Source organism: Pecten maximus, chromosome 8, assembly GCF_902652985.1.
Source record: "Pecten maximus chromosome 8, xPecMax1.1, whole genome shotgun sequence".
Classification (NCBI taxonomy): domain Eukaryota; kingdom Metazoa; phylum Mollusca; class Bivalvia; order Pectinida; family Pectinidae; genus Pecten; species Pecten maximus.
The window spans coordinates 26,180,478-26,246,670 of NC_047022.1; the positions used below are offsets into that span (position 1 = coordinate 26,180,478).

General features: G+C 36.1%; 3 protein-coding genes across 5 annotated transcripts; 1 reads left to right on the forward strand and 2 right to left on the reverse strand.

Annotated features, from left to right (window-relative positions):
- Positions 1-7,307: 7,307 nt before the first annotated feature.
- On the reverse strand, positions 7,308-32,973 carry LOC117332999 (protein rogdi-like). Of its 3 annotated transcripts, none has more exons than XM_033892107.1 (12): positions 32,873-32,973; positions 30,858-30,929; positions 29,990-30,026; positions 29,585-29,635; positions 23,427-23,475; positions 19,185-19,245; positions 18,361-18,447; positions 17,764-17,859; positions 16,839-16,937; positions 15,834-15,965; positions 12,683-12,766; positions 7,308-12,495 (listed from the first exon to the last, which is right to left on the reverse strand). In XM_033892107.1, exons 1-12 carry the CDS (start codon positions 32,903-32,905, stop codon positions 12,460-12,462), a joined length of 837 nt encoding a protein of 278 aa, XP_033747998.1. In that variant the 5' UTR covers positions 32,906-32,973; the 3' UTR covers positions 7,308-12,459. The 3 variants fall into 3 exon arrangements, with proteins under 3 accessions (XP_033747998.1, XP_033747997.1, XP_033747996.1); XM_033892106.1 differs by having other exon boundaries at positions 17,668-17,859; XM_033892105.1 differs by having other exon boundaries at positions 17,428-17,859.
- A 2-nt stretch (positions 32,974-32,975) lies between these two features.
- LOC117332998 (2-(3-amino-3-carboxypropyl)histidine synthase subunit 1-like) lies at positions 32,976-45,289 on the forward strand. Its single transcript, XM_033892104.1, has 12 exons — positions 32,976-33,059; positions 35,047-35,126; positions 35,546-35,615; positions 37,739-37,802; positions 38,463-38,584; positions 39,052-39,206; positions 39,910-40,031; positions 40,930-40,998; positions 41,874-42,030; positions 43,499-43,599; positions 43,974-44,052; positions 44,857-45,289. Exons 1-12 carry the CDS (start codon positions 32,993-32,995, stop codon positions 45,229-45,231), a joined length of 1,461 nt encoding a protein of 486 aa, XP_033747995.1. The 5' UTR covers positions 32,976-32,992; the 3' UTR covers positions 45,232-45,289.
- Positions 45,290-46,460: 1,171 nt separating this feature from the next.
- On the reverse strand, positions 46,461-57,718 carry LOC117333000 (acidic mammalian chitinase-like). The gene is made up of 6 exons (XM_033892108.1): positions 57,582-57,718; positions 52,125-52,249; positions 51,661-51,784; positions 51,108-51,296; positions 50,777-50,899; positions 46,461-48,303 (listed from the first exon to the last, which is right to left on the reverse strand). Exons 2-6 carry the CDS (start codon positions 52,244-52,246, stop codon positions 47,977-47,979), a joined length of 885 nt encoding a protein of 294 aa, XP_033747999.1. The 5' UTR covers positions 52,247-52,249; positions 57,582-57,718; the 3' UTR covers positions 46,461-47,976.
- Between the last annotated feature and the right edge of the window lie 8,475 nt (positions 57,719-66,193).

The window sequence follows — 66,193 nt, forward strand, 5'->3', positions numbered from 1 at the left end:
ACAGACTGGTCGATATCCTTGGTGCTCCGGAGGTCGAAGGCGTAGTGATGGCGAGGCTGGTGAGTAACGAAACATTACCTTTACATCAAAACAGAGTAAATGTATCTCAAATTTATATACTTTATCCTCATGTTAAAGTGTACCCGGAACGAAACCGATATTCTAATATGTTATCCTATGTCACCACCAAAGAAGAATGTCGCAAACCGCATCAAAATCGGTTGGCCGAGTGCCGAGATATCGCACATCGAAGTACGCGATTTGCACCTGTCTCAAGTTTGAGTGGGCTAGTATATGACCGCTAAACAATTACCAGGAGTGAATTACGGTCCACAAGCTCGTCACACCTGTCACTGCACCACAGGTGTCTGTGATTTCTGGCGTTCTTCTATTCGGCACATGCCGATAATTGCTTGTGAGTTGACGCGTTTGGTTTGCATGCACTTCAAAAAAGTTCCGAAAATTGAGCTTGAATTTCATTAAGAATTGCGTTTATACTATAGGGAATACATTTTCAAGTTGTTGAAATCATATACATTATTTTTGGAATCCAGTGAGTTTCGTTTTCCCTACAAGCAAAACAAATTCGTATCTCAAAGGTTTGCCTATAGAATAATTAACCCAAGTTGGTTCATTCATATACCCAGAGGTCTCTGATACACCCAAGATGTTGAAAATTTACTCTTTAAATCTTGTCTGGGAGTTACCAATCTTTCATGGACAAGTTTTATCAAGTTCGGACAAATGATCCGAAAATCACAAATAGCGGTATCTTCGGAAGTGGATTTGCAACGTATCCATTGCTGTTTTGGTTAGTAAAAATTCAAAATTTTCAGCATTTATTTCACATCATGTATGGATTGCATTTTAAACTTCTATTACAAGAAGCAGAGAAGTATTATAACCGAAATCAATATTGATATGCAATAAAACATGCCCTCATAATAATAAAGGCTAAATCAGTAATAAACGGCCCATTATTCAAATGTTATACATGTTACAACGACCCGTTAAAATAGAAAATTATTCAAATTTTACATGTTTTATACGACCCGTTATAATAGAAAATTAGTAAGATGATACACGTTGTATACGGCTCTTTATAATAGAAAATTAGTAAGAAGTTACATGTTATATTTGGCCCGTTATAATAGAACATATTATATGTCCCTGGTTTCGGTAGCACTTGTTATTAACTAATTCACAAATATAACTCAAAAAGTTTATTCAGCACTTACATAATTATTGTCTAATTCGCATTAATTGCCGGCACGTGTTCACGTTTGTTTCTACATATTTCCTATATCGGCGGCTCTGATCCCGTTAAACCGGTGAACGTCACAGGTCAGAGGTCAACGAAACGAGGTAAACGGCTTTGGGCTTCAGGTGTGTTTTCGAGAAAAATCGCATTTACTCTAAAACTAAAGTCGGACTTTCAGCATTTTTAGTTTCATCCTAAATCACATTTTTTAAAGCAAATCGTTCCAGGTACACTTTAAAAAGGTATCGTTTGGTAATTTGAGTTGTTATCTTACAGTTCCTTAATTAATATTTAAATTATATTTATTTATGAGTCTGATTTGTTTTTTCAGTCTGCTGGAATGTTGTGAAGGAGCTAGATCTTCCCTGGTGTGGACTTACGTAAGTTACGAGGATGCCTGAAGGACGTCGGTGCAATCGGCCTGAAGACCACTTGCATGCGTCGATAAGGTTAGTAAACTTAGGGTATAGATGGCATCGTTATGACGAAAAATTATATGTGCATATATAAACTATTCCGTTAGAATATAATATGTATAGCGTTATTAGAATGCCAAAAATAACAATAACAATATCATTGCAAATAATTGGTAAATTTTCAAACATAACTTCATGTTTTCCAGGTGTCCACAGCTACATTCTTAAGCTGTTAGCCCTCCCGTTCCCGCCAGCCAACCAGATAGAGCCAGCCTTCGAACGGATGTCTGCCCAGCTGGCATCAACGTTAACCACTGAGCTGCGCCATTTGGTGGAATACCTGGACCAGACTTGGTTTCGTTGAACGGTTTTGACTCCGGCCAACTAATACGACCAACAACGATGTTGAAGGTATGCATATAAACAAAAATCAATAACAACGGATCTACTCTTCTTTTTGATGATAAAATTTCAATGAACACGAAACAAATTTATATCAAATGTAATAATGATAAACAACATATATTAGTCAAGACAAATCACAAGTACAGAACATCTGCAATTATAAAGATCCTTGAATATTACCATCATATAGCCGTAATACAAATTCACCATTTTCTTGACTTGTTCATGCTGGCATCTACGCATGAACGGGAAGGCCGGGAGAGCCAACTTGCCATTTTACATGATGGTACCACTGCTGAGGAAGTAGGGCGAGTTGGTGGATCTGCAGCTGGTCAATGAGTCCATCCTCGCTCGGCACCAGACCACGACCTACCGCAGGATCCAGGGAGCCATTGTCGACCTGTGGAATCGTCTGGATGGTGAGGACAGGCTGTCAACTTCAGAGTTCCTCAGGAAGGTCGGAAGTAAATACAAGATTCTTCAGCATAGGGACATTATTCCGACAACCTGTGTGAAATTTGGGACATTTATTCGGACATCTGGTCTGAAATTTTGTGATTACATAGTCGTAATAGGGAATAATTTTGTGGAGTTATATGACATTTTGTGATCAGTCATCTTCATTGTAGGACTATTTATTTTTGGTCTACAGAGGAGGCTTTGGTTTGGTTTGGTTTGGTTTGGTTTATTTTGTTTAATGTCCTTTTAACAGCTATGGTCATTTAAGGACGGCCTCCCGTGCGTGCGACATGCATGCGTGTGGCGAGTGCGTATGTGTGTTTTGGGAGGCTGCGGTATGTTCGTGTTAAGTCTCCTTGTGATAGGCCGGAACTTTTGCCGATTTATAGTGCTACATCACTGAAGCATACTGCCGAAGACACCAAGCATCACAATCCACCCGGTCACATTATACTGACAACGGGCGAACCAGTCATCCCGCTCCTAATATGCTTAGCGCTAAGCAGGAGCAGCAACTACCATTTTTAAAGGGAACAGAACCCAAAGCCTTCATCACAGCGGCGAACGCTCAACTAAAGGCCAAAAGTGAGGCGTTGTCAAAAGAGACATTAGGAAGAAGAAAGTTGTTCAGAAAGAAGAGAAAAGATAAGATCCCAAATTTAGTCGCCTCTTACGATATCATGCAATGGGGGCAGCAGGTACAATTCTTACACCCTAGTTGGATTTTTTTTGGGGGGTGCCAGGTCTTTCCAGAACTGATAAATGGAGCTGATGCAACGTCTTCTGGCAGAGTTCTGTGGTTGAATGACACGATTACTGAAAAAAATGCCTGTTTGTGTTTCTGAAAATGGTGTTTGAACAATTTTATAGAGTGCCCTCTGGTTGATCTATATTCACTTGCATCAAAGAATTTGTTTTTTTGTCCAGGTTATCAGCCCTTTCTCTGCGGTATTCCAAGGTGGGCAAGCCAAGGATTTTTAGCCTTTCTGAATATGCCTTGTCCAATAATGTAGGATCACACTTTGTAGCTCTTCATTGTACCCTTTCAATAATAATTTTGTCCTCGACATATAATGGAGGCCATATGACAGATGTATATTCCAAGTGTGGTCGTATTAGAGCCTTATATAGAGTGAAGGAGATTGGTGGGCTCATGTAGGTGAAGGTACGAAATATAAGTGATCTGAGTGGCCTTATTTGCTACTTCCTGAACATGTGTTGAAAATTTTAGACCATCATGGATGTTTAAACTCCAAAATCTTTTTCTTCCTCGTTTTGGTTATTGATGATATTTGACTTTTATAATGGATGAAGTAACAATTCTAAAATACTGGCAGACTGTTGTTGGTGTCCTTTATGACCATATGTCGATACATGTATCCTCTCAAGTTCTTCCTTATAAGAGAGCCCTAAAGGAGGACGAACCACCTGTATGATGCGATGACCAGTTAGCAGGTAGCTGAATCGGTTAGAGCGCGCTTCAAGAGTTCCGCGGTTCTCGTCCTGTGTTGCATGGTATTTTGAAGCATGGTGAAGTGAACGGGTCAAAATCCTATATAGGTGAAGAGAACAGCTGTTCATTTTTCATTTCACCATGAATGTGATGCTCCATCCCCCATGTTAAAGTGATTATTCCTCTAAACTCTTAGTAAAAGGACCCACCTCTTTATTACTCTATATTCAAAATGTAGGCATGACCACGTTTTTTGTAACTTTTCATCGTTCAATTAAAAAACTACTCCCTGAGCTAAGCACAAAGACACACGAGTCCTTACACGTATATATAACACACACAACCAACTAGTCGACATTTTTATTCCAATACAAAACCATCACTATCAGCACAATAGATAATCTATTCCATTGAACCATTTTCTTTTTCCTTTAACAAACAATATCTTGACATAAATTAAAACCTAAATATTCTGTTCTATTGTACAATATATACCATGTACAATCATAATTGTCAAGTAGTAATAACGACAGTACAGACAAAGTAAATTGTCGAATTTTCGAGGCAGTCTGCCCCTTTACCATGTACAATCATATATATATGTACATTATAATTAGGCATTATTCATCCATTTTGTCATTCATACATACGATGATACAGAAACGTGTATTTTATACTCCCAAATCTGAAATAGTTAACATTTAATCATATACCAATATTCATCCCTACCATAGGCTTCTATGTTCAGTTTGATACTGTTTGATACTGTTTCATACTGTTTTTAAGTTCTTTTAGCATAACGAAGTCATTAAACTGCGGCATAGGCATGGCTACTGCCAATGTCCATGCCTGTAAATCTTTAACGCTTTAAGCCTTAGGAAGAGTCAAGGCCATTAAAACTAGGGCAGATAATACAGAAAGTATAGGTAAGACCCCTCCAGAACGACCATCAGTAGTCTAAGGTAAAACCTCTCCAGAACGACCATCAGTAGTCTAAGGTAAAACGCCTCTAGAACGACCATCAGTAGTTAACTTCTAATGAACTTCCTACCTACATAAATCTTACATCTTACATGGTTTGGGTTAATATCACAAAACGTTATCTGAGGACTTTGACCTAAAATGCATGAATGGTGCTTGTGTTGTTCTGTTTCAAAGAAGAAAGTCTACCGTTTATAAATGAACCCAAATGTTTACATATTTCGTCACTGAAACCCCCAACAAATATTAGTTTTGGTGTGATTTTTAACAGGAACAGAAGTCTGACGGAAAGGATCTTCTTATCTGAAACCCAGAACTACTGCTTGTAATTTAAAGACCAAGTCCGAGTGTACTTTTCTGCCCAGTACCACCCTTTTGAAAAGGGGAAACTTTTTGTCACTGAAATCAAATAACAGATTTTTTTTTCTATTTTACTTACCGAAACGAAATTCCTTTTTGTACCCTATTTTAAAAGGACGGGATTTTCCCACTTGAATTAACATAAATATTATTAAATATTATCATACATCTCTAAATGTGTAATTCATCGAACATCATATCACACATTTTAATCATCATTCTGTAAGACTTGATATTTACTTTAAAGTAAGTATCCGCTTAGTTCCAACTAAAATCGTTGTAATTTCCAGGATTACAAACTCGAGCATGGGTCAGTCGAGACTAGCTCACATTTTGTTATAGATGTGACGGAATACCATGAGGTGAAGGAATACCATGAGGTGAAATGATGACATACTCTACATCCACCAATACAGTAAGTAGTTTTCGTCACCTATATGTATATATGGATTACATATATATATATGGATTCATATAAAATACGAAACCTTAAATTCTATCATAATTTGTATCCATTTTACCTCAATATGTAAAAAAATTATTTAATCAATACCATAATCTAATTTCAGTTAATAGATAATAATTTGTATACATTTCAATAGAAATACAATGAAATTTAACATTCTGCATTGTGATAATATTCTGCAATTTCTGAAAATAACTATTACGCTTTGCCCGAAGGATTTCATTAAACTGGAAAATGTCTTTTTCTTGATGTTCGTTTTCAAGAATGCAAACCATGACCTGGCTTACAAAGCGTTTTATCTGTAAATGTTTGTCCATCGGCTTAGGAAAGGTTATATAAAAATTTTAACCATCAAAAAGTTTTTTAAAAGATTCATCAACTTGATAATCAGCAGCATATATCAATGTATCTATGGAAATTGAATGCAGATTATATCAAAATAAATTAATGTTAGTAAATAAAAAAATCTTTAATGGATATAACTTCAAAATGACGGAATATTTTACAATGGCTAACATACACTGCCCCTGAATGAGTATGTGTGGCTGTACACCATATTATAACAAAATACAAACAATGTAGTATACAAGTCTATTACCATGACTTTGGAATACTGAAATTGAAGAATGTACTTACATTGTACTAGATTTCAGCCAGTGCTTATTCTATAAAGCATTTCTTTTCGGCAGACATTATAAAGCTCATACTGTTGGATTTTGGTGTTTATAACTACATAAACACCATGTATACTGATAAATAGTTTAAATAAAGTTATAAGATGAGATAGTCTGATCTGTATACATGAATGAAAATTACACTTGTATGAGTTATAGGATGACACTGCACCTGTACTTCTGTTAATGCTTAGTTTAAAGAACAATTATCAAGCATGTGCAACAAATATTTTACATTTTTATTACAATGTTTGCCTATGTCCATGTTCAAACCAGGAACTATATGCTGTCCTGCTGGGTCTAAATTGGTTCTACTCAAATCAATATAATTAATTTTCCATTGTTTGTACGCAGAATGCGGCTTTCTGATTGGTTGAGATTTTTTTTTCATACTACTATAATTATTTTTTCTTTGTTTTCATGGTAAATACTCAAATGTGATTGGTCGAAAAATTCTTTTCATTCTTCTATGAAAGAAATTCCGAGAATGGCGCGAAAAATGTGACGTAACAATACGATCATTGACGTTGCGTATTGATTTTAGAAAAAGGATCCCATTTAAAACCAGTAAAATTGTACATAAAACATGTTTTAAATTAAAAAATCATTTTCAAAAATTAATTATAAGCGTTGATGTCAATTATTTTTTAGTTTCATAGGGGTATGAAAAAAAGTTTGATTGCAAACTTCTGCAAGAATCATACCCCGATGAAACTAAAAACAATTGACATCAATGCTTAAATGTTGTGCAGTATAAATCTCTGCAAATATTTTATATGCGTGCAAAAAATGGAAAATTGTATGTTAGTACATATGTAACATAATGGAAACATAAAACACTTACAATTTATTCAATGATGACATGATTTTACAATTAAAGCACTTCTTCTTAAATGTAAGTCAATTAGCACCTCATGCAGTCCAGCTGGGATATACAGAGGCCTTCTCCATAAATGTTCAGTACGTGCCTATAGCGGAGCCCCTTATGTTTAATTTATCTCTAGATATATTAGTGACAAGTCTCTATAGTAGAGTCACTTATGTTCGAATTATCTCTAGATATATTAGTGTCAATTCTATAGTAGAGCTACTTATGTTCGAATTATCTCTAGATATATTAGTGTCAATTCTATAGTAGAGCAACTTATGTTTGAATTATCTCTAGATATATCAGTGTCAAGTCTCTATAGTAGAGCCACTTATGTTCGAATTATCTCTAGAGATATTAGTGACAAGTCTATAGCGGAGCCCCTTATGTTTAATTTATCTCTAGATATATTAGTGTCAAGTCTCTATAGTAGAGCCACTTATGTTTGAATTATCTCTAGATATATTAGTGTCAAGTCTCTATAGTAGAGCCACTTATGTTTAAATTATCTCTACAGATATTAGTGTCAAGTCTCTATGTTTGAATTATCTCAGTCTAGAGATATTAGTGTCAAGTCTATAGTAGAGCCACTTATGTTTGAATTATCTCTAGATATATTAGTGACAAGTCTCTATAGTAGAGCTACTTATGTTTGAGTTATCTCTAGAGATATTAGTGTCAAGTCTCTATAGTAGAGCTACTTATGTTTGAATTATCTCTAGAGATATTAGTGTCAAGTCTCTATAGTAGAGCTACTTATGTTTGAATTATCTCTAGAGATATTAGTGTCAAGTCTATAGTAGAGCCACTTATGTTTGAATTATCTCTAGATATATTAGTGTCAAGTCTCTATAGTAGAGTCACTTATGTTTGAATTATCTCTAGAGATATTAGTGTCAAGTCTATAGTAGAGCCACTTATGTTTGAATTATCTCTAGAGATATTAGTGTCAAGTCTCTATAGTAGAGCTACTTATGTTTGAATTATCTCTAGTAAAGTCTCTATAGCCAAGCCACTTATGTTCGAATTATCTCTAGATATATTAGTGTCAAGTCTATAGTAGAGCCACTTATGTTCGAATTATCACTTTTTTGCCCTTTTCACGTGAAATTCACGTCAAAAATTTCACGTGAAGGAATATTGCCTGTGTACAATACTTACAATGTACAACAATCATTACCCCCACTGTGAATGACAAACACGTACAGTAATATCATTCTCCGCCCCATCGGCTGTCAAGCTATCGCTCTTCCATCTGACAGAGTGAAATGAAGGGAAGTAATTATGATAGATCAGAATGAGTAATATCAGCTCTAGGTGTAATATCCTGGAGTTATAGAGCTTCTATTGGTATATATTCAGCTCTTAATGTGAACATTCAGTATTAAGAATAATAATTTGGATTTAGAACATTATGGCCGATATTAGATTATCCATAAATCAAAATAGAAACATATCTGTTAGCAATAAAGCAAATATTGAATTTGGTATCTTGAAAACAGGTATTAAACAGTAATAATTCTATGGATTACATGATTCTGTAAAATATAAATAGAAAAATATTTAGCCACTGAATCAAATACCACTGTAACATCAATCTTACACTAAAGCATTACCTGGGTACTTATCATAAAATTTTGTCCTAAATGAAGATTTTAATAACTTAATGCCATGGACACTTAGCATTTAATATTACCTTATTTGAAAGATCATGATTTTTATGATAGATGTTGCCAGCTGTGGGAAAACTATATATCACTTCATTGCAAAATTCTCGTTTTGTCTTAGTTTTCATTATTATTTTTGTTCATGTTTGCCCCAGTTTCTCTGTTTTTTTTATTTAGAATTACTTTCTTATATTAATCATACATGTGTGACACAGTATCTGTGTTAGAGACATTTAACTATTAAGCATTTTAACAGCCACTTCTCTGTGATTAAAACATTCAACTGCTTTTCATGACCTCCCACAAAATAAAATACATAATGAACAGAAAACATTCATAGAAATAAATCAATAATCCCTCTTACACCAAGTTTCCATTCATAGAAATAAATCAATAATCCTACTTACACCAAGTTTCCATTCATAGATATAAATCAATAATCCTACTTACACCAAGTTTCCATTCATAGAAATAAATCAATAATCCTACTTACACCAAGTTTCCATTCATAGAAATAAATCAATAATCCTACTTACACCAAGTTTCCATTCATAGAAATAAATCAATAATCCTACTTACACCAAGTTTCCATTCATAGAAATAAATCAATAATCCCCTCTTACATCAAGTTTCCATCATACCACATTTAAAGCTTTATCACTCTACTTCTGGCTCCTTTTTGTCCAAATAATGATTTTTTTTCTGAGTCATAAATTGAAAAATTCAAAATGTATTTTTAAGAAACATCTTAAACTTCATTAATATTATACTTTGTTTTTCTTAACCTTTTTTAAATGCTCAATGTAAATCTGTAAACGTGTTCATGTTAATCTAATGCTTTTGAACTTAATATAATCCTACTTTGAACAAAGGAACCCAGTTGGCATTCATATTAATTATACATCAAAGTGAACTAAAAGAAGTTTGATGTTTATATTTATCACATTTGGTACATGTATCAAAACATGGGTACTGATTACCCAGGTCAGTGATATCCAATATTACCACGGCGACCATTTGTCGCTGATATGTAGGTATCTAAAACTTAATTAATTTACTGTCACTGCCTTACAAGCTAACATGAGTACCAGTATCTACTCAGTTCAAGTTTCATTACTTGTCTGTTAAGAGTATAATTTCAGGATCACTAGATAGATGGGGTCTACTAAAATGACATGTGTCACACAGTGTGGTGGGTTGAATATGTACAATGGTATCTCTAACAGTTAGCACACTGGACATTTTTCAGGAAACTTGTATCCTCTATAATGACATACAAAAAGTACCAACATATCCGACAAAATTTGATGACTTTTCAAAAGCAAAAGTTCACCAAGACAGATTCACAGCTTAAATACAGTCAAACCTCGTTAACTCGTCATCGGGATCGTAAAAAAACTTCCAGAGTTATCCGAGTCTTTGAGTTAACCGAGTTTCAAGGTAGACGTGTTGGTATATATATCTTTAAAAAAATCCTTAACAGAATCACGCCTATTTGATTTCAAATAATAATTATAACAAAATTGTATTTATTATTTATACTAAAAATGATATTTCTAATAAATAGATTATATTTCATGCAATACTATCATATCGTTTTGAAATCAAGTGAGCGTGTATACCTGTGATTGGGAGTCGTATCCGACATGTCATTTCTAAGTGAGTGAAAGACGAGAAGATTACCACACAATTTTAGCAATCTAATATCTATTTAAATAATTTCTATCATGGTACATAAATGATATTATTGCTAAACATCATAAAAAACCAATATATGAAGTCTGCGGCAAATAATACATACACAAATGTATCGGCACAGCCACATGATGACAAGTGGACTAGCAGCCGGAAATACACGTGCAAGTACACGTCGATCAACAATCGATACAACACGTCGATACACAGGCGTTTGAAGTTCCGACTGTAAACCGAGATATAATACCACATAAAAAATAAAGGGTATTTACTATAAAAAAGTAAATATAGTAAATACCCTTATTTTTTATATGGTATTATATCTCGGTTTACAGTCAGAACTTCAAACGCCTGTGGTCGATACAACAATCACAAACCACAAACTTAAATCACTTATCATAGTTCGATCAGAAACAAAGTCCTGGAAATAATTCACGCATTACCCAGCCATGATTGTAATTTCAGGTGTCGAATATGTTCCGCCTGATCGCGCATGGTGACCCAGACAATTTGACAGTGTAGCGAGCTTGAGTATAATTATCACACTACTTTAATCATCAAAGAGCTTATGTAAGTGCTGTTTGTCAACATCCATACTGTCGGATCTTAATAAAGACGGGTTTTACATCAACAATAGTCAGGTATGTTTAATGTAATTTAATAACAAACCGAAATAAAAATGGGATATTTCCCGTACCCGAAACTGTGAAAAATTTACCGAGACGTACGATGAGTATTTTGTCAACACATTTTCTTTGAAAATGAAAATAATGTTTTCAACGTCGGGATAACCGGTACATTTTACATAGATTTTGTAATATCGGGACCAACATTTTACTTCGGGATAACCCGAGTTTTTTCGAATTATCCGAGTTTTTATTACTAAGAAAAAGAAGGATTTTGGCCGGGACCGGAGTAATACTTCGAGTTAAACGGGGTCTTCGAGTTATCCGAGTTCGAGTTAACGAAGTTTGACTGTATGTGACTGATAACATGCCATTGTTCCTATAGTAATTGTTGATGGACCCTCCAGCAGTATTAAATGGCCCCAGTACACTTCTGATCCCAATCAACTGAACTGTCCGTTAATTATTTACTCGTTTACCGCCTACATGACTCCACGTATCGCTAGGTTTCGTCACGCCAACTGTATATAGTGTTCTATTGGCCTGATCTGTACCCCACACAAATGATGTGCATATAGGTATCTGAAGGAAACTATAAACCCCAGTTAAACCAGAGAAACCTATATATATATATGTACTACATACATTAATGTATAATGTATTAAAGTCCTTGATATCATTTGTTTAAACAATGAATTTTTAAAATGTGATATCTGAAAAATATATTTTGGATATGGAATCAGTAACTGTTTTCCCCCTTACATTTCATTTTGATGATTTTATTGAGACTTCACCCATAATGTTACCTAGCATATCTTAATTAGATCTCACCAGCATTGTTATCAGCAAATCTTGTTTGACAAGATCTCAGCCTCAATTTAACACGTCATCCTATCGAATGAGATCTCTCCTGTAACTCTCTCACCGAGATATCACTATTTATAAGTATGAAACAATAACAGGAATGTTTGTATAGACTTCCCTGTACACAAATATTCCAATTACAAATATATTTTTGATTCTGATTAAACTTGTTACTCTAGACCAGTCATAGAAGTTGGTCATCAAACTGTCCATAAACTTGTTTGAGTGGCGTGGTATAGTAGATAGCTTCCTCTATCACCGTTGTCATAACACTTTTTCATACTGTTGGAGTACCACAATCTGTAATTAGAAAAAATTCTACTAGAAAAATGTGTTACATAGCAACATTAACTGTAAATTGATTCCATTTAATATATGTTGAGGCTAAGCATGAAGTCTTAAGTTGTAATTTAAGGCCACATTAACCAGCATAGAATTGAACAACTATCATACATCAGACAGGATTTACTGTACATATTGTACCTACCTTATCTTTGAGCTGCTGGCACTGTTGGAGGGCAAGAGTAAACAACATCACAGCTTCGTTTAACCACTGTATCGTACACTCGACCTGAAACATTACATATAACAACTGAACAAAACTGTAATTAAAGAGTATTACATCTAACCAGAGACATATATATATGTCTCTGATCTAACAAGAGGTGAAAACTGGATTTTATCAGTTCAGAAAGCTTTCAAACTGGAAATTTGGGGTTATGTTACTTAACATTCAATCATACTATTACTAAAACTCATTAACATTAATCATACTATTACTAAAACTCATCAAGTAGGAAAAAAATCATCGACTTCTTTTTAAGCAAGAGATCCCAGATCACCATATATGTATAACATATCACCAAACTTACAATTGATGTAACTGTACTTTAATTTGTTCCTTAATCTCCATATGGAATGTACAACTATACAGTGACAAAGGAACAAACTACAAATGACATACTAGATACAGTTGTTGATAATTATATCAGATAGGTTGTTTAAAAATATTCAATGGTTAAATTTAACAAGGGCCCAATGGGCCCAAATCGCTCACCTGCAATGCAGTGATCTTTTCATATATGGATCCTGCAGTTATTTGAAAGCATGCTTCAAGATTTTAGCCTTTTTGACTCCTGTGACCTTGAATGAAGGTCAAGGTCATTCATTTCAACAAACTTGGTAGCCCTTTACCCCAGCATGCTACAGACTTAATATCAACTCCCTGGGACTCTTGGTTATTGAGAAGAAGTCGTTTAAAGATTTTAGCCTTTTTGACTCCTGTGACCTTGAATGAAGATCAAGGTCATTCATTTGAACAAACTTGGTAGCCCTTTACCCCAGCATGCTACAGGCCAAATATTAGGTCTCTGGGACTGTTGGTTATTGAGAAGAAGTCGTTTAAAGATTTTAGCCTTTTTGACTCCTGTGACCTTGAATGAAGGTCAAGGTCATTCATTTGAACAAATTTGGTAGCCCTTTACCGCAGCATGCTACAAACCCAATATCAACTCCCTGGGACTCTTGGTTATTGAGAAGAAGTCGTTTAAAGATTTTAGCCTGTTTGGTCCCTGTGACATTGAATGAAGGTCAAAGTCATTCATTTGAACAAACTAGGTAGCCCTTCACCCCAGCATGCTATAGACCCAATATCAACTCCCTGGGACTGTTGGTTATTGAGAAGAAGTCGTTTAAAGATTTTAGCCTTTTTGACTCCTGTGACCTTGAATAAAGATCAAGGTCATTCATTTGAACAAACTTGGTAGCCCTTTACCCCAGCATGCTACAGACCCAATATCAACTCCCTGGGACTGTTGGTTATTGAGAAGAAGTCGTTTAAAGATTTCAGCCTTTTTGACTCCTGTGACCTTGAATGAAGATCAAGGTCATTCATTTGAACAAACTTGGGAGCCCTTCACCCCAGCATGCTACAGGCCAAATATTAGGTCTCTGGGACTCTTGTTATTGAGAAGAAGTTGTTTAAAGATTTTAGCCTTTTTGACTCCTGTGACCTTGAATGAAGGTCAAGGTCATTCATTTCAACAAACTTGGTAGCCCTTTACCCCAGCATGCTACAGACCCAATATCAACTCCCTGGGCCTCTTGGTTATTGAGAAGAAGTCGTTTAATTTTTTTTTAGCATATTTGACCCCTGTGACCTTGAATGAAAGTTAAGGTCATTCATTTGAACAAACTTGGGAGCCCTTGACCCTAGCATGCTGCAGGCCAAATATTAGTTCTCTGGATCTGTTGGTTATTGAGAAGAAGTTGTTTAAAGATTTTAGCCTTTTTGACTCCTGTGACCTTGAATGAAGGTCAAGGTCATTCATTTGAACAAACTTGGTAGCCCTTCACCCCAGCATGCTACAGGCCAAATATCAACTCCCTGGGCCTCTTGGTTATTGAGAAGAAGTCGTTCAAAGATTTTAGCCTTTTTGACTCCTGTGACCTTGAATGAAGGTCAAGGTCATTCATTTGAACAAACTTGGGAGCCCTTCACCCTAGCATGCTGCAGGCCAAATATTAGGTCTCTGGATCTGTTGGTTATTGAGAAGAAGTCGTTTAAAGATTTTAGCCTTTTTGACTCCTGTGACCTTGAATGAAGGTCAAGGTCATTCATTTGAACAAACTTGGTAGCCCTTCACCCCAGCATGCTACAGACCCAATATCAAGTCCCTGGGTCTTTTGGCTATTTAGAAGAAGTCGTTTAATTTTTTTTTAGCATATTTGACCCCTGTGACCTTGAATGAAAGTTAAGGTCATTCATTTGAACAAACTTGGTAGCCCTTCACCCCAGCATGCTACAGACCTAATATCAACTCCCTGGGACTCTTGGTTATTGAGAAGAAGTTGTTTAAAGATTTTAGCCTTTTTGACCCCTGTGACCTTGAATGAAGGTCAACGTTATTCATTTGAACAAACTTGGTAGCCCTTCACCCCAGCATGCTACAGGCCCAATATTAGGTCTCTGGGACTTTTGGTTATTGAGAAGAAGTTGCTTGAATGGAAAAGTTGACGCCGGACGGACGGCCGGACGGCCAGACGGACGACGGACGCCGCGCCACGGCATAAGCTCACTTGCCCTTCGGGCAGGTGAGCTAAAAATGGCTGCCTCTCAAAATCTAACATGCAAAACAAGGGACCAAGGGGAAGCCAGGGAAACCTACATGTGAAATTTGAGAAAGATCTAAGAACTTTCTGTGAAATAGCAGTAAAAATTTTTTTAAGTCAATACTCAAAATGGCCGCCAGTCGGGTGTTTTCCAATCAGTCTCAAAATTGAACATGCACAACTAGGGACCAAGGGGATTATACATGCGACATGTTAGAAAGTTCTATTGAATACTTTCTAAGAAATAGTGCTAAGATGAATCATTTGGGGTGATTTGAACAACCCACAATCTGATGATGTAGGGCTAAAAATCTGGCCGATCATTTGCAATGGCGATTCCCAAAATTCACACAAGAAATAGAGGCTGCAGTACAACCCCAACATATAATCAATTTATGTTATTGAGTATTTAACTGATGATCATTTGGAATGTTGTACAAGATTATCAATATAATTGGACAAGATTCTCTTTATATCACTGTATAGTTGGCCTAGTTTGTGTAGACTGGGTACTGTGGACAACTCACCTGATTCCTGGAGGTGATATCCACTCTCTGCTGACCATTTACATGAAGATGATACAAAGCCAGGACCAATTTGGAGGAATGTACATAGAAGCTAAGCGCAACATCATTTGGCACATGAGGGTACAACATTTGCTGAAACAATAAATTGTTGTATTTTTGACTATTATTAAACATATTCAATTTTGTTTGTAAACATATGTACTGGTTATTTGCTTTTTCTTAAACTGGTTTATCTGTCCTATCTATAAAATGACAGACAAAAAAATTATCACACGTTTTGATGACACCATGCACAAATGACTAGCTTTCCACAAATATAAATCACAGGTGTGTGGCTGCCATGTAAGCAAATAAGCTTTAATTTTTGTGATGCTTTCCAATGATGACAAAGCAAATGAATCGACCAAGAAAGGTGTCTGTAACATGAATTAAATCACTAATTTTATCTCAAATATCCCAAACATCGCCTTGGGTATGACTTTCTGCATACACATCGGAAATAGCACAGCTACACGCCTAAATTACATTGGTTTTGGCAATTTTTCAGACAATCATCCCCTATCATCATATACAAATATTGTTGACCAAAATATTTCAGATAATTTGGCCTTCTGTAATATCAATAATGGTTTCTTTTGACAACATATTCCCAGTTTTCTTTTTAGTAACAGTGTCCTTAGCTTGACCTTAGTAACTTTTTAAACCAATAATGAAAACCTGCACATTACTATATAACACCAGGTGAAATCCGAAAATTTGGCCTTCTTGATTCTGAGATAATCTTGGGGAACTATTAAAAGTACTATATATAGGGTACCCCCATTGCAATAAGGATAAGCTGCTGTATCAGTGACAGACCCAGGAGGTTCAGCTAAATCTTAATTTTCAACTAAATATAAGTATATGACTTTTTACACAAATTGTATGCCAGTTTCTTGGTAAGCAATATCAAGACAAGATATTTTTCTACCTTTGGTAACATCCAGGATTCACCCAAGTACTTACCATATTTACATTATTTACAAGCTCATCTAGAGATTTTCGTTTTGGAAATGCTAAGCATGATCGGCCCTGAGACAAATTCTTCATCACCTCATCTAGAATCTGGAAAGATAACACCAATTTTTGTCTTAAAATTAGGCTACGAATCAAGAAATAAATTACCTTTGTAGTCCTTTATTTTAAAAGTGAGAATGTGCACTTTTTACCTAACAGTTTAAATTTTTGAACATTTCTGTAAACATGTTACTCTGAAACACAAACTGCAAAATGAAAACTGACTTGCACACTTTCAAAAATGTAAAGAGAGTTATTGGCACAAAAATGCATCTTGACATTTTGACAGCTGACTTTAAACTTTCGTCCAATTGCAGAAAAGTGAATGATCCTAAAGTGTAAAGTCAGCTGTCAAAATGTCATGATGCATTTTTGTGCCAATAACACTCTATATTTGTGTGTATACAGCAGGAAGTCTGAAAGTTTGGTGATATGTTTGACCATTCAGCCCCTTATTGGGGCGAATTTTGAAATTGCATAAGAAAACCCAGATCCCAGGTCTAGTTTTACAATACTTTGGTATGGCAAGATAACCTACCGGTATCACCTCCTTGGCTGTTTTGTAAGTGTGGTCGAGATAACCTACCGGTATCACCTCCTTGGCTGTTTTGTAAGTGTGGTCGAGATAACCTACCGGTATCACCTCCTTGGCTGTTTTGTAAGTGTGGTCGAGATAACCTACCGGTATCACCTCCTTGGCTGTTTTGTAAGTGTGGTCGAGATAACCTACCGGTATCACCTCCTTGGCTGTTTTGTAAGTGTGGTCGAGATAACCTACCAGTATCACCTCCTTGGCTGTTTTGTAAGTGTGGTCGAGATAACCTACCGGTATCACCTCCTTGGCTGTTTTGTAAGTGTGGTCGAGATAACCTACCAGTATCACCTCCTTGGCTGTTTTGTAAGTGTGGTCCTTATCCTGGCCCTCTACCCGAAGTCTCGCAGTGTACAGGAAGTTACTGGCATCCTGGATCTGACAAACAAGAAATATTCACTTATTGAAAAGAAAAAGTTACAACTATAATAAAACCAAAAAGCATCTTCACTGACTGAGCGGTCCTTAATGACAATATCACAAACTTCACTATCCTCCGACACTGACCAACAGTGCTATGTATATCACTGACCTCCGACACTGACCAACAGTGCTTTGTCAATCACTAACCTCTGACACTGACCTACAGTGATTTGTCAATCACTAACCTCTGACACTGACCAACAGTGCTTTGTATATCACTGACCTCTGACACTGACCAACAGTGCTTTGTCAATCACTAACCTCTAAAACTGACCAACAGTGCTTTGTATATCACTGACCTTTGACACTGACCAACAGTGCTTTGTATATCACTAATCTCCGACACTGACCAACAGTGATTTGTCAATCACTAACCTCTGACACTGACCAACACAACAGTGCTTTGTATATCACTGACCTCCGACACTGACCAACAGTGCTTTGTATATCACTCACCTGTTGAAGTTTCCAGACCCTCTCCTGTCCAAATCCCGTCCTAAATTGACTGTTGTCTTTCCCTTGCTTATGTTTGAAGGTTATGTCCTAGGAATATAGATTTTTATTTTCATCATATTTCTGTGATTAAATTCTCTATATCAAACTTTGATCATCATTTGTATACTTCTTTAGAAATTTTTTTTTTTAAGTTATTGATTTATCATTATATTGAGACTCTCTGGGCTATTAATAACATATGGAATTGACAAATCACCTGATAGGCTGAAACATTCATAGAGATTGTATGTTATCCAAAACATCTTGTATTAAAAACAACATTTCTGTTAATTTGTTCAGTAACTTGATGATCAGATTGAATGTAGGAGTAGTACAGAATTGACTTTGAGTTATTCATGTCTATTTATAGATAAAAACATAACATACTTCAACTATCGTGGTTCTTTTGAGTTTCGTAATAGGGAATCTAACGAAATATAACTGGTACTTATTAACAAATCAAGAGGTCACACCAAGTGCTTATATCAAAATGAATTATAACATATATAATAATATAACTACAATGCATTGAGTTAGACCTGTGATCAGAAACCCCCTTTAAAAGTCAACAAAGTGGTACTTTACTACACGTGGTCTCTAATATATGTTCAGTAAAATCAAAATAATATTCATCCATAGAATTTAAAATTTGATGTGTAATTGGTATAGATGGTTTCTTACAAAAGTATACTCAATCTGGTAAATTAAATTTAATATTTGTATGCAGGTTTAACTTGTTTTAGTACATTTGTAACTTGATTACCAGGTATTTTGTATGTACTTACAGCATCACATATACTGTCCCCCAGCAAAGTTATCACACATTTCACCTGGTTGATGCCTCCGCTGAAACAGTAAAAATATTACTTGTTATCATGTAAATACAGCATATAATAGTATAAGATAATATAAAAATCACGAAAGTCAAATTCAAAATAAAAATAAACACTTATAATTTGTTGAAATGCAAATTGGCCCACTTTGATTAATTAGTGTATCATATACATTTGCAAAAGTGGAGAATTAATACAAACGGTAAATCACCTTACCCCCACAGGCTGATGGGAAAATCACCTCACCAACACAGGCTGTTGGGGATATCACCTTACCACTACAGACTGGTGGGGACATCACCTTAATACCACAGACTGGTGTGGATATCACCTTACCACCACAGACTGGTGGAGATATCACCTTACCACCACAGACTGGTGGAGATATCACCTTACCACCACAGACTAGTGGGGATATCACCTTACCACCACAGACTGGTGGGGATATCACCTTACCACCACAGACTGGTGGGGACATCACCTTAACACCACAGACTGGTGGGGACATCACCTTACCACTACAGACTGGTGGGGACATCACCTTACCACCACAGACTGGTGGGGATATCACCTTACCACCACAGACTGGTGGGGACATCACCTTACCACTACAGACTGGTGGAGATATCACCTTACCACCACAGACTGGTGGAGATATCACCTTACCACCACAGACTGGTGGGGATATCACCTGACCACTACAGACTGGTGGGGATATAACCTTACCACTACAGACTGGTGGGGATATCACCTTAATACCACAGACTTGTGGGGATATCACCTTAATACCACAGACTGGTGGGGACATCACCTTAATACCACAGACTGGTGGGGATATCACCTTACCACTACAGACTGGTGGGGATATCACCTTACCACCACAGACTGGTGGGGATATCACCTTAATACCACAGACTGGTGGGGATATCACCTTAATACCACAGACTGGTGGGGATATCACCTTACCACTACAGACTGGTGGGGATATCACCTTACCACCACAGACTGGTGGGGATATCACCTTACCACTACAGGCTGATGGGGATATCACCTTAATACCACAGACTGGTGGGGACATCACCTTACCACTACAGACTGGTGGGGATATCACCTTAATACCACAGACTGGTGGGGATATCACCTTACCACCACACACTGGTGGGGATATCACCTTACCACCACAGACTGGTGGGGATATCACCTTACCACCACACACTGGTGGGGATATCACCTTAATACCACAAACTTGTGGGGATATCACCTTACCACCACACACTGGTGGGGATATCACCTTAATACCACAGACTGGTGAGGATATCACCTTACCACCACACACTGGTGGGGATATCACCTTAATACCACAAACTTGTGGGGATATCACCTTACCACTACAGACTGGTGGGGATATCACCTTACCACTACAGACTGGTGGGGATATCACCTTACCACCACAGACTGGTGGGGATATCACCTGACCACTACAGACTGGTGGGGATATAACCTTACCACTACAGACTGGTGGGGATATCACCTTAATACCAGAGGCTGGTGGGGATATCACCTTACCACCACAGACTGGTGGGGATATCACCTTACCACTACAGACTGGTGGGGATATCACCTTACCACCACAGACTGGTGGGGATATCACCTTACCACCACAGACTGGTGGGGACATCACCTTACCACTTCAGACTGGTGGGGACATCACCTTACCACCACAGACTGGTGGGGATATCACCTTACCACCACAGACTGGTGGGGATATCACCTTACCACTACAGACTGGTGGGGATATCATCTTACCACCACAGACTGGTGGGGATATCACCTTAATACCACAGACTTGTAGGGATATCACCTTACCACCACAGACTGGTGGGGATATCACCTTACCACCACAGACTGGTGGGGATATCACCTTACCACCACAAACTGGTGGGGATATCACCTTACCACTACAGACTGGTGGGAATATCACCTTACCACCACAGACTGGTGGGGATATCATCTTACCACTACAGACTGGTGGGGATATCACCTTACCACCACAGACTGGTGGGGATATCACCTTACCACCACAGACTAGTGGGGATATCACCTTATCACCACGGACTGGTGGGGATATCACCTTACCACCACAGACTGGTGGGGATATCACCTTACCATCACAGACTGGTGGGGATATCACCTTACCACTACAGACTGGTGGGGATATCACCTTACCACCACAGACTGGTGGGGATATCACCTTACCACTACAGACTGGTGGGGATATCACCTTACCACCACAGACTGGTGGGGATATCACCTTACCATCACAGACTGGTGGGGACATCACCTTACCACCACGGACTGGTGGGGATATCACCTTAATACCACAGACTGATGGGGATATCACCTTACCAACACAGACTGGTGGGGATATCACCTTACCACCACAGACTGGTGGGGATATCATCTTACCACCACAGACTGGTGGGGATATCACCTTACCACCACAGACAGGTGGGGACATCACCTTACCACAACAGACTGGTGGGGATATCACCTTACCACCACAGACTGGTGGGGATATCACCTTACCACTACAGACTGGTGGGGATATCACCTTACCACCACAGACTGGTGGGGATATCACCTTACCACCACAGGCTGGTGGGGATATCACCTTACCACCACAGGCTGGTGGGGATATCACCTTACCACCACAGGCTGGTGGGGATATCACCTTACCATCACAGACTGGTGGGGATATCACCTTACCACCACAGACTGGTGGGGATATCACCTTAATACCACAGACTGGTGGGGACATCACCTTACCACCACAGACTTGTGGGGATATCACCTTACCATCACAGACTGGTGGGGATATCACTTTACCACCACAGACTGGTGGGGATATCACCTTAATACCACACACTGGTGGGGATATCACCTTACCACTACAGACTGGTGGGGATATTACCTTAATACCACAGACTGGTGGGGACATCACCTTACCATCACAGACTGGTGGGGACATCACCTTACCACAACAGACTGGTGGGGATATCACCTTACCACCACAGACTGGTGGGGATATCACCTTACCACTACAGACTGGTGGGGATATCACCTTACCACCACAGACTGGTGGGGATATCACCTTACCACCACAGACTGGTGGGGATATCACCTTACCACCACAGACTGGTGTGGATATCACCTTACCACCACAGGCTGGTGGGGATATCACCTTACCACCACAGGCTGGTGGGGATATCACCTTACCACCACAGGCTGGTGGGGATATCACCTTACCATCACAGACTGGTGGGGATATCACCTTACCACCACAGACTGGTGGGGATATCACCTTAATACCACAGACTGGTGGGGACATCACCTTACCACCACAGACTTGTGGGGATATCACCTTACCATCACAGACTGGTGGGGATATCACTTTACCACCACAGACTGGTGGGGATATCACCTTAATACCACACACTGGTGGGGATATCACCTTACCACTACAGACTGGTGGGGATATTACCTTAATACCACAGACTGGTGGGGACATCACCTTACCATCACAGACTGGTGGGGACATCACCTTACCATCACAGACTGGTGGGGATATCACCTTAATACCACACAATGGTGGGGATATCACCTTACCATCACAGACTGGTGGGGACATCACCTTACCACCACAGACTGGTGGGGACATCACCTTACCACCACAGACTTGTGGGGATATCACCTTAATACCACAGACTGGTGGGGATATCACCTTACCATCACAGACTGGTGGGGATATCACCTTACCACCACAGACTGGTGGGGATATCACCTTACCAACACAGGCTGTTGGGGATATCACCTTACCACCACAGACTGGTGGGGATATCACCTTAATACCACAGACTGGTGGGGACATCACCTTACCACTACAGACTGGTGGGGACATCACCTTAATACCACAGACTGGTGTGGAATTCCAGTAAGTCTAATAGTAGCTGTAGGGTGTATACAGTTTATCCCTAGCATGAGTAGGATACATGTTTTTCATGACCAGGACACTGTTACAGATAGGACTTACTATGACCAGGTGACACATACATACAATTTGATTGATTTTGTAACAGATCTGACTGATACTGTATTGCCATCTCCTGTACCTAATCAGCTTTTGTTGTGACTTACTTTGGACTCGACATGAGGATTCTCTGGGAATGCACCAGGCTGTTATCACCTGCAACAAAGACAGCTTAATACATAAATCAGACAACACTATACAGCAGGTTATTACCAAAAATTACATTATATCAAATATCTAAATAAAACACCAAATAAAGGTATTCTAATTAAACAGCTACTTTTTATATCTACCTGTATAATGCACAACACTTCATTAAAGGTCAATACATGTTAAATAATATTGTTAGGATCAGACAAGGTATGGCATCATAAAACACTTTGGCCTACAAGTTTATATGAATTAATATTCTGACAAGTATCATTTCCATAATACACATAATTATATACCTGTTATTGTATTATCTGTATTCAGTATCAAAATGCTATTCCGTATTTTCAGGTATTTTTTCAATCTGCATTTTCATTGGACTAATTATTAGTCTGTAGTCCTCATTTAGTAAAATCAATGACAAACAGAACTCACTTTTCTGCAAAATCTTGACAAATATATGTCACATACCTGTACATATAAATTCAGTGCAGGAAGATGTGAATTTTCTCTCTTATATAAATATAAGTAATATACTTATGTAATACTGTAATACAGGTAAATTTGTATAAACACATTTTTGATGTTCATAGAAATGTTCCAATCCAATTGATGTTCTTAAAATGTCCCGTAAAAGTAGCACAAGTTTGTTTTAATCTCCTGTTTTAGCAGCTCTGTTTAATATTTGGAATATCACTTCCAGCGCAACACAATCAGGTACAGTAACTTCCATTTAAAGCTGATGATACTTAATTAGGGTTCAGACCCCCTTATTACCCTGATGTCTAGTGTCACCCCCTGAGACCCCTTATCACCCTGATGTTTAGTGTCACCCCCTGAGACCCCCTTATTACCCTGATGTTTAGTGTCACCCCCTGAGACCCCTTATTACTCTGATGTCTAGTGTCACCCCCTGAGACCCCCTTATTACCCTGATGTCTAGTGTCACTCCCTGAAACCCCTTATTACTCTAATGTCTAGTGTCACTCCCTGAAACCCCTTATTACTCTAATGTCTAGTGTCACCCCCTGAGACCCCTTATTACTCTAATGTCTAGTGTCACTCCCTGAGACCCCCTTATTACCCTGATGTCTAGTGTCACTCCCTGAGACCCCCTTATTACCCTGTTGTCTAGTGTCACCCCCTGAGACCCCCTTATTACCCTGTTGTCTAGTGTCACTCCCTGAGACCCCCTTATTACCCTGATGTCTAGTGTCACTCCCTGAGACCCCCCTATTACCCTGATGTCTAGTGTCACCACCTGAGACCCCTTATTACCCTGATGTTTATGTCACTCCCTGAGACCCCCTTATTACCCTGTTGTCTAGTGTCACTCCCTGAGACCCCCCTATTACCCTGATGTCTAGTGTCACCACCTGAGACCCCTTATTACCCTGATGTTTATGTCACTCCCTGAGACCCCCTTATTACACTGATGTCTAGTGTCACCACCTGAGACCCCTTATTACCCTGATGTCTAGTGTCACCCCCTGATACCCCCTTATCACCCTGATGTTTATGTCACCCCCTGAAACCCCCTTATTACTCTAATGTTTAGGGTCACCCCCTGAGACCCCTTTTTACTCTAATGTTTAGTGTCAACCCCTGAAACCCCCTTATTACTCTAATGTGTAGTGTCACTCCCTGATACCCCTTATTACTCTGATGTCTAGTACATGTCAACCTCTGCAAACATACACATATTCATTAAAAAAAACAAAAAACAAAAGAAAAAGTAAAATGCAGTGTTCATATAATACCAACACAAGAAATAATACCACAATATATAGACACCTAGCTCTTTCAAAACTAATCACCACAGAAAGCATGAAACAAGAGGCCCATGGGCCTTAACGGTCACCTGAGATTTGAAATATTTCAGTTAATTTAAATGACCCTTTTTGGCCCTGCCCATCGGCCCCTGGGGGTCAGTCAGGTCCAACATGTGCATACCATCAAACTGCCATCACAAGCTGATAATATTAACCAAGTTATATTTATTATATTATTCACAATTTTGGTTGACCTTTAGCCATAGAAGCTTCCTGCCAAATTTCCTTGAATTTGGTTTAGGGGTTTTGGAGAAGAAGTCGAAAATGTAAATTGTTTACGGACGCACGACGCACAACGACGGACAAAAGGCGATTAGAATAGGTCACTTGAGACTTTGGGCCTGAATTGCTCACCTGCTATCCAGTGATCCTTTTTATACATAAACATATAAGAACAAGTGTATCAGAGACCAGATATAAAATCTTAGGGCCTCCCAGTTATTTAAAAAGATGTCTTTTAAATATTCTGGCCAATTAAACACTTTCAAAATTAAATTATGGTCAAGGTCATTCATTTAAACAAACTTGGTAGCCCTTCACCCCAGCATACTATAGACCTACTCCTATAACATAAGAGGCCGCTGGTCGACTCTTTTTCTATCGGATATGATTTTGCCGACTGTGACGCGCACCTGTCAAAAGTATCTCGCCGTGTGAAACCTCTAACATTGTTGGAGTAGCTACATGTATAGGCCCAATATCATGTCCCTGGGCCTCTTGCAATTGGTTATTGAGAAGAAGTCGTTTAAAGACTTTAGCCTATTCTACCCCGTGACCTTGAATATAGGTCAAGGTCATTCATTTAAACAAAGGTAGTACACTGTAGCCCTTTACCCCAGCATGCTACAGACTCAATATCAAGTCCCTGGACGTATTGGTTATTGAGAAGAAGTTATTTAAAGATTTTACCATTTTTGACAACTGTCACCTTGAATGAAGGTCAACTTCATTCATTTAAACAAACTTGGTAGCCCTTCATCCCAGCATGCTACATGCCTAATATTAGGTCTCTGGGCCACTTAGTTATTGAGAAGAAGTTGTTCTAACATTTTAGCCTATTCAGCCCCTGTGACCTTGAATGTAAGTCAAAGTCATTCATTTGAACAAACTTGGTCTTCCTTCACCGCAGCATGCTACAGACCCAATATCAAGTCCCTGGGCCCATTGGTTATTGAGAAGAAGTCGTTTGAACAGTTTAGCTTATTTGATCCCTAGCGCCTGTGACCTTAAATGAAAGTCAACTTCATTCATTTGAACAAACTTGGTAGCCCTTCATCCCAGCATTCTATATGCCTAATATTAGGTCTCTGGGCCATTTACTTATTGAGAAAAGTTGTTTAAATGGAAAAGTTGATGAAGGCCGGACGACGGACACAGCATCACAGCATAAGCTCACTTGCCCTTCGGGCAGGTGAGCTAAAAGATAAAAACTGTACAGCATTAAATAACATTGAATAAAGCAGACATGTAAAAGTATGTCTCAACATTTCACTAAGAGGAACATGGATATCGATGTTTGATGTGTTCAAATGTTCTTTAAGCCTAGAGAATGACAATTTGTTTTTAATGGATTGGGCTTTAGATTTGTGACCACTGGAGTTTTTTTTAAGAAACATTGCCATCTAGAACTGTCGCCAGGATGGCTGACTAATACCTCTGCAATTAATTTTGAAAAAAAAAGAAACAGGCATGCATAGTACATCTACACATGGTCCTCTATATTTGTGTGATATGTTTCATTGAAATCGACCCTCCCGTTTAGGAGAAGTTGTCCGGACAAACTTGAAAACCTGTTTATAGTGACCAGTTGCTATAGCAACCATAATTTTGAGAAAAATAAGGTGGCATGCACATCTACACATGATCATTAATATTTGTGTGAAGTTTCATCGGAATTGGCCCATCGGTTTAGGAGGAGTTGTCCGGACAAAATGCGTCTACAGACAGACGGACGGACGGATGGACAGACAACCTGATTCCAGTATACCCCCCCTAACTTCGTTGCGGGAGTATAAAAACAGTCAAGGGGAAAAGGTGTAAGGTTGTAATACATGCATACAAATTGTATCTAACCATGAATAATTTACCTCAAAAGGCAGCCCATTCTATTGTTTCGATTTGGTTTGTATAGTGAAAAATTAAAAACAAAAAAGGAGAAAATTTAACCTAGAATAAATGACTTCAGGTGATATGAAACATTTATAAAATACTACTTCATTAGAAAAAGATTTCTAATCAAATGTTTGAGTTCAGTTCATAAGAGTTATCCCCCCTGTGAGCACTAGATAGGTCTCGCACAACTAATTCAGCCAATCAGCTGGTGTTTCACCTGAACCAAGTCCCTGAAGAAAATGTGTTTCTTAGGTTTGTAGCTATTTCCTGAGTGAATAACACACGCAATGGGTACTTTCTATATACAAGAATAAAGAGTAGGGTCTTGAGATTTTAAAAATCAAAAAAATGTAGGAATCCAGGTGTAAAAAGGCGGGAATTCCCCAGGTGGGGGTTCCCCTGTCCACTGTAAATATCAGGGTTACTGTCTTCCAAGTACAGGTGTGCTCTTATATATATGCTGTTAAACCTATCCAATAACATCATTTTTCTGGTAGGGAAATCTTCAGCCTTTAATTTGATATAAATTTCACAACATTTGAACTTCAAATGAGCGATTGAGGGGATTGAGTCATTGGTAATAACATATAGTGAAATAATTAGTTGTGTGAGACCTAGATACATAGATCTGCTAATGTAGTAGGAGTCATGTTGGTCTGTGACACCAGGAAAACTACAGAACGTGATGAAATAAAAAGGGGATATAACTCCTATTTATGTGATAAAAAGAAAATTGACAATAAAGTGTTGTATTATTTTTATTTTCATGGTAAGGTTATATTTTTATTCTTCCATAATAAAATATTTATCATAATCTCTCACTGGAAGAAAGGTTGTATGATTTCATTCATGAAAAAATAGTTTTGTTGAGAAAGTGTTGGAATATTTTTTTTTGTTTGTGAAATAAAAATGCCCCAAAAAATATTTCAAAGTTCTTACTTGCAGATCAAGTTTCTTAACTAAATTTGGGATTCTCTTTTTACCACAAAACATTTACAGAGAATTGCAGCATTTTTCATTGTTATTTTAAGATAATCACTTTTAAAATTGCATGTGTTCTCCAAAAAGACTAGATACTGATCAAATTAACATTGAAAGGCATAAGTAATTTTTTGCAACAAAGCAAAAGATTGAGCAAAGATCACTCATGAATGTAAATTTCCATGACAATCAGTTCATTATTTCCTGACCTTGTTGTATCCCCTTAATTACATTTAATGCTTGAGTAAAGTAACTGACTTATTACAACACTAAATGGAAGGGAACATATACCACTCATACCATTTCAGCACATGCAACCTGAAGGAAATCAAGCATGTTGCCGTTATTGCAAGAACCTGCTACATCTATTCAGTGACGATAATCTATTATGAATGGGCTGAGAGATAATTGAACAATTAATATAGATACCTTGTTTTATATTCCCATTGTTTCATTTTGTACCAGAAAGGTGACACATGAAAAGTAATCAACCAAATTTATCCTGTAATAAGCCAAGTGAACCAACACAAAAATTTTGACTCAAACACGGAGATGGGCTTATTGTTGGGTAATCATAAAGAAAATCAAATTTTTTAACCATTCTAACTGAACTGTAATAGATGGCAGGGCTTATCAACAGCATTGGATAAATGCCAGATAAAGACATTATATAGGTTTTTGCCTCTCGTAGAATTAAACTGTATGTATTATATATATTAATATAAAACCTGTTGAGAGTGTTCACTGACAAGTTTTTGTATATTTGGTGATACAATGGTGCATGCTGCTATGATGCTGGGGCATATAAATGTACCAGTAGTACAACAGGACGAGTGGACTGTGAATACTACAGAGGGAGGAATTGGAGGGAACATATTTGTGATGGGTATACAATGGTATGTAATGTGTATCTGTACAAGTGAAGGAAAGAATCAAAGGATTTATATATTTTGATGAAAATTGACCATCAATGGTGTCATACACATGATACAAAGTGGAATTCTTGTATTGAGAGTTTCTTTTTCATTCAATTTCCTTTTTTCGTTTATTGGTGGGTTGACTAGGGAAGAAGTGAATGGCAATATCAATGGAGGGTCTAACAAACACGAGATCAAATTAAACTAATCAGGCTTGCAAAGTAAAGGCACAATAGGACAGGCAGTACTGTAGAGATAATTAAAGGTATATACCGCCATCCCGTCGATTCAGAGTTACCTCCTCCTCATTCTCAAATGTAAAATCTGCATGGATTTGTATAAAATGTTGTTTTTAATCATATTTCAATTGATGGCTATTAAGTACTAATATTAATAACTTATGCTTTGCACAAGAAACTTACACATATAATTACCAGCTCTATACTTTACATTCACAAGTATGTAAGGAATTATAACGGCAATTATAGTCATAGAATTTCAAATGTTGTATTGTTTTGTGGTAATTAATACAAGTGTGAACAGAATTTTGAATCACATTCAACTGATACGAGGTTCATGTCCAAAAATGGACATTCATAATTTCACACCAGGTATTATCATAACTGTTAATACTTTATCTAATATAATATACCAGGTAATAACTTAGCAAATATATACCTGGACTTGCTTTTATCAAAAACCTTCGACAGCATTCCTGAAAAAAAAAATTAAATAATATTTTAGATAACCGATAATAAGATTACAAGTTGCGATCAGTGACTTTAGCTTTTTCGAGGAGCAAGAATGATAAACTAAATAGCCATTTAATTTGTGTTAGTGATCACTTTATCATTATCAATCAACTCCCAGTTATTACCTATGAATAGAAATGTTTGTGAAGATCAGATCTACTTTTAAATTTCAATTAAAAAACCTTGTAGTTATAAACTCATTAGTCAGATACATTATGATTAATGTAGCTACCATACTTTGGTTTGGTTTGGTTTATTTTTTTGAACGTCCTTTAATATTAACAACATTGCAACCCAGAGGTGGAGGGCTAGTGATAAAATGTTGGGACACCTTAACCACTCGGCCACCTGCGGCCCCAGCTACCATACATGTATAATATTAACATTTTACCTTCCAAGGCGTAAAAAAAAAAAAAAAATTGAAAAAACTTCACCAACTAGATATTTTCTATGAGTTAATTCTCTTTATTCAATCAATTTTGTTGCTTAATCATCCTAATATCATGATTTACTGCCATCAACTCAATTTTTAGAAAAAAATAGATTTCATTGACAGTTTCAGATGAATAAACTTTTCTACTGGAATGTGCAAAATTCACCAAAAATAAACCAGATTTGGAGGTTCTGGGCCAAAACCTGAGACTAGATTGATATCATTTGTATCTTTTTATTTAGTACAAAGTATATGATAATAAATTTAAATCATGAATCATTTTTTAAATTGTACATGTCCAGGAACAGTTTGGTTTCTCATCACTGAATTTATAACACCCAGTAATAAAGAAAATGCTTACTACAAGTGTCTCATGGACTTCATCCAGAACTTGATGCACCTGGTCTTGCAGAAGCCATTCCAATTCTTTTCTCTGAAACAGACAATTCATTAACGTTAAAGTTTAGTGATGGTAAGCCTAGGATAACTATAGTTACATGTAAATTACTTTTTTTTTCAATATATGAAATTGTGATAGAGGCAAGTGTGGCTTAATTGAACTTGATCAGTATTAAATATGCAGGTCTTTCTCACTTTGTTACTCGGCTGATGGAGCTTATTAAGGTTTCTTTTCTCAGTCGGCCATTAGCAAAACCGTGAAATTTACAACCTTGAGATCTGGGCTTGGCAGGAGTATGTTTTATTCTTGTTCTGTCATATGATTACATATTAAATTGGCACCAAAATAAATTCCAAAGTCTAAGTTGAAATTTAGGGATAAGAAATATGAATTTTAAAGAAAACATGGAAAGTTTAAAATGAACAGATCAGTGTGACTTGTACATATATTGATGAATTGATTTCTGTTACTCAGTTGATGGAACATGCTTCTTTGGCTCTGTTTTGGTAGTGCTTTGGATTATCACACTGGAGACCTGGACTTTTCCCTGTCAATACAGTACTGTATTCCTACTGATTGATTAGGTTGAATTTCTCTTTAGCCCAATATTGAATTTCGGACAAGAACCCAGAGTAGTTATGCCAATACTTAAGCATTTAACGGCTTTCAGTTGGCATTCATATTGACTATGAATGCCAACTGAAAGCCGTTCAATGCTTATATTTACCATCTGCGGTTTTTTATTTATCGTGCGATTTTTTTTTGAAATTTTCAGTTGGCAGTTCATAAGCTGGTGAACTCGCAACTGAATTGGTAGGGTTATATATTGGCAGTGCCATACAATGGTAAATATAATTAGTTGACACCAATAAATGACTGGTGTTGATCAGTAATTGGCCAAAAACTTTTGTATGAAAATTTGAGAAATCTTTATATTGCAAAGTTGACTAGCCGACGAACGTTTGGTCTGAATGGCAACGCTCTTGCACAGGTAAACAGGTTATCTGTGTTTTAAGACACACCTGGAATAAGTCTATACGGGTTAGCCGCACACATATGTCTGGCTAACATAACTTATAATTAGGTGCCTTCTTTGTGTAATGAAAAATTAAAGAATGCAGAGAGCTTATCTAAGATGTTTTTATGGTACACAGTTAGACTAATTTAATTGTATAACTGTTTGTGTTTGACATGCAAGGCTTCATTTGAAGAAAAAAAACGAGAAAAAGACAGTTTTATATATGGTTTAAAATCGATATAAAAAGGTTTTTTTATCCTGAAAATTATAAATATAACACTATTTTGATCATTTGAACTAAAACAAGTCTGGCGTGACATGGATAATCATTAATACAAAAGCTCTCTGAATTATGTAGATTCTGATTAATAACCAATTATAAACATGGTCATGTAATCTTATTCAAATAATTTTACATGAAAATATCTGTTTTTTATTTCGGTAACTATATAATTTGTAAACAAATATACCACATCAAAACACTTGTGGAGGGGTTCTTCATCATTAATTATAAACCAGTTGGTTATTTCTCAAATCTTACTCTGCACAAGTGTACTGAAGCACCTTAATAAATTTATATTTAAAAGGATCTTGTTAAAACAGACGTAAACAGTATAATATATAGTAATGTTCTCGAAAATTAATCCTACAAGTACTGTACATGCAGAGCACACTACCCATGTTTTCATTTGAAACAACCCCTCTGTAACAAAGCAAACATGGGGAATATTAATCAACCGATTTAATAAAAACCTATCCCGAAAATTGACAATGAATTAAGTGACACTGTTGACACTTTGGTGTGAACAGCTAGAGTGATTCGTGTCATACGATCTCAGTACACGTACGTTTGCCAAATTGCCTACATCACGGATACGCCCACTATTCAAACATAACATCAGAAAGGTTTTTTTTCTGTTTAATGAATATCTACAGACGATCACACACATCAACCTACCAACACCTCTATTTCTTCATCGCTTTCTTCCATCTCAACATTTCATGTTTTCGTCTACAATTTTTTTTTATTTTCCGGATAGAAGATTTCCAAAATGCAAATTATCTCCCTTATTCCAAGATGTCTGCGCCCATGGAAAGCACACCGACAGTTGTTAAAGCTGCTGTTAATAGGAAGATTATCAAAGGTTTGCGACATTTTAGCTTTATATTGTGGTATTTATATTTCCAGGACACCAATATTCAACTCTATGTAATATCACATTTCCGCTTTCAGCATAAATATTTAATATCATTAAATTAAATATAATAACAAAATCCCAAAGGAGTATATAATTATTACATTTATGCCAATCACAGGGGTAGGTGCGGACCTACCTAAATGTATGTCACAAAAAATAATTTTCAGATGAAAAGTTAGCCTCTCCTGAGTTATGATCTGTCCCACGACTGTGACATGTCGGGAGAGGCTAATTTTTTTATCTGACAATTATTTTTTGTGACATAGGTCAGCGCCTACCCCATGTGATGCCAACTAGTTGATATCAATAAATGACTGATGTTGATCAGTAATTGGCAAAAAACTTTTGTATGAAAATTTATCCCAAAGTTGACTTAAGCTTGCCAACGAATGTTTGGTCTAAATAGCAATGCTCGTGCACAGGTAACTATATATAGGGTCATCTATTTGGGTTAGCCACGCTTACCTACATGTATGTCTGGTTAACTTATAAAATACATGCCTTATTTGTGTGTAATGTAGAACTAAAGAATTCAGACAACTTGACTGAATTTTTTTTGTGAGACAGTTACAATAATTTCATTACTAGTATATTAGTGTTTGTCTATGTCGAATGAGGCTTTTAAAAAAAAATGTGAAAAAGCTCAAATTAGACAGCTAGTTTACATGGCATTACAAGAATATAAATAGACGTTTTTATCATGAAATTTACCAATACAACATTATTTTGATAATTTGAACAAAACCAAGCCTGGCACAACATAGATTTAGCACTAAAACAATGATATTATTGTAACTATTTCACACAAAAAAATGGTTGAGATAGCTCTCTATAGTTTCTGATTATACATGTACACCGGTCATAAACTATGCCATTTTATCTAATTCAAATAATTTCATATTGAAATTTCTGTTTTTAATGTTTCTGTAACTATCCCTTAACAAATATACCACATCAAAACATGTGTAGAAAGGTTCATCATTGATTACAAACAGTTTGCTTATTTCTCAAATCTTTCTCAGCACAAGTGTACAAGGATACAGTACTGAAGTACCTTAAGTTTTTCTCTGTTCTGTACCTCTAAGATTATTAGAGTTACCTTGACACAAGACTTGGATACTCCGACAGATAGATGTTTGCATGTGTTATACCGAGTTGTCTCTAGCCCTGACACTAGACTTGGACATTCTGACAGATAGATGTTTTGTGTACAGAGGTTTCTCTGACCCTGACACTAGACTTGGACATTCTGACAGATAGATGTTTGGTGTACCAAGTTTCCTCTGACCCTTACACTAGACTTGGACATTCTGACAGATAGATGTTTGGTGTACCGATTGAGTTTCCTCTGACCTTGACACTAGACTTGGACATTCTGACAGATAGATGTTTGGTGTACCGTCGAGTTTCCTCTGGCCCTGACAATAGACTTACACATTCTGACAGATAGATGTTTGGTGTACCGTCGAGTTTCCTCTGACCTTGACACTAGACTTGGACATTCTGACAGATAGATATCTGGTGTACCGAGTTTCCTCTGACCTTGACACTAGACTTGGACATTCTGACAGATAGATGTTTGATGTACCGAGTTTCCTCTGACCTTGACACTAGACTTGGACATTCTGACAGATAGATGTTTGATTTACAGAGTTTCCTCTGACCTTGACACTAGACTTGGACATTCTGACAGATAGATGTTTGGTGTACCGTCGAGTTTCCTCTGACCTTGACACTAGACTTGGACATTCTGACAGATATATGTTTGGTATACAGATCTTCTCTGGCCCTGCATGCAGACAATAGACTTACACATTCTGACAGATAGATATCTGGTGTACAGAGGAAACTCAGCTGATAACTGCCCTTTATAACAATATATAGAGAACAAAATATCATATGTGATTAAACAACATATTTATAATGGTTTCAGGCAATGTTCCAAGACGTGCTGCTCACCAGATTCCTGATGATATTCTCAATGATGTAAAACTACAGGAAGCAGTCAAGCAGGTACAATGTAATACGCTTGGTTAAATTCACTAGTTAATTTAAACCTTATAAATGAACCACACCACACATAAACTTGACAGGAGATTGGTTCTTGAAGAATTTCCCTAGCTGAAGATTGTCCTGTTTTACAGATTTGTTTTATATTAAGTGTGATTAATATGTACATGTCTGCAATACTGTGGCCAGGACAATCAAATCCAGACAGAGAATTTGTTTGTTTTTTTTACCTCCATTCTCCTCTAATTTTACCGGTTTGTTAAAGAATATTAGAACATCTATTGTATCATTCTGAAGATCTCATACAGACAGCCATACAGACACTGGTCAAAATGTCAGTCATCTGTCTCAATTTGTCCTTTTAGGATTTGGTTTCTTTGTGACATATCTTATACATGTATTCTTTATATGTTTTGTTATAGCTACCAGATAACTACAATTTTGAGATATTCAAGACAGTCTGGAGAATAAGGACAACACAAGCCAAGAGAGGTGATTATATACAAAGTTTAACATGGCATATCTAGACTCAGGGAAGATATTACCATGGCCAGTGAATAGGTTGTATAGGTGATTAGAATTTGGTTAGAATTAGTTTCAGTTACATTATATTCTTTCCAACATTTACCATGTTACAAATTTACCATGTTACAACTACGGTAAAGCCAAATGGTTGATGGTATTATATACGTTATGGACATGCATGTAGACATTAAAGGGTCTTCTGTTGGTCAGTGTATAAAAAAGGCCTTACATTTATTAGATTTGCAAAACTCCTTCTCCCATGAAATAATTTCTGATTTCTATGAAACATGCATCAGCTGACAGCATGATTCTTAAATTTACATGGAAATGAAAATTGAAGTAAACTCCACAAGTATTTTGTTATCTTTTATAACATCAAATGTTACCCTGAAGATATGTTAAAGCTTTCACAGTGTACAGCCACTGACTAATAAAACATATTCAGATTTCATGTTACCAGATCTAGGGTCAAAGGTCATTGAAATATGAAATCCAGAAAGTTAGCTCGGTACCTAGCATGTGATATATGATGGATTTGTTTTTCTGAGAAACATGTTTAATAAACAAATGTAAAATTAACTGTTTATAATAATCCATGGTGAGAGAACTTGTCAATGAGGTAAACCTCAAATCCTTTATTTTGCTGGTATTGTATAGTTCCTTGTTATTAGAAAACCACATTAATCAGACAGTTGAACATTAATACATATGAACAATGTCACCAAAATATAAGAAGCTTGATGGAATAATATGCTACCGGTAGTTCTTTTATAGTATGTTTCTGATAGCATGAATCACTATACAGAAGTATTATACACATGTCCAGTGACATGAATCACTATACAGAAGTATTATACACATGTCCAGTGACATGAATCACTATACAGAAGTATTATACACATGTCCAGTGATATGAATCACTATACAGAAGTATTATACACATGTCCAGTGACATGAATCACTATACAGAAGTATTATACACATGTCCAGTGACATGAATCACTATACAGAAGTATTATACACATGTCCAGTGACATGAATCACTATACAGAAGTATTATACACATGTCCAGTGACATGAATCACTATACAGAAGTATTATACACATGTCCAGTGACATGAATCACTATACAGAAGTATTATACACATGTCCAGTGACATGAATCACTATACAGAAGTATCATACACATGTCCAGTGACATGAATCACTATACAGAAGTATCATACACATGTCCAGTGACATGAATCACTATACAGAAGTATCATACACATGTCCAGTGACATGAATCACTATACAGAAGTATCATACACATGTCCAGTGACATGAATCACTATACAGAAGTATCATACACATGTCCAGTGACATGAATCACTATACAGAAGTATCATACACATGTCCAGTGACATGAATCACTATACAGAAGTATCATACACATGTCCAGTGACATGAATCACTATACAGAAGTATCATACACATGTCCAGTGACATGAATCACTATACAGAAGTATCATACACATGTCCAGTGACATGAATCACTATACAGAAGTATCATACACATGTCCAGTGACATGAATCACTATACAGAAGTATCATACACATGTCCAGTGACATGAATCACTATACAGAAGTATCATACACATGTCCAGTGACATGAATCACTATACAGAAGTATCATACACATGTCCAGTGACATGAATCACTATACAGAAGTATCATACACATGTCCAGTGACATGAATCACTATACAGAAGTATCATACACATGTCCAGTGACATGAATCACTATACAGAAGTATCATACACATGTCCAGTGACATGAATCACTATACAGAAGTATCATACACATGTCCAGTGACATGAATCACTATACAGAAGTATCATACACATGTCCAGTGACATGAATCACTATACAGAAGTATCATACACATGTCCAGTGACATGAATCACTATACAGAATTATCATACACATGTCCAGTGACATGAATCACTATACAGAAGTATCATACACATGTCCAGTGACATGAATCACTATACAGAAGTATTATACACATGTCCAGTGACAGTGGTTCTGATGGCACCTTCCTGTTACAGTGGCGCTCCAGTTTCCCGAGGGGTTGTTACTGTTTGCCTGTACAATTGCTGACATCATTGAGGAGTAAGTGTTGTTAATCATGATATCTAATTGAAGACAAAGGAAGGTATTAGAGGTATGAATGTTGATGATTACAGAAAATACCTGTTTGCTCCTTGTATGATAGTTTATGAATGTACATGTATATGTATGAATCTTTAAACTTTTGCTCAAACTGCACAGATTTGCTCTTTTATTCTATATAAAAAAAAAAATCTATGGATATAAGAATTTGAAATTAAAAAATCCCTGCTTCTTTGCATGCTTGACAAAGTTTCCAAGGGCTGTTTGTGTTGATTATAAACAAGTCTAACAAGATCCTGTAACATCACAAAACATTATAGTGCACAAAGTTTCCAGTAATGTTAGAAGGTGAATGTAATATACTAGGTTCTGGAAAGCAGTATAATTAGCTGAGCATTCCTGCTCCACAGGTCATCAGTTGCATACTTATTAAGTTTAGATGAAAATGAATACATGTATAAGTTGATAATGTACATGAAATGAGGTCTGATTTTCTTAAAAAATTGTTAATGTACCAGCACAGCTATTAGACCTCTTTATTACTATGTGGTATACAGATTTCAGAGGCAGGCGTACATCCTCATCATGATGTAGCATACAAAGTGTGCTATGATGGAGAATCGCTACTGGAAATGTATTACATGTATATATATTACACAGATTTACTGAGGCAGACACGCTGATCATGGGTGATGTGACGTATGGAGCGTGCTGTGTTGATGACTTTACTGCCAGAGCTTTGGGAGCAGAACTTATGATCCACTATGGTCACAGCTGTCTCGGTATTGATTTAAATAGTTATAATTACACTGATTAATTTTGAACAGTTCAATTAAGAGATTTTGTCCTGTTTTGAGGTATTAAAACTAATTGGTTTCAATCATCGGAGTGTTAATTAATGTTAATATGATTATTGTTAGGTATGTAATTTTCCATTTCACATCAAACTGAATGTCAATCATGAGGTAAATTATCTGATGAATATTCATGAAAATGTAATTAAGCCAGATTTCTTCAGTTAAGTCTTTTTGATGTAACTACTGTTTTGTTGGACAGATCAGTGTTAATATATCATTGGAAATACCTACCCAGAACAAGCAGGACACCTATACTAATGTCATACTCACATATGGGTTAAGGTATTTAAAGTTATGATCAAAAGTTGCTCTCATACTTTCCTGAGTGTGTTGAAGGTACATTATATTCTGACTAACCTCAATGTGTTTTACTACTTTGTCACTTTATATAGTACCGATAGACAGGACTGATGGGATACAGATGCTGTATGTCTTTGTTGACATCAAGATTGACACAGCTCACTTCCTGGACACGATTCGTCACAACTTCTCACCTGGTTCTCACCTAGCCTTCGTTAGTACCATTCAGTTTGTGGCAGCTATACAGGTAAAACATGTCTATTTCTTGTCTGTCTGACCATCATTCAGTCCATCCATTTCACCATTTCCAGACAATAACTGAAGGTTGAGTGCACCAATAAATCTCGAACTTCAAACTTTACACAATAGCTGCTTCCTCATCAACAGTGCCTGCTTAGAATCTCTTTTTGGGTCAAAAAGTCCAATGACTATCTCACTGTTGCTATATGTAAATACTCTTACTTCAGATTTTAAAAGTCAAATAAAGTGTAAACTGTCTCATATCAAAACAATAATTTACATGGATGATACAGGGCTTCTAGAAAATTTAACACAGTACCTGACTACATTTGTATGTAATTTCATCATTTATTGAATAAAATTTGTTTGACCTATCAGTTTCCAATCACAATTAAACATGAGGACAACTCTGGTCTTTACTAGGCGATGTACATTGAATAAGAATGTATATAATATATAGTTGGTTGAATTTTCTCTTTTTTTCACCTGTCTTTTGTTAGAATTTCATGTATACAGCCTGTGTTTCTATATATATATATTAATGCTTGTTGCCATACAGACAAGTATAAATGGATGAAATTAAACATGCATGTATGTAAACAAATCTTTTCAAGACACTTTTTTCATGCTTGTTAATACATAATATGATAATTACGATATTGAATGAAATATGAGAGCTAAACTCTCTGGTTAACTTTATTTTTGTTCAGTCTTCAGGAAACGAGTTGAAGACTGATTACCAAGTCACTATTCCTCAGTCCAAACCTTTGTCTCCGGGGGAAATTCTTGGGTGTACATCTCCGAAACTACCACCAGGTGTCGCTGCTCTCATGTAAGTAGGACTGGAGGAGTATTGTCTTAACAGTCTATGGATCCACAATCTCTGTCAGGAAATAAAATATCATCTTAAAAAGAGAAATTACCCAATTAAAAGTGGATTGATTGAAATTATACTTCAAGAAATTTGTTATTGTTTATGAACATTATTAGACATTTAACGAAAAGTTTTTTCAAATATAAATCATAAAAACCTACCGGGTAATAAAATTATAAAATTGGCCTGTTTGGGTGAGATTTTGTCATGTTTTCAGCTCACCAGAACAAAGTCCAGGGATTTGTTGCTATACTCTCGGCGTCGGTGACATTGATGTCATCCGTAGACAGCCAGATTTAAGCTTTTATCAAATAATTTTGTGTCAATACTGGTAAGGATATATATTAGGTATTCATATGTCTGTACCTTGTGACAAAACATTTCCATTTGTACTTCATTTGCGGACATGCTGGTCTGGGCTGGTCTGGACATTGATATTTGACCTTCATTTTACTTTAAAAAAAACATCAACCTTGGCCACAATATATCAACTTTACAAGAAAGGGGTTTCATATTTGACATGCATTTTCTTTGCCCCCAAGACCTCTTTATTGGTACTACATTTGCGGACTTGCTGACCTTGACAATTCTGATTCTGAATTTCAACCCACACAGCGAGCTATGTTGTCTTCTGACAACTCTCAATCTTGTTTAAATGTAATCCATTTTGATCCCACCATCATATACTGATAATGTATGGGCGGCCGTTTTAGGATAAAATACAGACACTACTAAAGTGCAAAAAAAGCCAAATGGCCATTATGTTCTTTTGACACTTAAGTGCAAAAGATTTACTGTTGATAAAAGTTGACTTATATATTAAAAATCTAGAATAGCCATGTCCTCTTCCTTTCAGTTACCTAGGAGACGGCAGGTTTCACCTTGAGAGTATCATGATCAGTAATCCAGAGGTTCCGGCATACAGGTATAGACTTCATGTTGATTTTTGTTGCCCGCCAAAAAAGTAACACTCTACTTTTCATTCAATTCAATTTCAATAAATTGTATTGACCTTCCTTATGTCATTGGGATCAGTCCTTTCCTTATTAATAACAAATGCAATTCTTGTATATATTCTGCAGTAAGTATCCATTAATATTGAAAATATATTCTGCAGTATCTAATATCACAGTTGGAGGGAGATAACTCAACTGTTGGTCCATCAGGATAGGTAAAATAGAATTTTGACAAACTCATTGTCAGATAGAAATAGAAAAAATGGGTTGGAAGTAATAGAAACACGTCTCCCTATAGGTACCATCACTACAGTAATATAAACATGTCTCGCTATAGGTACGATCACTACAGTAATATAAACACGTCTCCCTATAGGTACAATCACTACAGTAATATAAACACGTCTCCCTATAGGTACGATCACTACAGTATTATAAACACGTCTCCCTATAGGTACGATCCCTACAGTAATATAAACACGTCTCGCTATAGGTACGATCACTACAGTAATATAAACACGTCTCCCTATAGGTACGATCACTACAGTAATATAAACACGTCTCTCTATAGGTACGATCCCTACAGTAATATAAACACGTCTCGCTATAGGTACCATCACTACAGTAATATAAACACGTCTCGCTATAGGTACGATCACTACAGTAATATAAACACGTCTCCCTATAGGTACCATCACTACAGTAATATAAACACGTCTCCCTATAGGTACGATCACTACAGTAATATAAACACGTCTCGCTATAGGTATGATCCCTACAGTAATATAAACACGTCTCCCTATAGGTACGATCACTACAGTAATATAAACACATCTCGCTATAGGTACGATCCCTACAGTAAGATATTCTCCAGAGAATACTATGAGACGGAGAAGATGCATGCAGTAAGGAAACAGGCAATATCTCGTGCAGCAGGATGTGGAAAATTTGGAGTGATACTTGGCACACTGGGTCGTCAAGGATCACCAAAGATTTTACAGGTAAGGTAGTTTTCTGTGTTCTTGATCAACAAATAGCAATATTTCATGATAGGATGTATTTAACGGAATATTTTCAGTCAGTATTAAAATTGTAAAAGTAAATGGAGGGGACAGATATAGAATTTTAAGTTGTTAGATGATGATGGCAAGGTTGGAAGTGTTTCTTGAGTTAAGTTATTAGGTCATCTGACCCGAAGAGATAAGATGACAGTATAGTCATCGTGTTTCGCCTGTTGTTGTGCGCCATGCATAAACGTTTTCTTTAAAATCGCTACTCCTCTATAGCCGATATCAACCAAATATGGCCTGAAACATCATTTTGAGAGGACAGTGATAATTCATATAAATGAGGCTGATCCGGGGAGGGCACCAAAGGGGAACTTGGCTGAAAGTTTGCTTTAAAACGCTGCTCCTCCTTAATGACTTAATGGATTTCTTTAGTCTGAAACATCTTTGGGGGAGGGCAGTTATAATTCATATAAATGAGGCTGATCTGAATCTTGGACAGAGGGTTGGGGCCCCAAAAGGAGAACTTAACAGGGCTTGTCCCTGCTGTATGTCTTTGTCACATGACTGTTTAGGCCCATGGGCCACTTGTTTTAATTTCTCTTCAGTATCTCACCATAGGCATTTTTAGGTCACCTGAGACAACATCTAGTTGTGTGCTGTGCGTCATAACCAATTTACATTTTCAAATTACCAACAAACCCAGAGACCTGATATTGGGTCTGTATCATGCTGGGATGCAGGGCAACCAAGTTTATTCAAATGGATGACCTTGACTTTCAAGGGAGTTAAATATGCTAAAATCTTTAAATGACTTCTTGATAACCAAAAGGCCCACAGACCCAATATTAGGTTTGTAGCATGCTAGGATGAAGTGCTAAGTTTGTTAAAATGGATGAACTTGACCTTCATTTGAGGTCACAGGGGTCAAATATGCTAAAATCTTTAAATGACTTCTTGATAACCAAAAGGCTCAAGGTCCCAATATTAGGTCTGTTGCATGCTGGGATGAAGGGATACCAAATTTGTTCAAAAAGATGACCTTGACTTTCATTCAAGGTCACAGAGGTCAAATATGCAAAAGTCTTTAAACTACTTCTTCTTGATAACTAAAAACCCCAGAGACCCAATAATATGTCTGTACATGCTGGGATGAGGGGGGGGGGGGGGGGGGGGGGGGGGGGGGCTACTATGTTTGTTCAAATGGATTGACTTTGACCTTCATTCAAAGTCACAGGGGCAAAACATGCTAAAATATATCAAAACTCAGGTGGTCGTTAAGGCCCATCGACCTCTTGTTCTTTTAGATGTTACAATTTTTTAACAAAGAGTGATCATGATCAATGGAAAACAAGAATAGGCTGTTGTATATTTTCATATATTACCAAACAGGAAGTTAGGCAGTCACCTTCAATTATTTGTTGATATATAATAGTTAATTCATTAACGTTTTCTTTTTCAGTCTATCCTGCAGAAACTGGAAGAAAAGGGCAAAGAGAACATTTTAGTGTTATTGTCAGAAGTATTTCCACAGAAGTTACAGCTTTTTCAAGGAGTTGATGCGTGAGTTTCATTGAATTTGAATTTGGTTGTGGAATCATAGCATAACTGAAAATTACACTATGATTATACGCAGCAAAGGTAGGTATTATGAACTATTTGGAAACTCGCTAGAATTTTCTCTCGTAATTACTTTTGCTGTATATTTAAAGAAGTAAGGTGTTAGAAGTACACATATGTGTCTACTCAAACATTGAGTGCCATGATAAGAAACTTTTCATTTTATTTTTTAAGAGTATTTAAGGGTGATATTTATATTGATAATTCTAGAATAAAGAACATGTAGTCTTACATGTATCTCAAGATGTTTAAAGAAATGCTATACAATGAACTAATACCAGGATATGCTTGTTGAGATGTTTGTATGTCTTTTGCAGTTGGGTACAAGTGGCCTGTCCTAGGTTGTCTATTGACTGGGGTCTTGCCTTTAACAAGCCTTTACTGACACCCTATGAGGTAAGTGTTGGTGTGTGTGTAGGTTGTAGGTGGGTACATGTGGCCTGTCCTAGGTTGTCTATTGACTGGGGTCTTGCCTTTAACAAGCCTTTACTGACACCCTATGAGGTAAGTGTTGGTGTGTGTGTAGGTTGTAGGTGGGTACAAGTGGCCTGTCCTAGGTTGTCTATTGACTGGGGTCTTGCTTTTAACAAGCCTTTACTGACACCCTATGAGGTAAGTGTTGGTGTGTGTGTAGGTTGTAGGTGGGTACAAGTGGCCTGTCCTAGGTTGTCTATTGACTGGGGTCTTGCCTTTAACAAGCCTTTACTGACACCCTATGAGGTAAGTGTTGGTGTGTGTGTAGGTTGTAGGTGGGTACATGTGGCCTGTCCTAGGTTGTCTATTGACTGGGGTCTTGCTTTTAACAAGCCTTTACTGACACCCTATGAGGTAAGTGTTGGTGTGTGTGTAGGTTGTAGGTGAGTACAAGTGGCCTGTCCTAGGTTGTCTATTGACTGGGGCCTAGCCTGTAACAAGCCTTTACTGACACCCTATGAGGTAAGTGTGTGTGTAGGTTGTAGATGGGTACAAGTGGCCTGCCCTAGGTTGTCTATTGACTGGGTCCTAGCCTTTAACAAGCCTTTACTGACACCCTATGAGGTAAGTGTCCGCGTGTATGTAGGTTGTAGGTGAGTACATGTGGCCATTCAATATTAATGATTCACTGACAGCTGACTTATACAGTAATTAAATATAAGTTGAATTTTTGCATTAATGATAAAACTGTCATTGTTTTATCAGATTTTGTTTCTGTTCACACAGTTGTCAGTTGCTATGGATTCCATAAAATGGCAGACAACATACCCCATGGACTTCTATGCGAATGACAGCCTAGGATCATGGACAGTCAACAATGAAGCTCATCGCCCTATACGTCAGAAACCACGATCCACCAAACAAACAGTTGCTAAGGTTACAAACCCGGCTTCCAATGAAAACCAGGGTCATATATCTAGTGATTATCTTACCAAAGAGGGGCAGATAACTCCTGCTAGTTGTGTGTGTTCAGGACACAGCAGTAATGTGACTGACAGGGAAGACATTACCGGTAGTGGATGTAACAATACAAGTCAATGTTGTATTGAGGGTCAAAGTTCAAAACTGGGAAGCAAAGTATGCAGTGATGCAGGAACATAATTTGTGCGAATGTGATTGGTTAATGTTTTAAATGTGATAAATAAATTAAGTTATATGGTGTTGTTTTAGATCTCGTGTTTGAAGCTAGAGGAACTTATTCTTTAGGACATACTCCAGCTGTCTGTTTGTCAGCTTTGTAGCCATCATCCGATTCTTCGTCCATGGTCTATGGTCCGTCATTTATCTGTCTTTTCACTATTCTTGAAAAGCATTCAAAGGTTTTTTAGCCAAATTTTACATGTAAGTTTCCATTGGCCCCTAATTTGGCATGTCTAATTTAAATGCTGATCAGGAAAAAAAACAATGACTTACAGACGGCCATCTTGCTTTTCAAAAGAAGAACTGTTATTTCGCGGGATTTGTGCATGGATCTTTCTCAAATTCCAGATTTTCCCTTTTTTCCTAGTGTGCAGGTGTAGATTTGAAGACAAAACAGAAATCACAATCCCCGATGGGCAGGAATCTCAGATTTTGATGATTGAAATTTATATGGCTATTTCACTGTTAGAACTATATGGATTTTTCTTAGATATGATCCTTTTCCCCTTTGTATTTTTAAAAATACATGTACTGTATATGTCAGATTATAACAGCAGAAAAAATTGTGTGTGGAAAGAGGATAAATGAACAGAACACTTGAAAACTTTCACAGAACCAATAAATGAAATACAATGCATGGTGTTAGCAAAGGACCCAATGTGATGTTTTGTTAAACAAATATACAAAATGTACTCTTCTCAATGAGAAAAAAGGCTTATTATCATCATAGTTGGACACTGGCATTATAAGGAAATGGGTTATTGAGTTGTTTGAAAGAAATGACCCTTGTCCTCTTTCAAGACTATAGTTGTCTTATGTGCTCTTCTTAATGAACAAGATAAATCTGCACTATATGTCATGATATTTGGCCTAAACATGCTTGATATGAATGCTCATCAAGCTATTTAAATTGATGACATGCACCAGCTTTCAAGATCGCAGTGTCGAAATGAGTTTAAATCTTTCAAAGGGTTCCTTTTGAATAATACAGACACAGACTCCCGATATCTGACCTGTAACATACTGAAATGAAGGGGTGGTAAGTTTAGGATCCACAACCCCAAAACATTTTTGAAATTCTCAATAACTTCATAGCTAACGGTGTGTTTTTGTCATGAAACAAATATATTTCAGAAATACTGAAAGTAAAACCTCAGTACATATCAACAAAAACAACAAAACAATGCAAATATATTAGCATTTTTATTTTATGTAAATTTTAAAATATTCAATTAAGTTTATTTTTTCCTTTTTGTACATTTGGGACTATTTACTACAAATGTTCAAACGTCATGGGCAGCCTCAATCAAGCTTGTGTGACCATATATTTGTGATAAACAGTTTCCAAGTTGACATATAGAAAAGATGGCACCTAACCAGAGCAGTATGTGTTACAAAATGTAAACAAATTATATAGGCATAATGAACACAAAGCCTTATAAAAATTAGTTATAATAGTCTTCCTTGAATTATGGTCAGTAAACCACTAGTAAATTAATGCTTAATGGATGTATCAAAACATGGTTGATATTGAGCTAAGACTGTTAATTCCACAGTATGAACTTAATAATGACAATTCTAAGCGGGTGAGTGACCCCGCCGAAACACGTCGGCACGTTCTGTGTGTAGGTCTGCACCATTGGGGTCCACCTGAACGTTTACCTATATCACATATATACATTCCGAATCAATTAAAAAGGTGAGGTAGCTGTATATTATAATGCGCTTTAATCATCACAATGACTTAATTATTATAACGTGAAATATCATCTCGGGACTTAGCACGTTTATTATTAGATGTAAAAAAACACAACGGGAAAAACTACCATCGTATCAGATTTCTCATCTCATTAGAGTTTTTGTCAATTAACTAAAGCTGAAAAAATATTGAAATTATAAAACCTATAATAATTGATATTTAGTTATGTTGCCTTGATGTAGAATCTGATTTGTAGTACACGGTGAGAATATATACTACATATAAGTTATTATCCTGGGAAAGAGACACTTGAATCAAAGATGTTTTTAATTTGCTTGTCATAAAACGTAACGAGAAGATTGGAAGCTGTTTTTGACTGAGTAGTTGACCGAAAAAAGTTATAAATATAATGGGAATTCGTCTTCATTTACGATATTATAGACACAGTTTTCCGATTTATAATTAAGTTGATAAATTATGACAAGTAAATTAGAAATAAAACATACCATAGCGCCACACATGCTGGCAAACTAGAACTCAATCATACGAGACTAAAGACAAGGCAACATACTACTGTTAACCATTTCATTGTAAAGTACGTCATAAAACTAGACAAGTGAAGGGTTAAATACAAGATGTTATAATACTGATTGTCAAGTTATATTGAAATAGAGAATGAACATTAACAGAAATATTACCGACTTTGTTGATGGGTATAACACTGAATACCCCCTCGCCGATATGGTAGTCTGGCCTGACTCCCATGCAAAGAGAATGCTAAGTACATGTATTTAGTGATATCTATTTCTTCACTAATATTTGCGCTATACTGAAGGCAGATCATTTATTGCACCTCGAAATACAGAACGAAGGAAGACATTGTTAAAATTCCAAGCATGTTAGAATTTGGATGTCATTCATATAAATTAATACACATGTAGGAGAGGGTTGAGGTGGGCGTTTGACTTTAAACATTTGTATGCTGGCAATAAAGAGAGTTTAACACATTAATGGATTAGACAGAGAATCATACATAGACATAATAAGGTAATCAGACTAGAGAAACTGTGTACGACTCCGTGATCGTTGACTTCATAGAGTTTAAACGTTCCATCATTTATTGATGGTCGTTGTGTAATCACTGATGGTGTGGGAGCCACAGTGACCTCGACGGTGGATGTTGATGGCTCTTCAGGGGTGTACTTCAAAGCGGCATTCTTCATCGCTGTCAGCAATGGGTAGGAACCGTTGTCACACACCGTTCCCGTGAAATCGTCGTAATCGAATGCCCAGAACATCACTCCACCCAATCCGAGATTACCGGCGAAATTCACCTGTAGTAAAACAAATTAAGGTATTAACCCTTGACAACAGCTGAAAGCAAATCAATATATCCGGTAAAATTTGAGGTGATTCCCCTTACGTTTGATGATTTAAAAGATGATTTATTACATGTTAACTTGCACTTATGATTCAAAGAAAGGTAAAAAAAAAAAAAAAAACATTACTCAGCTGAATGTCCATTTTGTGTGACCAAATTTATTTCCCAAATTCCGCAATAAAAGAATTTCATGACGATTGACTTAGGTTACCAGACTTCACTTGTAGTAAGAGATACACGAAAAGCGCCTTAACCGTTTACGTATTACTATTGCAAGCTAAATTTTCATTTATTCACGAAACAATGTTGATCCATAATTTAACCAAACCCTTTAAAATATCTTATTCATTGTATGTTATTAGGGTAAACATGTATGTTATTAAGATATCGAATATGTTTAGATATTTTATTTAAAGTTAATGAGAAATCTTACATCGTATGTACGATATGAGTTATCTTATATATATATCTTTTTATAGATATAACATATCTTACAAAGAAAAGTTGTTAAGGTATCTTTTAATCAAAGATGTATAAAATATCTCATTTATTATATTATATATCTTATAAAGTACATAAATATATGTCAGTTTGTTGATCGCTAGATTAACATTTCTCATGAATAAATGATAAATTGGCTTACCATATAATACCCTAACAAATGCATGTAAGTATTAAACGCCATGATTTACTATCTAATTATTGAAATATGTCATGGGTATCCCCGTCTATAAAAGTCGCGACGATTAATTTTCGCTGTATCTGTCTTGAGCGCGAAAGGAACTTGCAAGCGGACGGAAGCTGGTTTATGGTAACTTACGAGGGCTGATTGATGTGTGGTGAGCCTCATATTGAAGGATTTGAATTTTGCAAGACATCTTGTATTATTTTTCAACATAATCCCCTTTAGTATGTATACACTTTTGCCAGCGATGTTTAAGGGCCTCAATGCCACTTTTACAGAACTCCTTTTCTTGGCTGTTCAGAAAGTCATCCACTGCATGTATGACGCCATCATCGGACTGAAAGTGGGTGCCGCCTGAAATAGCTGTTTTTAGTTTTGGAAATAGATGAAAGACTGATGGAGCGAGATCAGGTGAATAAGGCGGATGCTCAATCAATTTAAAGCCACAATCGTGAATGGCAGTCATGGCAATGGCAGACTTGTGAACAGGGGCATTGTCCTGATGGAATAACACACCTTTAGTGAGCTTTCCGCGGCGCTTAAGTTTAATATTTTCTCATAACTGCCTCGGAAGTGAAGCATAGTATGTGCCATTGATTGTTTGTCCCTTTTGCAGATAATCTATCAGCAGAATACCATATGCATCCCAGAAAATCGAGGCCATAGCCTTTCAAGGTAATGGAACAGTCTTTGCCTTCTTGGCGAGTGAGAGCCAGGGTGCTTCCATTGTTTCGGTTGTTGTTTGGCCTCTGGGGTATTATGATGGACCCATATTTCATCCATAGTGACAAATCTCTGAAGAAAGTTGGCAGTACCTTCCTAAAAAAAACTTAACACGCGATGATGTGCGCCTGATGTGCTTCTGATCAACTGTCAGAATTCTTGGTATTCATCGGGCCGAAAGCTTTCTCATTGCAAGATCCTCGGTCAGAATGAAATGTACTCTTTTCGGTGAAATGCCAACTTTACTGGCTGTATATCTTTCTGTGACACGTGTCAGCCATAACAATATTATGAACTTAATTGACAATTTCTGGGGTTGCAATATTGGCAGGCCTTCCAGGACGGGGGTCACCCTCAAGGCTCTGTGGGCCACGCTTAAATTCCGCTACCACCATTTACACTGTAGCATATGAAGGGGCATCTTTCCCTAGTGTTGCTACCATATCAATATGGATATCCTTAGGTGTTAAACCTTTTTTTTTATGCAAATACTGGGTTACTGCTCTTTCATCGATTTTTTTCCATTTCGCAAAAGCCGCTTGTCTTGTTTACTTTAGAGTGCTTCCTCGTCGATATAAATTAACCAAATGAGACCAATCCTTGGGTACACGGCCCTATATAGTCAGAGCATAGTAGGTGTTAAAAAGACCATCCTTGAGTACCTCCTTCAATACGAGGCGTACTACATACCATTCATCGCTCGTACACTGTTGTACAACTAAGTTTGTGCCTTTGGTGATGACAAGCAACTTCGTGAAACACATCGTGCATATACGGATATACGTACCTGCCATTAAAGAAGAAGCATGAGTTTAAGTTTCCGAAATTGGGTATATTTTTTTAAACCAATAGGTCTACTACATACTGAAGTTATTGTATACGATAAAGAGTTTGCATTATCACCCGTTGTTGCCTTGCCTGTGCAACACCATGACAAGACAGTTTTATAGCATATCGTCATGTTGGTTTAAACGGATGTCATGTCCGTTGTGACCTATCTATACACCATAGATCTCACCTTTTCCACTACACTTCTTGGATCATCGTATCCCACCCATTGGTCATCCAGAAAAGCGTAATTGCTCTTTTGTTCGTCATCCCATACTGTTGTTGCGTCTTTGGCTATTATATCAGAGCATATCTGAAATCAAATCAATACGTTTTAGCGGATTTAATCCGAATGATCATGTCATATTCATATTATCTTTACAAATACATAATTTGAAATCTTTTTAAAATGATTTGTTTAGTAGCATTTTTTGTGTTCTTAATTATTTTCTTATTAGGTTTTTGTATTCCGTTTTAAGCTCTGTAAAATGATTGATTGCGGGAATATTTTTGACGTCTACCTCGTAATAAGCCAGATGGCCTTGCAGTTTTCTGACTGATCCTTTTTTGCCCCCTCCTACGATGAGAGGTGCCCCTACATCGTGAACAGAGGGGTCTTTGAGTGTAAACGATGCCCCTGCTCCACGGATACCCATCACTAGTTTTTCTTTAGGTGCTCCTTGTGCTATGTAGTAATTCATAGTCCAGTTCTGAAAACAACATAAGTATTTAAATCTGATACTGATTGAGGAAGCATCATGGCAAATATAAATGCGATTCCACGAAAACCTGTAGGCGAAATGAAATCAACTCTCCAGAAGTGCGAGCATGTCCTTTGCTCCACCTGACACCCGCCTGTCAGTTCGCACCAACTCAAAAAGCATATATCAATTATTATCGCATAGAGAAAAATTCAATATTTCAATATGTATCCAAAATACACAAGGAAAGTTAGAATATTTAACAAATAAGTGCATATTGTCATTTAGTGTTATATTTGCAGGCACTTCTCTCGATATTTACATTTTTAATTACATTTCGCTATATTTCGTGTCCTTTACATTAGAAACATACCTGTGAATTAGCTTGACTAAACTGAGGATTTGACAGCCGTGAGTAGAGCGGAGATCCGTAGGCTGCTATTGTGCTCCACGTACCAGCATAGTCATAGGCCATAACGTTGAAAAAATCGACGTACCTGAAATAGGATCTCCGATTATCTCGTGAAATGAAATTGTTCTTCCTGTGATAAATGCAAATGCCCAGTGTCGTATTCACATCAGTGTGTAAATCAAAGTTGAAAACTGTACTGATAGAGATAAGTTTATGCTCTTTATTTATTTATTTATTTACTCTTGTTTACGAGAATTGAAATAGTTGCTTGTCTTGTATTGATATCTCTCCGCGTTGTAATCATACTGTAAACTAAAGGACAAGAAAGGCGTTATTTACAGGACAAAACCCTGGGTGTTCTTCCATATCCTCTTAAAGACACACTGTTAATCTTTTCATTCTTATTGATTACTGAGATAACGTACTTGGATATTTCTGTCATGTTGTAGGATGTGTCTATGTTGTCCTTTCCAGGCGCTGTAGCAATAGTAAGCAACAAACGTGACTGCCCTTCCTTGAGGGTTTCCTCATCAAATGTCTCCCTCATAACCTGATTGAAATGAAAACAATATCGTAAGGATCATAATAGTGTACTTTCCATTTTAGAAGTGGGTGGTCAGGTGGCACAGTGGTAACACACTTGCCTTATCACCCAGGCGGCGATACCCCGATCGGACGTGAAAAGGTATGAGGTCACTTGCCCGACCACGTGAGTTTTCCCCGGGTACTCCGGTTTCTTCCCATCGTAAGACCCCTCGCGCGCTTCTATCCGGACCAACCAGTGTGATTAATATAAGTTGATATTAATCGTTTCGCAATTGTTGTAAAAGAAATAAAGTTTACAAATACTTACTTACTTCTATTTTTATACCTCGACGACACCTATGCAAGAAAATACCAAATTGTTCTTACTTTAATCAACACCATTTCGATATTAAGTTCACATCTTTTTGTATGATTGTCATTTATTCATTTTTGGAAACAATAAAAAATAAAAGTAGACCACTAAAAAAGTATTAGCATACTGTTCTGAAACTACATATTGCTTCAACGACGACGCCAGCGAGGGTCTACAATGGGGTAAATGAGGGGAAAAACACCAAATACATAAATGAGCATTCAAGGTTTTTTTTATCCTTATATTGTACAGGGAAATGTCTCGTGTTGACAATAATCAAACTTGTGCATTTATTATTATTTACTCTTAATTTCACGAAAGCTCGTAGTATCAAAAAGACAAGCAGCAGATTATCACCGTGATGAATTGAATTGAATTGAATTGAATTGAAGTGAAAATCTTTATTTCCTCACACCGTGATGTATAAAGGATTATATAAACGTCGTGTACAGTATAATGACATACCGTGATGTATAAAGAATTGTATAAACGTCGTGTACAGTATAATGACATACCGTGATGTATAAAGAATTGTATAAACGTTGTGTACAGTATAATGACACACCGTGATGTATAAAGAATTGTATAAACGTTGTGTACAGTACAATGACATACCGTGATGTATAAAGAATTGTATAAACGTCGTGTACAGTATAACGGAACACCTTGATGCATAAAGAATTGTATAAACGTCGTGTACAGTATAATGACACACCGTGATATATAAATGATTGTATAAACGTCGTGTACAGTATAACGACACAGCGTGATGTATAAAGGATTGTATAAACGTCGTGTACAGTATAACGGAACACCTTGATGTATAAAGAATTGTATAAACGTCGTGTACAGTATAATGACACACCGTGATGTATAAAGAATTGTATAAACGTCGTGTACAGTATAATGACATACCGTGATGTATAAAGAATTGTATAAACGTCGTGTACAGTATAACGACACACCGGGATGTATAAAGGATTGTATAAACGTCGTGTACAGTATAATGACACACTGTGATGTATAAATGATTGTATAAACGTCGTGTACAGTATAACGACACACCGGGATGTATAAAGGATTGTATAAACGTCGTGTACAGTATAATGACACACTGTGATGTATAAAGGATTGTATAAACGTCGTGTACAGTATAACGACACACCGTGATATATAAATGATTGTATAAACGTCGTGTACAGTATAACGTCACACCGGGATGTATAAAGAATTGTATAAACGTCGTGTACAGTATAATAACACACCGTGATGTATAAAGGATTGTATAAACGTCGTGTACAGTATAATGACACACCGTGATGTATAAAGAATTGTATAAACGTCGTGTACAGTATAACGACACACCGTGCTGTATAAAGGATTGTATAATCGTCGTGTACAGTATACCGTCACACCGGGATGTATAAAGGATTGTATAAACGTCGTGTACATTATAACGGGACACCGTGATGTATAAAGAATTGTATAAACGTCGTGTACAGTATAACGGAACACCTTGATGCATAAAGAATTGTATAAACGTCGTGTACAGTATAACGGAACACCTTGATGCATAAAGAATTGTATAAACGTCGTGTACAGTATAACGGAACACCTTGATGCATAAAGAATTGTATAAACGTCGTGTACAGTATAACGACACACCGTGATGTATAAAGGATTGTATAAACGTCGTGTACATTATAACGTCACACCGTGATGTATAAAGTATTGTATAAACGTCGTGTACATTATAATGACACACCGTGATGTATAAAGGATTGTATAAACGTCGTGTACAGTATAACGACACACCGTGATGTATAAAGGATTGTATAAAAGTCGTGTACATTATAACGTCACACCGTGATGTATAAAGGATTGTATAAACGTCGTGTACAGTATAACGGGACACCTTGATGTATAAAGAATTGTATAAACGTCGTGTACAGTATAACGAAACGCCTTGATGTATAAAGGATTGTATAAACGTCGTATACAGTATAACGACACACCGTGATGTATAAAGGATTGTATAAACGTCGTGTACAGTATAACGACACACCGTGATGTATAAAGGATTGTATAAACGTCGTGTACAGTATAACGACACACCGTGATGTATAAAGGATTGTATAAACGTCGTGTACAGTATAACGACACACCGTGATGTATAAAGGATTGTATAAACGTCGTGTACAGTATAACGACACACCGTGATGTATAAAGGATTGTATAAACGTCGTGTACAGTATAACGACACACCGTGATGTATAAAGGATTGTATAAACGTCGTGTACAGTATAACGACACACCGTTATGTATAAAGGATTGTATAAACGTCGTGTACAGTATAACGACACACCGTGATGTATAAAGGATTGTATAAACGTCGTGTACAGTATAACGACACACCGTGATGTATAAAGGATTGTATAAACGTCGTGTACAGTATAACGACACACCGTGATGTATAAAGGATTGTATAAACGTCGTGTACAGTATAACGACACACCGTGATATATAAATGATTGTATAAACGTCGTGTACAGTATAATGACACACCTTGATGTATAAATGATTGTATAAACGTCGTGTACAGTATAATGACACACCGTGATATATAAATGATTGTATAAACGTCGTGTACAGTATAACGGAACACCTTGATGCATAAAGAATTGTATAAACGTCGTGTACAGTATAACGGAACACCTTGATGCATAAAGAATTGTATAAACGTCGTGTACAGTATAACGACACACCGTGATGTATAAAGGATTGTATAAACGTCGTGTACATTATAACGTCACATCGTGATGTATAAAGTATTGTATAAACGTCGTGTACATTATAATGACACACTGTGATGTATAAAGGATTGTATAAACGTCGTGTACAGTATAACGACACACCGTGATGTATAAAGGATTGTATAAAAGTCGTGTACATTATAACGTCACACCGTGATGTATAAAGGATTGTATAAACGTCGTGTACAGTATAACGGGACACCTTGATGTATAAAGAATTGTATAAACGTCGTGTACAGTATAACGGAACGCCTTGATGTATAAAGGATTGTATAAACGTCGTATACAGTATAACGACACACCGTGATGTATAAAGGATTGTATAAACGTCGTGTAAAATATAACGACACACCGTGATGTATAAAGGATTGTATAAACGTCGTGTACAGTATAACGACACACCGTGATGTATAAAGGATTGTATAAACGTCGTGTACAGTATAACGACACACCGTGATGTATAAAGGATTGTATAAACGTCGTGTACAGTATAACGACACACCGTGATGTATAAAGGATTGTATAAACGTCGTGTACAGTATAACGACACACCGTGATGTATAAAGGATTGTATAAACGTCGTGTACAGTATAACGACACACCGTGATGTATAAAGGATTGTATAAACGTCGTGTACAGTATAACGACACACCGTGATGTATAAAGGATTGTATAAACGTCGTGTACAGTATAACGACACACCGTGATGTATAAAGGATTGTATAAACGTCGTGTACAGTATAACGACACACCGTGATGTATAAAGGATTGTATAAACGTCGTGTACAGTATAACGACACACCGTGATGTATAAAGGATTGTATAAACGTCGTGTACAGTATAACGACACACCGTGATATATAAATGATTGTATAAACGTCGTGTACAGTATAATGACACACCTTGATGTATAAATGATTGTATAAACGTCGTGTACAGTATAATGACACACCGTGATATATAAATGATTGTATAAACGTCGTGTACAGTATAACGGGACACCTTGATGTATAAAAGATTGTATAAACGTCGTGTACAGTATAATGACACACCATGATGTATAAAGGATTGTATAAACGTCGTGTACAGTATAACGGGACACCGTGATGTATAAAGGATTGTATAAACGTCGTGTACAGTATAACGACACACCGTGATATATAAATGATTGTATAAACGTCGTGTACAGTATAATGACACACCGTGATGTATAAAGGATTGTATAAACGTCGTGTAAAATATAACGACACACCGTGATATATAAATGATTGTATAAACGTCGTGTACAGTATAATGACAGACCGTGATGTATAAAGAATTGTATAAACGTCGTGTACAGTATAACGACACACCGTGATGTATAAAGAATTGTATAAACGTCGTGTACAGTATAATGACACACCGTGATATATAAATGATTGTATTAACGTCGTGTACAGTATAATGACACACCGTGATGTATAAAGGATTGTATAAACGTCGTGTACAGTATAACGACACACCGTGCTGTATAAAGAATTGTATAAACGTCGTGTACAGTATAATGACACACCGTGATGTATAAAGGATTGTATAAACGTCGTGTACAGTATAACGGGACACCTTGATGTATAAAGAATTGTATAAACGTCGTGTACATTATAACGTCACACCGTGATGTATGAAGGATTGTATAAACGTCGTGTACAGTATAATGACACACCATGATGTATAAAGGATTGTATAAACGTCGTGTACATTATAACGTCACACCGTGATGTATGAAGGATTGTATAAACGTCGTGTACAGTATAATGACACACCATGATGTATAAAGGATTGTATAAAAGTCGTGTACAGTATAACGGGACACCGTGATGTATAAAGGATTGTATAAACGTCGTGTACAGTATAAGGAACTCCGTGATGTATAAATGGTTGTATAAACGTTGTGTACAGTATAACGTCATATTTAATATAAAGTTGATAACAGCAAAATTATGATCATACATTAGAGTTAATTTGAAAAGCTGACTTTGTGGTGGTCATATATTAAGGCAATATAAGCAATTGATATAAGACAGTTTGCATTTCCTATTCGGCCTAGAAATCATAGGTTCACTCAAACTCTCACGTTACTTTCAAATTTCCCTTTTAAATAATATTGTTTTGTTTGATCAATTATACATTACCTTTAATAACGTTGTAAACTCATTCCTTGAAGCACTTTGAGGAAATTCCCAGTCGATATCAAGGCCATCGAAAGTTTCTGTCACGAAGGTATACCTTGCAGTTTTGTGCAAAAATTCCTACAGAACGTGGGGTGACTATCTTTGGGAAATAGTCAGATAATGTTTCCCCGCCAACAGAAAGCAAGGTTTTCAGTTTAGGATTGTCTTTTTTTAAGTTTGTAAACTCAAAATAATTCCCCATTTTGTTTTCACCTAATAATCCATTGTCATCGGCATCCTCAGTTTTGAGAAGTTTCTTCTCGTTAATATCTATTGACGCGAATGCATATATGATGTGTGTACATAGGTGTGGGTCGATGTTATTCACAAAGAAATTTCCAATATGATTGGACCAATTTGTATGGTAACAAACTCTGCGAAACTCGCTCCCTAAAAGAAAAACAAACAAACAAACAGTATTATGGTCGTCGGTAAACAATATACGTATTAATGAGTACTCGTAATTCGAATACTAACCCTTCATTCTAACTTTATCGTAGTATTGCCAACAGATAAAATATATAATGAGATTTCTAACATAACATCTATAACTTAACTAATGCCATAATCAGGTCGTGACATTTAATTTAGATGAAGTATAATAATGGCTGATTCATGACAAAATTAGATCTAAAAATAAAAATAGCATATTTGTAGGAAATAATTTGAAAAAGAAATATACTTCAAGAAACAGTTGTAATAATCCATCCTTGATGTACGAATGTTTATCATATAACATTTCTCATTTCATCTGTTTATCTCAAAGGCAACAAATAAATTATGAGTCCTCGAACCAACGTGTGATTTATGTTACACACGTGAGAGTACTATGCGAGATTGTTCTATTGAACATATTGAAAATTTAATATTGTTGCATCACATATTGCGTCATTGTGTATTAATTGATTGATGTACGTGAGTATGTGTGATATGTAACGGTCAGTATAATGGTAAATCTTATACAATTATTTTTTTGTGTGTTGTTAGGTTTTATTATTGACTGCGAGTATTTCAACGTTTCATGGTTGATATATACACTTTAGAAAGTCAATCAACATATATAACACCCTGATATTCATTATACACAGCATAGGTTTTTATTTCAATTAGTTGTAAATTTTGATGTTTTTATGATAGGTGAAATGCCGAAACATTATACCACGAAAAGTATATTTAATAACAATCGACGAAGGAAATATGTACATCGTACATACGTTAATCTATACTAGGATGTTAAACATGGACCCTTACTTACATACGTAAATCCCGACTAGGTATTAAACATGGACCCTTACGTACATACGTAAACCCAGACTAGGTATTAAACATGGACCCTTACTTACATACGTAAACCCAGACTAGGGTATTCAACATGGACCCTTACTTACATACGTAAACTTAGATTAGGTATTAAACATGGACCCTTACTTACATATGTAAACCCAGACTAGGTATTAAACATGGACCCTTACGTACATACGTAAACACAGACTAGGGTATTCAACATGGACCCTTACTTACATACGTAAACCCAGCCTAGGTATTAAACATGTACCCTTATATTTACGTATATACGTAAACCCAGATTAGGATATAAACATGGCCCCTAACGTGCATACGTAAACCCAGACTATGTATTAAACATCGACCATTACCTATATACGTATGAGCATAGGTGAATGTAGTTTATGAGCTGTAAGAAGCTATAAGGTAAATATTTAATAGATAACACCATACCTTTCACTCCGAGGACAGTCGAGATAAGGACGGCGAACAAGGCCAAGTTAGTCGCGTACATCTTCTGTAGAGAACCTGGCACAAAACAACAAAATGACGTCTTATTTATTGAACATTGACATTTACAAATGTAGCATAGTGCTGTGTCAAGACAAAGTTAACACCTATCTACAGGAGCGTGTCGGAAAATATAGAACATTGAGTTTTATCTTTATTTTTCAATCTTAAACGGGTATTTAGTGTGACCATTTGATGCCTGAGTACTTTATACAGTAACACAGAAGTAAATTCTATTGGTTTTACAGTAATGTAGCAAAGTGATGATATATGTTTTTTGGTTTCTTTTGTTATATGATCCCGAGGTCTAGAAGTTTTATATTTCTATCATACCTACATTATCATATATTTTCGTTAAAATATGTTTCATTGAATATTACGAAACTGTATAAATGGTAGATCGGTGTAATGTTGGTGCTTCCTTTCTTGCCAAAAATAAGAACATAAGAAAGAAACATTTTGTTGACATGTAGCTGTTCAAGGTACAACACTTGCACTAACGATATAGACAAATTCAACACAAATACAGTGATTTTATTGCTTTGTTATAAAGTGACATGATTGTTTATACCCTAGATTAAGTATGATATACGAGGGCATCTTATACATTGACACAACGGCCAAGAACACCAGGTTAATAGTGTATGGTTGTAGTCTGTTTCCATCACTCTGAATTCAATTTAATTTCACTCAGCAGGATTTTCTAATTGCTGTTTTTGGTGTACTAATAGGATTCTGACAAATATAACTTAAAGTAAACCAATCTTTAAACGTCTTGTAGATACATACATTTTTTATTTGTAAAAGGAAATATAATCTATCTACGCTTTGTCCATATAACTGACGAATAATATATGTATAAATATATTAGAAATGAATTAGAACAACACGTAGACTTTAGGCATAAGCGCTTTCATTTTCAATTAAATTTTGATTTATATTCATAGAAAGAAAAAGAGAGTACATGATTGTTAGTTCTGCTAAAATGTGTTATGTTTTGACATCTCATATATATACATATAATATTAACCGCACATAAAAAGTTAAGGAAATGTATCATGAATTAATAGGCATTGTGTCTAGACCGAATCGGCTTATTTGTACTCCACGTGTCCATACGATAAGGATATAATGATATCTATAGTAATAAAGATATTTTTATTATCACATTCATCAATAAGGCGAGTAAGATGTTTCATTATTATCATATATTATCCCTATATACTAGTAGCTGTCGTTTATATGACGAGGTCAAGGTAGTATGAGTTACGGATATCGTACCAGCGGCTAGTAATTCAAATACATTTCTACTTTATACCATCAATTGTGAGTCGCGAGACGCTTGTTTTTAAGGTTATAGATATATTAGTTTGTTTCATATAACATGTTAATACAAGGATACACAATAAATAAATGTAATGATATCGTTAATGACGGGAAGTAAACATATTTCAGGAAGACGTTGATTGTTTTAGTTTTATTGACTTGTTGCTTTGCTGGCTTTATATGATTTCGCGAGGATGTCTTCTCCACTACTGCAAATGATTTATAACATAACAATGTTGTTTTATGATAACACTATGGGAAGTATTCAGCGATGATTTTCCATACGTGTATATTGGTAAAGCACTGTCCTAAAATGAAGAACTCGTGCTATAGTGAAGTGTGTCAATTATCTTATCGCATATCCAACGTCTGTGTGATGTTTATAATTGAGTAAGAAATCAAAGCTAAAGGCTGAGTGTAATTCAACACTAGGCCAACTACCAGCGCCGCGGGGCCAAATGTTCTGACAAATACATGATATAACTGTATGCATGGTTATGTATTTAATAGATGTCTCAGTTATAATTTCACGTTACTTTTATAGTTGCCAAAGGAACAATTTCTTGTCTAATTGTATTTCACTCATGTCTCTCTCTTTGTCATATTTTGTGAATATCATCTCCGAATGTGTTTTTATATAAGTCAGAATATCGGGATCGAATGCTTGAAGATAAATGATTTGATGTTCAATATGAACAAAGAATCATTCGGAAATATAACCTGTATTTGATTTACATTTGTATTTGAATGTAGGTTTGATTCGATCCTATATGATTACTTGTTTTGATATAATGTAACAATTAATGGATTACTTCTATTATCTGTTGTGTGCTATTATCTTTATACATGTATTTGTATAAATTATACTTTAATCTCAAATAAAGTCGTAATATATTAATGTGTTATCACTTGTTATATATACCTATTGTTTGCCGAATTGATCGTCCGCCTGTAGCATCACAACAGCTAAATAACTAACTTTGCCTGGGAGTGTACAGCATTAAAAACTTCATTCCGTGATCCGTTTTTGGTAGTGAGATTTGGAATACACGGAAGTTAAAAAAAAATAATTAGCTAGCGTTCTTTAAATAGCTCACGTTAGAATGGGGTTATATATTTTTCGATATTATTCCTTAACTATAACGATAAATTAGTATGCTTTATCATCTTAATATTTCATGTATTGAACAGAAGGTTTTTAGGGGATCCGATTCGGGGACATTAATTGCATAATGTTGACACCGTTCTTTATAAATATAGTGTATTTTTAAAACATATATATTGAATGTTATTACTTACCCGTGTATCTTTGTATCTTCGTTACTGTCTATGTATAAACAGCTGTGATTAAGCAGTAGACCTGGTCCGTAATTAACATCCGTAGGTGTCTATATCATTAGAAACAATGTCGTCTGACTCAGGTTGTGGTCGACATACACAACACACCTGAGTCTCGTTACTTCCGACAGTAGACCAGTGATGCAGGTATGGTATTTGCCTATTCACTGACAGACTGAGGCCCTTGAGGGGTTTGTTTTAGACAGATGCCTTATTTAGATGTTTTTCATGTTGATTTAAATTCTATATGGTTTTACGTGCACTACCTAATTAGTAAAATTATTTTCATCTTTCCATATCACATAATAATGTATGCAATTTTGCGTAAATCAGATCGGGGTTTTATGTGCGTTTTATGTGTTTTTTTCTATGTGTAATAGCTATAAATAGGCGGTGTTCCTTAAATGACTTTACAACTTCACTCTATTGCTGTTACCTGTACAGGATATACACGTATGCAATATGTGTTTAAATCTCTTTTTTCTTGCTTTCTATTTCGTCTGCTTGTCTAAGCATCACCAGAGCTAATGATGACTATATATGTATGATTTACATATTTAAATCGTTCACTCATCGTTTTTGATACTACGTTTGTTTGTCGAGTATGTAGTCAGAGGAAATATTACATGTTTGAAATTAATAATATATATATGATTTTGTAAAAAGAATTTCGGTCAGTAAGATATCATATTAGATAAAATTTGAATGTTTTAGGTGAAATACGTTTGAATTATTCGGCAAAAGCTTTATTTAATTTTAATTTGTGAAGATGTAATTGAACGTCTGCACATTATTCGATTGCATTTTGACAGAAAAATAGTATTATCCTAGACTTCTTTTTTATATATTAAAGGATAACATTATTTAAAATGACTTTCTCGAATTAAATATCCAATAATATCAATAATATAATAGATTTTTATATCTAATTCATACAAGTGTATTTTAATGGAAATAATGTAGGCTATTCTCGTTTTTTTCTCTCTACGCATATATGTAGTGTAGGAAAACATACATTTTTTATGTTTTTATGTTGACGCTTGTTATATACATGAACAACTCATGTTTGTTTGATTTTGCAGGTTTCCTGTAATCGGGCCAAACAAAAAAGTGACGGTTTCCCTAATTGAGGTCCCCCTCCTGGGCGTTACTGACGATCATCGCTACCTGCATGATAAGGGAGGATTTGTTTTGGCATTCCAGTAGGACGACACGAGAGCAAAGCAAACAATATGGGAGAATGATTCAATATTATTTTCATAATTTCGTATTGATAATTGCCTTATTTGGGTACTTTATGATATTTTGAAAGTACGAATTGATTATATTTATTATTAATAAGCTATTGTTAAATCAAATATACCCAAGAACTTTTTTTAACAACTCAAGAAAGTAAAATCAATAATGCTTAATAGATTACCAGATACAATTTGAAAATTTGAAAAAAATAATCTCAAATTAAATACCAAATCCATGTTAGAAAAATCCAATTATTTCGAATTAAAATACTACTTTTCCACGAAGAAATATATTACCACCATTCAGAAAACTGACTAAAGTTGATTATCATGTTAAAGTGAAAACATCAGATGTGTTATAACTTTCGGATTGTACAAAAGCTAACACAAAGGTGGATATTCCTTCGGCCTTCGTTATTAACTTATTTTCAAAATATCCTCGTCCTCGTTGTATATCCTGCAACAATACACGAATCATCGTTAATTATTTCTTAAATAAGACAAAGAGATATACTCGAACACCAGATTTCTTTAATTCCGAAACGGTGTCTCCATTCATTAAAACATATACCGGTCTCACATGAAGTCAGAATACTTCTAGGACAACAATCACAAGGAAATATTACCACCAAGCTATCTCGGATGATTATTTAAATGATATAACCACCAAACTATCTCGGAGGATTGGTTACCACCAAGCTATCTCGGATGATTATTTAAATGATATTACCACCAAGCTATCTCGGATGATTATTTAAATGATATAACCACCAAGCTATCTCGGAGGATTGGTTACCACCAAGCTATCTCGGAGGATTGTTTAAATGATATTACCACCAAGCTATCTCGGAGGATTGGTTACCACCAAGCTATCTCGGGGGATTGTTTAAATGATATTACCACCAAGCTATCTCGGAGGATTGATTACCACCAAACTATCTCGGTGGATTGTTTGAATGATATTATCACCAAACTATCTCGGTGGATTGTTTGAATGATATTATCACCAAACTATCTCGAATGATTGTTTGAATGATATTACCACCAAGCTATCTCGGTGGATTGTTTGAATGATATTATCACCAAACTATCTCGAATGATTGTTTGAATGATATTACCACCAAGCTATCTCGGATGATTGTTTGAATGATATTACCACCAAACTATCTCGGATGATTGTTTGAATGATATTACCACCAAGCTATCTCGGATGATTGTTTAAAGTGATATTACCACCAAGCTATCCCGAAAGATTGTTTAAATGATATTACCACCAAGCTATCTCGGTGGATTGTTTGAATGATATTACCACCAAGCTATCCCGAAAGATCAGTTTAAATGATATTACCACCAAACTATCTCGGATGATTGTTTAAATGATAAAGTGACATAAACAGTATATGCTAAATAACAAATGCTGAAAGAAATCATAATCGGGGAAGAGTTTTCTCTCTTATACAAACAATGTTAATATTAATACATGTTCATTCAAAACAACTTCCTCATTCCTACCTTGGGAGCATGGAGGCAAAGTACTATATATAACTTCGTCGGTTGCAGACAGTGAGATCATGAGACAACATTATATAGTATACATGTATATCACGTTAAGTGTCATTGGTATGTATAAATATACACAGTAGTAACACAGTAATGCTTGACAGGACACTGCCTTTGATTGAAATGTTATAGTTTGTAAAAAAAAAGCTCGTTGAATAAAGTGTATACATAATAAAGTCGTTACACTGATATGCTACTGACAGTTCATGCTTTATCACACTGTATAAAATGATATGTTTTTCAACTACAGAATTTAAGTTTTTGTACTTGCATATCCGGATCGTTTTTTTAAGGAGAAACACCAGTAAATCAAACCATTAAGTTATTTGTTAAATAAGATATTTATTACGTCTCAATACCTTATCGGGTTAAAAGAGCATCTAAATAGCATTGATACCAGTGATATTTTACAAGCCTATACATCGCCACTATGATGCAATTTAACTGAAGTCACTTGATCGTTTATCATGTATCATGGCGTACCATGGGCCTTGCTGTTGACATGTAATTTGTTAAATTTCAGTGAACATAATTAGCTCATTTATATTACATACATTGCACACAACAACCATGCCGTTTTGGTCACAGGTGTATATAGTACATACTAAGAACAGTTTGGTTTAACCTGTTTTGGCTTTATAATATGTAGAAACATTGATTCTATACTGACCATGAAATTCAAATGGCGGTTTTGAATAATATCACACAAATAAGGAATATAGGAAGACATTTCGAACATCAAAAATGCTTTTATTACACACTATGAAGAACTCTCGACATGTCAAGAAGACTGTTTTTAGGAAAAAAAATGTTCAGGAGTTGGGGTAATAGAGGCATATTTCTGGAACAGGCCCCAAACTCAACAGTTTAACAATTATTCTTTAAAACATCCTTCTTACTATGATCAGATATCACAAATGTATGATAGAGGAGCATTTTTATTGACTGAAATGTCTCTCCTTATGCCATATTTGTGAAATATTATTCACTGCCGCCATTTACATTTCAAGATCAAAACAAAATAAGTGTTTATACGTATATAAAGTCAATTCTGGTGAAACAAATGCTCCTGTTGTTTGCTATAGACACTTGTTTTTGAGGTTTGATTATTGTGTGATTTAGTATTATTCCCTTATAAATCTTACCGCAACGTCACTTTACAGAAAAAAAGAACTGTTAACAGCTCCAGCAAATAATTTGTGATTTTAAGAAACTACGTGTCCAAACAAACATTTTGGAATATTACATGACTAATTTTGTGCAAATTTGTAGAAATTCATATTTGTTAAAAACTCAACATTATTCAAAAGCAGATTA

Excerpts from the sequence above, each read along its gene's own strand:
- LOC117332998 (XM_033892104.1), top strand. The coding sequence starts at position 32,993 with ATGTCTGCGCCCATGGAAAGCACACCGACAGTTGTTAAAGCTGCTGTT. Across the intron at positions 33,060-35,046 it reads TAATAGGAAGATTATCAAAG|GCAATGTTCCAAGACGTGCT; the intron begins GTTTGCGACATT and ends TAATGGTTTCAG. Across the intron at positions 43,600-43,973 it reads CTTTTTCAAGGAGTTGATGC|TTGGGTACAAGTGGCCTGTC; the intron begins GTGAGTTTCATT and ends TGTCTTTTGCAG.
- LOC117332999 (XM_033892105.1), bottom strand. The coding sequence starts at position 32,905 with ATGGAAGAAAGCGATGAAGAAATAGAGGTGTTG. Across the intron at positions 19,246-23,426 it reads ATCCTCATGTCGAGTCCAAA|CGGAGGCATCAACCAGGTGA; the intron begins GTAAGTCACAAC and ends TTACTGTTTCAG. Across the intron at positions 15,966-16,838 it reads TTGTAAATAATGTAAATATG|CAAATGTTGTACCCTCATGT; the intron begins GTAAGTACTTGG and ends TTATTGTTTCAG.
- LOC117333000 (XM_033892108.1), bottom strand. The coding sequence starts at position 52,246 with ATGAGGGAGACATTTGATGAGGAAACCCTCAAGGAAGGGCAGTCACGT. Across the intron at positions 51,297-51,660 it reads TTAGTCAAGCTAATTCACAG|AACTGGACTATGAATTACTA; the intron begins GTATGTTTCTAA and ends TGTTGTTTTCAG. Across the intron at positions 50,900-51,107 it reads GCCATCTGGCTTATTACGAG|ATATGCTCTGATATAATAGC; the intron begins GTAGACGTCAAA and ends ATTTGATTTCAG.